The 72089-nt window shown below is 40.9% G+C and overlaps 1 protein-coding gene across 1 annotated transcript; it reads right to left on the bottom strand.

Annotated features, from left to right (window-relative positions):
- Positions 1-15591: 15591 nt before the first annotated feature.
- LOC124594469 (trypsin-1-like) lies at positions 15592-50140 on the bottom strand. Its single transcript, XM_047132843.1, has 7 exons — positions 50089-50140; positions 36402-36535; positions 27489-27580; positions 18834-18940; positions 17773-17782; positions 16416-16575; positions 15592-15886 (listed from the first exon to the last, which is right to left on the bottom strand). The coding sequence occupies exons 1-7, from the start codon at positions 50126-50128 to the stop codon at positions 15743-15745; spliced, it is 687 nt and encodes a 228-aa protein (XP_046988799.1). The 5' UTR covers positions 50129-50140; the 3' UTR covers positions 15592-15742.
- Between the last annotated feature and the right edge of the window lie 21949 nt (positions 50141-72089).

The raw sequence follows: 72089 nt of genomic DNA, 5'->3' as shown, positions 1-72089 counted from the left end.
AGGTAAAATAGGTATGTTATCCAGTGGAATATAAAAGTTTTAAACACTGATGCTACAAACAATAAAAGCTCCAAAATAGGTGAATTGGAAATCATTATGTCTGAATGTGCAAATATTAGATTTGTTTGTTTAAATGAGCACTGGTTTAGTGAGGACACAATTAAAATTCTAAACAAAACAGGGAACTTCAAATTAGCTTTTGCAGAAGAAACAAGTCATATGGAGGTTCATGTGTACTTCTACATAGTGATATAAATTATGAGACCAGGAACTGTTCTAATTATTTAAATGAATAATGTGTGTTTGAGAGCTGTTGTGTTGAAATAGTGGACTCACTAGGAAATGTTATAATAATCTCAATATACTGAATTCCAAGGACATCAACAACAGAACTATTCTTATCCAAGCTTCAAATTATGCTAGAAGATCTTTGTAGAGAAAAAAGATAAAAATGTAATAGCTATTGATTTTAATATTGATATTACATGTGATAGGAGCCACACTTCAAGATTCACTGACTTAGGAAAGAAATATGGTTTCAAATTGAATTTCTTTGAAACAACCTGAGACAATGGGCAATCAGCAACATGCATTGACAATGTTCTGACTGACTGTGTATATGAAGATGTGTATAAATTTTGTCTAGATCTAGGTATTTCAGGTCATTGTGCATTGTTCATTGAGCTGCCACAGACAGACAGGAACATTTTACACATGAGAACCCATATGAGCAGGAACTTTAGCAGAGAAAACTTGCTAACATTTATTGAGAAGCTAAAAGAGAAAACAAGGCCTTTTGATCATTGTAATTCAAGTGACGAAAACTTTGAGAAATTCCTAAATAGTTTTCTTGATGCCTTTAATGAAACATTTCCACCTAGCCGCTGCAGCAGTAAAATAACAAATAACGTAAAGTGGATTACCAAGGGCATAAAAATTTCCGGTTAAGGAAAAGGCAACTGCACAGAGAACTAAAATATAATAAAGATATTGCTTATATAAAGCCATATTTAACAGAGACAAAGGCTGGGTGGTCAGTCATTAAATCTGAGTTAGGTGTTAAAGCCTGTAACCAAGAAATTTCAAAAATTGACATTGAAGGAAATACTATTGTAAATCCAACTGAAATACCAGAGTACCTTAATGAATTCTTTATAAAAGTAGCAGACTCTGATGTAGGTGTAACAGATTATCACAACAAAGTAAATCCCTTTGGCCTAGATGAAAACTCTCAAAACTTTACAAAATTTGTAAAAGTTTCTGTGGAGGATGTAAAAAATGCTATTCTAACATCAGGAAACAAAAAATCTGCAGGTTGGGATGGAATGCTGACCAAACTTATTAAAGTGGTACACAATGGAACCGAAAACCCATTAGCTCAAATAATAAATCAATGTTTTGAAGAGGGCTGTTTCCCAGAGGCATTGAAATATGCTGAAGTCAAACCACTCTTCAAGAGAGATCATGGGAAATTATCCTCCTATCTTGATTCTCCCAGCCCTATCTAAAATATTTGAAAAATTTGCTGTTGCACAAATCCAAAACTTTATTGCAAAATATTCTGTTATTCTAAGCAATCAATGTGGTTTTCAGCAGGGGAGAAACACCATAGATGCAGTAAACAGTTTCATTGAGAAAATAAGTACATCATTAGACAAGATAAATAGGGTGGCAGGAATTTTCTGTGACCTCAAAAAGGCGTTTGATTCTGTAAACCATGCATTGCTTGTTTACAAACTTGAAAAGTATGGCATTATCGGCAGTGCCCTACAATGGCTTAAATCCTGCTTAACCAACAGGAAGAAAAGAGTTAGCATTTCTTCAAATGGCAATATTATTTTTCTGACTGAAAAAAAATAAAATAAAAAATATCTCAGTGTGTTCCACAAGGCTCCATATTAGGCCCAGTCCTATTTCTCTTCTGTGTTAATGACCTACCATTAAATATCAGCTCCCCATCAGTTCTATTTGCAGATGATACTTCTGTCTTAGTTGAAGATGAGGATTCGGAAAAAATTCCCAAATCTGTTATCAGTACCTTAGAGATTTGGTTTCAGCTAAATGGGCCGAATCTAAACATATCTAAGACGTGATGCAGTTCAAAACCAAACAGTCAAAAGTAAGCTGATTAAGATTTTACACAACAACCAAGATATAGAAGAAGTTGACTCAGTCAAATTCTTGGGTTTAAATAACAATTTGAGCTGGCAGGCACACATTGAGTACCTGGCTAACAAACTGAGCAGCTTTGCATTTGCAATGCAAATATTATCAGCTCCAACTGACATGGACACACGAAAAGTAGCATATACAAGCTACTTCAAATCAATTATTAGGTATGGTATTGTTTTTTGGGGTAGCTTGACAAACACAATTCGAATGCTAAAAATACAGAAAAAAATCATTGGAAATATGTACACTGCAAATCACAAAGAACCATGTCGACCACTATTTAGAAAACTTAAAATACGAACTCTGCCATCCATCTACATATGTATGATTATTATATTTTTGTGCACCAGACATGAATTATTTGAGGCAAACTATTTTGTACGTTCACATTATACTAGAAACAAAGAAAATTTTATGCACCCCACCCCCTGCCTCAGACTGTATGCCCAGGGACCTCAATACATGGGAATGAAAATTTGTGAAATATTAAAAGGGAATAAGGTGATGCAGATGAATTTAGGTTCACTTAAAAGAAAGCTATTTGAGGTACTCGCACTGAGATATTATTAATCAGTGAATGAATTCATGCAGGACAAACTGGAAATATGAGCTGGATACAATGTGTTACAAATTCAAATAATTATTTGTATAGTGTTATTATTTATTAATGTGCTATTATTTATTAATGTAAACATTATTGTAACTGTATTATAAATTTTTGACATGTCTCCTGCAGGAAAAAGAAATGGATTGCAAATGTACGTCATGGGATGAATAAACCCAATGCAAGATTCAGGTGTGAAGAAAATGGACAGAAATACACATGAACACCCCATACCAGAAACTGTTATGGTAGGACTAAAGCCCATACATTGGGATGTTTCAGATCACTTTCAGCTTAACTCTTGGAAAAATGTTTACATAGCAAAACACAGAATCCGAATGAAAGCTTCAATAGCTGCATTTCAGAACACTTGCCAAAAACTACTTATGTTGGCATGTCACCTTTGCTGATTGGTGTGATGGATGCCATAATATGTTTTAATGATGGAGTAGCAAGCAAATTAAAAGCCATGGGCAGACTAGACATGGGGACAACATGAAAAGTAGGCTGCTTTAAGTGGACAGGCAATGTGTCAGTGAAGCAGAAAAAGCTACTGAAAGCATGACAAAGGAACCTAGAATAATGACAAAGGAACCTAGAATAACAAAGTAACAAAAGAAAACTCAGAATTAACAAGATTATGGAGCAGGAATCTTTTGACATGTTATCATTTAGAAAGAAATGGCATGCAAATCTTTAGTTCCACTTTATCATAATCAATGTTTTTGCATACTTAGGTATCTTTATTTCATGCAATATTAAAGCTACAAAAGCGAAATTTTACATACAGTGAACCACTTTATTCAACAATGCAGAAGCATGTCATTTTTTCTCAAAATATTAGGAGAAAAAATTGCCTTCTAAAAACCATTTTTTTAAATACATAAAACAACAAAATAAACAATGGAAACTCTAGGTAGGTTATGAACAATGTAGGAAAAGATAGATTGCTACTTACCATAAAGAAGACACATTAACTTGCAGATGGGCTTAATTAAAAGACACTTACAGCATAAGAGAAACACACACCACTCATACAGACAAGCAAACACACCTCACGAAAGCATGTCTGCCAACTACGGCAGCTCGGGCCAGATTGCAACTATCATGTGCGATGGAAGCAGATGATATTGGGCAGGTCAAGAGAACATATTTGCAAGTAATTTTTAATAAATTGATTTTACATTATTTTGTAATGAGGAAGGGGAAGGGATAGCAGTTTACAGGGGGGGGGGGGGGGGGGGGGGGGGAGGTAAGGGATAGCAGTATATGGGGAGGGGGGGGGGGGGAGTGGCACACTGGTAGTGTGTGCACAGTCCATCTGAGATGGAAATAAGAAAGGTGGACATATCTTTGATAAAATGGGTAGCTTACAAACGGAATGTGAAGGCATTGATTAAAAATATGAGAACAGAACAGAATGAGCATGAAAAATTGATTCTCATGCAAAGAAAGTACAACTTTGTCACCAAAGAAAGAATTAAGAAACTTTACCTTATTCATGATGGAGTACTGTACCCTAGGAACAGTGAAGAAAGGGAGGAGTGAAGAATCTGTGTACCCAAGCAAGGAATTGATGAACTTGTTAAATATACACATTTGATTTGTTATGTGAATCTTCCATTGGTTCTTGGTAGAACAACATTATAATAAATGAAAAGCACCAGTAATACTGTAGAACAAAAGTAAACTGGTGCTTTTCGTTCATCACATTTGATTTGGGTCCATTCTGGCTCGAAGAAGTGTTTATATAAATTCCAGAGAGATTGTTGGTTTCATGACATAGCAAGACATACAAAGAAATCATTATTAAGTCTCTCAGATGGCTGAAACATGAATGGTTCAGCACAGTGGATACATACACCTGATATTATAGAAATAAATTAAAGAAATGATCTCTGTGGTTTTACTCAGGCCTCTACCCAAGTCTATTGGGGGTGTAAATTACAAATTAGTGACCTGTTTTACTTTTTACATAATGTTGTATCCTCTTAGAAAAGCAACGGGAGATTAAATGTCATAAAAAATATTCAAGAACTATTTTAATCATCTGTGTACACCAAGAAAAGTCATGGGTGAGAATGGAGTCAATTCACAAGTAAAGTGTGAATGGAAATGTTAAAACTATACAACGCAGAATCCGTGTTTATATCTAGATAGAGGCCAACAGCAAATCAGGCAGAAGGGTTATGAAGGATATTAACTGCTTATGTAGGGTATACTGCCATAATAAACGGGTACAATGGATGGGTTACTTGAAAACATAATAAATCATTACTCTATGCGGTTTGCCCCCCCCCCCCTCCCCTCCTCAGTAAAATGTCAACTGAAGTCAAGAAACTGTGAAGAATGTGCACAAGTAAACGTAGCTTGGGAACAGAAATTCGAGAGTGCAGAACATACCATTTGCGAGCAAAGCAGAAGGAAGAAAAAAGCAATTTGACAAGGTGCTTCACCCTATCATGTATTGTGTTCATGACTTAGTGTTGATATGAACCCATGTAAGAAGAACAAAAAAGAAATAAAGAAGTTCCACTATGTCTACAAAGGACCATAAAAATGATAAGATTAACACACCAAATACATTAGAATTGGAAGAGCACCAAAGTGGTAAATATCACTGTAGTGAGCATGTGGAAAATATAAAAAGAGATTACAAGAAGGAACCCATTTACTAAGATTGTATTGTATTGTATAGTAAAATAATCCGGTATATTTCATAGACATGCACAGTATATAATAATCCAGTATATTTCATAGACATGCACAGTATATAATTTTCAGACCAAAATTGTTTACAATTTTAACCCCTTTCAAAAAAAAATGATCAGCTGCATAAAAGCATTGGTGCAAGAGATATTTTTTTAACTTATGTGTGAAGGCTCTTGGGTTCTTTGTTGCTTTGATTTCATTTGGTAAATTATTATACATTTGTATCCCAACATTTAAAACACCTTTTTGGTAGCAGGTAGTTCTGGACTGAATCATATGTAGGTCAGATTGCTGCCTAGTTACATAGTTATGAATATCTCCATTGAATTTTAATGCACAGTCATTGTTTAACAAATATGACTAGACAAATGAGATGATATTCTAAATGTAAGCAGAGGGCAGTGTCATAATGCCATTTGTTTTGAAATGTTGTCTGCATGATTCATTATGTCTTAGGTTACATATTATATGTAGTGCCTTTTTTTGCATTTTGAAAATATATCTACCCCCAAGTGAGTTCCCCCAAAATATGATTCCATTCTGTAATGTAGAGTGGAAGTAAGCATAATATACATGTATGAGAACAGATTTTGTGACTGATTTTTTGAATATCCTTAAAATGTAACACACAGTTGATAGCTTTTTTGAGATATAATTTGTGTTAGTCTCCCACTTAAGATTTTCTTAAAGCCATATGCCAAGAAATTTGACAGTGTCCAGACACGTAAGCTCTTGGTTGTTTAGAATCACATTGGGCATTTTTTGTTTTTGAGATGAGAGTCTGAAGTTGCTGTACAATGTTTTCTGTATATTTAAAATCAGTTTGTTCTCATTGAACCATTTGCTAAGTGACGACATAAGTGATTTAATTTTTTGGTTGTGGTCCTCTGTATCAGTACCTGTTATTAGTATAATCGTGTCATCGGCAAATAGTGTGGTATGTCCTGTAGCAAGCTTCGTGCTTATGTCATCAATGTATAGCAGAAACAGTATGGGTCCCAGGACTGTGCCTTGTGGCACACCATATCTAATAGGCATTGTGTCAGAGGAGTGGACAGTACATTGATGGGTGGTTGTATTCTTTTTTTTTTTTTCAAAATTAATTTAAACTTTTTTTAATCTGTTTGACAGGTAAGATTCTAACCATTTGTTTGCAATTCCTCTTATACCTTTATTTGCTAGCTTCTTAAGGAGTATGGTATGGTCAATTACATCAAAGGCTTTGGATAAATCTTAAAAGATACCAGTAGAGATTTCCTTATTATCCAGTGCTTTTAAGGTTTTGTTGAGATACTCATAAATAGCTGTGGTAGTCATCTTTTGTTTTCTCAAACCATGCTGGTGTTTTGTTAATAAGGATAGTTTATTAGTAAAGTCTTCCAATCTGGTGTAAAATAATTTTTCAAATAGTTTTGAGGATGAGCTGAGTTGTGGCTATGGGCCTGTAATTGTCTACATCATTTTTTGGGCCCTTTTTGTGAATTCTTTTTAGAATTCTGTAGTAGGTCAGGGAAAACTCCATTTTTAAAGGATGCATTTATGACGTGGGTTAGGGGTTCTACAATGGATTCTCCACATTTCTTTACAATTAAATCAGGAATGTTGTCACTGGCACTGGAGTACTTATTCTCTAGTCCTTTTATAGTTGTAAGTACTTCAGTATTGGAAACTCTGTGAAGACTGAAGTACTTACAGCTATAAAAGGACTAAAGAATAAGTACTCCAGTGGAGGAGTAGAGTAAAGTTGACAACAAATATCTTCAAACATATGTTGTTGTTGTTGTTGTGGTCTTCAGTCCTGAGACTGGTTTGATGCAGCTCTCCATGCCACCCTATCCCGTGCAAGCCTCTTCATCTCCCAGTATCTACTGCAACCCACATCCTTCTGAATCTGCTTAGTGTATTCATCTCTTGGTCTCCCTCTACGATTTTTACCCTCCACGCTGCCCTCCAATACTAAATTTGTGATCCCTTGATGCCTCAAAACCTGTCCTACCAACCGATCCCTTCTTCTAGTCAAGTTGTGCCACAAACTTCTCTTCTCCCCAATCCTATTCAATACCTCCTCATTAGTTACATGATCTACCCACCTTATCTTCAGCATTCTTCTGTAGCACCACATTTCGAAAGCTTTTATTCTCTTCTTGTCCAAACTGGTTATCGTCCATGTTTCACTTCCATACATGGCTACACTCCATACAAATACTTTCAGAAACGACTTCCTGACACTTAAATCTATACTCGATGTTAACAAATTTCTCTTCTTCAGAAACGATTTCCTTGCCATTGCCAGTCTACATTTTATATCCTCTCTACATCGACCATCATCAGTTATTTTACTCCCTAAATAGCAAAACTCATTTACTACTTTAAGTGTCCCATTTCCTAATCTAATCCCCTCAGCATCACCCGATTTAATTTGACTACATTCCATTATCCTCGTTTTGCTTTTGTTGATGTTCATCTTATATATTCCTTTCAAGACACTGTCCATTCCGTTCAACTGCTGTTCCAAGTCCTTTGCTGTCTCTGACAGAATTACAATGTCATCGGCGAACCTCAAAGTTTTTACTTCTTCTCCATGAATTTTAATACCTACTCCGAATTTTTCTTTTGTTTCCTTTACTGCTTGCTCAATATACAGATTGAATAACATCGGGGAGAGGCTACAACCCTGTCTCACTCCTTTCCCAACCACTGCTTCCCTTTCATGCCCCTCGACTCTTATAACTGCCATCTGGTTTCTGTACAAATTGTAAATAGCCTTTCGTTCCCTGTATTTGACCCCTGCCACCTTCAGAATTTGAAAGAGAGTATTCCAGTTAATGTTGTCAAAAGCTTTCTCTAAGTCTACAAATGCTAGAAACGTAGGTTTGCCTTTTCTTAATCTTTCTTCTAAGATAAGTCGTAAGGTTAGTACTGCCTCACGTGTTCCAACATTTCTACGGAATCCAAACTGATCTTCCCCGAGGTCCGCTTCTACTAGTTTTTCCATTCGTCTGTAAAGAATTCGCGTTAGTATTTTGCAGCTGTGACTTATTAAACTGATTGTTCGGTAATTTTCACATCTGTCAACACCTGCTTTCTTTGGGATTGGAATTATTATATTCTTCTTGAAGTCTGTAGGTATTTCACCTGTCTCATACATCTTGCTCACCAGATGGTAGAGTTTTGTCATGACTGGCTCTCCCAAGGCCATCAGTAGTTCTAATGGAATGTTGTCTGCTCCCGGGGCCTTGTTTCGACTCAGATCTTTCAGTGCTCTGTCAAACTCTTCACGCAGTATCGTATCTCCCATTTCATCTTCATCTACATCCTCTTCCATTTCCATAATATTGTCCTCAAGTACATCACCCTTGTATAAACCCTCTATATACTCCTTCCACCTTTCTGCCTTCCCTTCTTTGCTTAGAAATGGGTTGCCTTCTGAGCTCTTGATATTCATACAAGTGGTTCTCTTCTCTCCAAAGGTCTCTTTAATTTTCCTGTAGGCAGTATCTATCTTACCCCTAGTGAGACAAGCCTCTACATCCTTACATTTGTCCTCTAGCCATCCCTGCTTAGCCATTTTGCACTTCCTTTCGATCTCATTTTTGAGACGTTTGTATTCCTTTTTGCCTGCTTCATTTACTGCATTTTTATATTTTCTCCTTTCATCAATTAAATTCAATATTTCTTCTGTTACCCAAGGATTTCTATTAGCCCTCGTCTTTTTACCTACTTGATCGTCTGCTGCCTTCACTACTTCATCCCTCAGAGCTACCCATTCTTCTTCTACTGTATTTCTTTCCCCCATTCCTGTCAATTGTTCCCTTATGCTCCCCCTGAAACTCTCTACAACCTCTGGTTCTTTCAGTTTATCCAGGTCCCATCTCCTTAAATTCCCACCTTTTTGCAGTTTCTTCAGTTTCAATCTGCAGTTCATAACCAATATATTGTGGTCAGAATCCACATCTGCCCCTGGAAATGTCTTACAATTTAAAACCTGGTTCCTAAATCTCTGTCTTACCATTATATAATCTATCTGATACCTTTTAGTATCTCCAGGATTCTTCCAGGTATACAACCTACTTTTATGATTCTTGAACCAAGTGTTAGCTATGATTAAGTTATGCTCTGTGCAAAATTCTACAAGGCGGCTTCCTCTTTCATTTCTTCCCCCAATCCATATTCACCTACTATGTTTCCTTCTCTCCCTTTTCCTACTGACGAATTCCAGTCACCCATGACTATTAAATTTTCGTCTCCCTTCACTACCTGAATAATTTCTTTTATCTCGTCATACATTTCATCAATTTCTTCATCATCTGCAGAGCTAGTTGGCATATAAACTTGTACTACTGCAGTAGGCATGGGCTTTATGTCTATCTTGGCCACAATAATGCGTTCACTATGCTGTTTGTAGTAGCTAACCCGCACTCCAATTTTTTTATTCATTATTAAACCTACTCCTGCATTACCCCTATTTGATTTTGTATTTATAACCCTGTAATCACCTGACCAAAAGTCTTGTTCCTCCTGCCACCGAACTTCACTAATTCCCACTATATCTAACTTTAACCTATCCATTTCCCTTTTTAAATTTTCTAACCTACCTGTCCGATTAAGGGATCTGACATTCCACGCTCCGATCCGTAGAACGCCAGTTTTCTTTCTCCTGATAACGAAGTCCTCTTGAGTAGTCCCCGCTCGGAGATCCGAATGGGGGACTATTTTACCTCCAGAATATTTTACCCAAGAGGATGCCTTCATCATTTAATCATACAGTAAAGCTGCATGCCCTCGGGAAAAATTACGGCTGTAGTTTCCCCTTGCTTTCAGCCGTTCGCATTACCAGCACAGCAAGGCCGTTTTGGTTAATGTTACAAGCCAGATCAGTCTATCATCCAGACTGTTGCCCCTGCAACTACTGAAAAGGCTGCTTAAAATAATCAGGAAAGACAAACAGGAAAATAAATATGAACAAAGATCAGGGACAAATGAAACTGTGTTAATATACAAGGTATTATCATTTCGTTTTGTTTAAGTGTATTGTCCCCAGAACTATGAAGCAATTTCAAAAATTTAGTGATTTGGCTATCTGTATAGGATTTGAATGCTATTTGCCAGTGCAATGAGGTAAATACACTCCTGGAAATTGAAATAAGAACACCGTGAATTCATTGTCCCAGGAAGGGGAAACTTTATTGACACATTCCTGGGGTCAGATACATCACATGATCACACTGACAGAACCACAGGCACATAGACACAGGCAACAGAGCATGCACAATGTCGGTACTAGTACAGTGTATATCCACCTTTCGCAGCAATGCAGGCTGCTATTCTCCCATGGAGACGATCGTAGAGATGCTGGATGTAGTCCTGTGGAACGGCTTGCCATGTCATTTCCACCTGGCGCCTCAGTTGGACCAGCGTTCGTGCTGGACGTGCAGACCGCGTGAGACGACGCTTCATCCAGTCCCAAACATGCTCAATGGGGGACAGATCCGGAGATCTTGCTGGGCAGGGTAGTTGACTTACACCTTCTAGAGCACGTTGGGTGGCACGGGATACATGCGGACGTGCATTGTCCTGTTGGAACAGCAAGTTCCCTTGCCAGTCTAGGAATGGTAGAACGATGGGTTCGATGACGGTTTGGATGTGCCGTGCACTATTCAGTGTCCCCTCGACGATCACCAGTGGTGTACGGCCAGTGTAGGAGATCGCTCCCCACACCATGATGCCGGGTGTTGGCCCTATGTGCCTCGGTCGTATGCAGTCCTGATTGTGGCGCTCACCTGCACGGCGCCAAACACGCATACGACCATCATTGGCACCAAGGCAGAAGCGACTCCAATCGCTGAAGACGACACGTCTCCATTCGTCCCTCCGTTCACGCCTGTCGCGACACCACTGGAGGCGGGCTGCACGATGTTGGGGCGTGAGCGGAAGACGGCCTAACGGTGTGCGGGACCGTAGCCCAGCTTCATGGAGACGGTTGCGAATGGTCCTCGCCGATACCCCAGGAGCAACAGTGTCCCTAATTTGCTGGGAAGTGGCGGTGCGGTCCGCTACGGCACTGCGTAGGATCCTACGGTCTTGGCGTGCATCCGTGCGTCGCTGCGGTCCGGTCCCAGGTCGACGGGCACGTGCACCTTCTGCCGACCACTGGCGACAACATCGATGTACTGTGGAGACCTCACGCCCCACGTGTTGAGCAATTCGGCGGTACGTCCACCCGGCCTCCCGCATGCCCACTATACGCCCTCGCTCAAAGTCCGTCAACTGCACATACGGTTCACGTCCACGCTGTCGCGGCATGCTACCAGTGTTAAAGACTGCGATGGAGCTCCGTATGCCACGGCAAACTGGCTGACACTGACGGCGGCGGTGCACAAATGCTGCGCAGCTAGCGCCATTCGACGGCCAACACCGCGGTTCCTGGTGTGTCCGCTGTGCCGTGCGTGTGATCATTGCTTGTACAGCCCTCTCGCAGTGTCCGGAGCAAGTATGGTGGGTCTGACATGGTGTGGGGAGCGATCTCCTACACTGGCCGTACACCACTGGTGATCGTCGAGGGGACACTGAATAGTGCACGGTACATCCAAACCGTCATCAAACCCATCGTTCTACCATTCCTAGACCGGCAAGGGAACTTGCTGTTCCAACAGGACAATGCACGTCCGCATGTATCCCGTGCCACCCAACGTGCTCTAGAAGGTGTAAGTCAACTACCCTGGCCAGCAAGATCTCCGGATCTGTCCCCCATTGAGCATGTTTGGGACTGGATGAAGCGTCCTCTCACGCGGTCTGCACGTCCAGTACGAACGCTAGTCCAACTGAGGCGCCAGGTGGAAATGGCATGGCAAGCCGTTCCACAGGACTACATCCAGCATCTCTACGATCGTCTCCATGGGAGAATAGCAGCCTGCATTGCTGCGAAAGGTGGATATACACTGTACTAGTGCCGACATTGTGCATGCTCTGTTGCCTGTGTCTATGTGCCTGTGGTTCTGTCAGTGTGATCATGTGATGTATCTGACCCCAGGAATGTGTCAATAAAGTTTCCCCTTCCTGGGACAATGAATTCACGGTGTTCTTATTTCAATTTCCAGGAGTGTAGATTATTAGCAGATAAGAAAAGTTTGACAGTGCTGAAGGAGTAGTTGTAAGACACCTGTAGAGTATAAGGAAGTATGGCATGCACAACCAGTAAGTCCAGAATTGTAAAATTCGGGACAAATTTTCTTAAAGGAGGGGGATGTGTAGTGTCGTGGAATAGTAAAGAGTTGGAATCGTGGAATATTGTCAAAGTTTCGTTGCCTATGCCGAGAGCCAGAGGCAGTAGGTTAACCACGAGGTAAGAGGATTGCACATATATCAGAATGTGTCATCACACATGGGCAATGGCCTGGTTACACACAACAGACGAGAGAGAATTGCTTAGCACATGGGTTTGTGTTAGACGGAGACTTTTGTAGAGTGTAAGACAGAGGTTAGCGTCAGCTGTACTGGATTTCACAACTTCGCCATGCACAGCCGAAGTCCGAAGTAAGGACATTCCAACGCTACTTCACAGCACACGGCGCTGCACTAGCAAGACTGGTGCGGCCCGGAGCTGGTGTCATCGCTACGAGTCAGCGAGGACTCGGGGAAGGTCATTGATATCACCAAGCTCAGCCAGCCTGTGTTACGCAGGCCACATTGTACTCAGCAGGAATAAAGGTGTTATGAATTAATAATGTTTCTTTGGCATTTCTGACATGTCCACAGTCATTTCCGAGCATCCTGACAACTGGAGAGGTCACCGCTCGGCCCCCAGTCCACCATAGGCGACCGGGACCCCCGGGTCACCTACAGATGTCAATCTCATCATCAATTTACACTGAATCAAGAAAACTGTCCTCTTCTGTTAAAGAGTTAAGGCATGAAAGCCACTTGCCTTCACTACATACAGCTGAACACTTTATAGAAGCTTTCTTGCAGGAAGAAGCTGCTTGGCATTCCTTCTTACACTTGAAGGATACTGGGACACTGGTGGTTATGTGGTTGCAATGGGGCCAGACAGTTTTTTCTGGTTTACCATCCCTATTTCAATGAATCCCACTGAGTGTTCCTTCTGATTTGAAGTAGCAAGTAGACACTAATGGAGTGCTGGCAAGTGGAGGCAAACATGCCAAACTGAAGGTTTTTTTTTTCAATAAAGCTCTCTAGAACAGTTGCAGATGAATTCTATTCAAAAGTATGGAGCTGCCATACATGTACAAACATGCAATGAACTTCACTGTTGCATCAGCAACCTTATCAGGGGCTCAGGAACTGCAAATCCTTTATGTTTTTTCCTTCAATATTTCCCATGCTTGTTTCCCTTTTCTTAAGCCCGACTTCTTTGTGTGATTACCACAAGGAAATGTATTTAACCTAAAATGCTGTAAATTCCCTACTGGCCTACTTAAATTAATAAATAGAGTTAACTACCTAGGTAGCTAACTAAACTGCCCTTAAAAATGAATACTTGGATGAATGTGGATGATTTGGGGTTGAAAAGTAACTGGATTTCACATAAAAGTCTTAGCAGGAATTGTGCCCTACTCATACTTTCTCTTTCTTATTTGTATCTTTGCAAAAGAGTGAATGTATCTGAAAATTTAGGAGCTCTTTTTACACAGAATTTGATTCTTCACAATTTTCCTGAATTACAGTTTCAATTTAAAGTAGCTGTTTTTAAGTTACAGGCATTGCAATATGAGATAAATCATTTTTCCACCAAGATGGTAAAAACTGTTGATTTTTGACAATCCAGTGTGGCTAAATGGCTGAACCAGTTTTAATTTTTTAGTAGGTCATTCTACACAAAATTTTATGCTCTTTCACTTTGGAATTTTGAAAATTTTCTGTAGGATGTATCATTTTCATTTTATAATGGTTTTTTGACCCTCAAAAGTTTTGCATAAACTAGAAACCACTGCAGACTCACTTAATTTTCATTTGGGCTATATAATGTTGATTAAAATTATTTGCAGCTTGTGCACATTTATTGACCAGTGCAGTCTTTTTTTATTCTAATTTTCCTGGGCTAATCGATTAGATGCTGATGGTGTATGTGACAAGTGTTGACATGAGCTATATAAGCTGACATCAATTTTACTAATTCTGACAGCTTCTATGTTTTGAGCACCTTAAACTCTTGAACATGACTTTAAAGTGGAAACTGCGCTAATGTAAATTATAATAAATTGTGCAGTCCATGGTGTGCAAGTTGTCATTTAAAAAAATTCAGCAAAACTGTGAACCCAAATAAAATAGCTTGCCATGTCTCTGCAGCCATATGTGGATGTACATTGCCTGCTGAAAAGTACATTCCTCCCTGTCAAAGAAATGGCAGTAGCACCGGGATAACAGCTTGTGCAGTGACATGCCTCTTGAATGCCATCTGACCACTATTGACTGTGACAATTGAATCACTAGCATTACAACCCCTCAGTATGCACATATTACATCCTGGTGCCACTGAACACAGTACTTGAAGAGATGCATTTTTTCTGGCAGTGCAGTTTAGGTATACCAGTGCTATATGTGTGACAAATACAGAATCATTGTTATCACACTTCCATCTGCGGGTATGCTAATCTGTACCTTGTTTTAAACTTTCTAGCTGCCACTTTCACATGCACTATATATCAATTTTTGTATTCAGTCAGGTGAATGTCCATTCCAGAAGTTTGCCATTCTTGTCTTCAGTAATGGTTACATTTGCTTGGAGATTGTTGTGCAATATGCGAAACACAGGCAAATTTCTCAAATATTTTTAAAATTGTTGTTTTGGTTTATGGATATAAGTTGTTGTGTACTATGTCATTAATTTTTTGTGGTATTATCAGTCTCTCTCTTCCTCTCTCTCTCTCTCTCTCTCTCTCTCTCTCTCTCTCTCTCTGTCTCTCACTCACTCACACACACACACACACACACACACACACACACACACACACAGGTGAGAGAGAGAGAGAGAGATATAATGCTTCTATATTATTCAAGTAAATTCGTTACATGATATTCATTTCATGTGAATACATGAACTGTTACATTATCACACTATTAGGTAACAATAAAAAAGATATATATGGTTTTGGAATGGTACTTTTACTATCATCAATGTTTGAAATTGAGGTCCAGTTAGCACAATAGTAATGTAGAATTGAGCTGAAGTGCTGCCTGTGGACATAATTTAGTAAATTTACGTATGTTGTGCCATGTGAGATGAGCTGTGGCCCTTCATATATTTTGATTGATAAAGTCCAGGTATGCAGACACTCTGGTGAAGACAGATGGAGCACCTTGAGTACCACACGGCATCATTCCCCAGGACACAACACCGATGAGCTCACCGTTCTGCGCCAGGGGGCCTCCAGAATCACCCTGCACACACCGTAAACAGGATATGAAGAAGTGCTTCTAGAATAAATAAGCTATGGAGTTACTGTAGATTTTCTCATCAAAATTTGATACATGCTTACATTTCTGCAAGGTGCAACATTCCATCAAAAAGTCTTAGGTTAGTAATAGCAAACCAAAATGTGACTGTTTTTAGTCTTAATACATAACAGCAGCAGTTGCATAAATTATGTTTAGTGTTGCCACAGGTTTGCAATAACTGAGGTAACCCATTTGTTGTAATAATGCAATAAAGTGCTTTGAACATTTAAAGAAATAATATATTTCTCATCAGAAGGACTGCTTCAGAGGAAAAAGAATGAAGACAGATTGTGGTAGATGAACAAAGAGAGTTTCTATGGCCCTAAACTTATTGTTAGCCAAATATATTTAATCTAGATGAACACAAAGTTCACAGAAAGTCTAGGATAACTACATCACAATTAACACATTAACCTAAAAATAAGTAACATCCTTGTTTAGTCAAATGAAAGTACTGGAAACTGTTACTTACAAAGCAGACAGAGATGCCATCATAGATGGGTCCCGTGCAGACCATAGTCTCTGTAAGTGGGTTCGGGCCCGAATATATGTCATCAATATTTTGTCTGCAAGTTTCATAGCCGATGACTGTGACATCAACTGTCTGTAGGACAGTCTCCGTCGGATCTCCGCTAATTTCAAGTTGCCGCCACTCATACCTCACCTGTCATTCAACAACATCTTTGCCTCTGCACTTCTGCCTCGACTGACATCTCTGCCCAAACTCTTTGTCTTTAAATATGTCTGCTTGTGTCTGTATATGTGTGGATGGATGTGTGTGTGTGTGTGTGTGCGAGTGTATACCCGTCCTTTTTTCCCCCTAAGGTAAGTCTTTCCGCTCCCAGGATTGGAATGACTCCTTACCCTCTCCCTTAAAACCCACATCCTTTCGTCTTTCCCTCTCCTTCCCTCTTTCCTGATGAGGCAACAGTTTGTTGCGAAAGCTTGAATTTTGTGTGTATGTTTGTGTTTGTTTGTGTGTCTGTCGACCTGCCAGCACTTTCATTTGGTAAGTCACATCATCTTTGTTTTTAGATATATATTTCCTACGTGGAATGTTTCCCTCTATTATATATATATATATATATATATATATATATATATATATAGAGAGAGAGAGAGAGAGAGAGAGAGAGAGAGAGAGAGAGAGAGGGGGGGGGGGGGGGGGGAAACATTCCACATGGGAAAAATATACCTAAAAACAAAGATGATGTGACTTACCAAACGAAAGTGCTGGCACGTCGATAGACACACAAACATACACACAAAATTCAAGCTTTCGCAACAAACTGTTGCCTCATCAGGAAAGAGGGAAGGAGAGGGAAAGACGAAAGGATGTGGGTTTTAAGGGAGAGGGTAAGGAGTCATTCCAATCCCGGGAGCGGAAAGACTTACCTTAGGGGGGGAAAAGGACAGGTATACACTCGCACACACACTCATATCCATCCGCACATACACAGACACAAGCAGATATATATATATATATATATATATATATATATATATATATATATATATATATATATATATATATATATATACAACATAGTGATACTTTGTAGACTGCACTAGAGCAATTATGTATGATGCTGCATTACTTGAAATCATAATTAATCTTCTGCTGTACCCACAGAACTTAACACAAATGCCTCTGAGTACTATGGGACTCAACTGCTGTGGTCATCAGTCAACTTAACACATATAAGTTCTTTAACAACAAAAGAATCCCTTCCCATTGCTCTCTTGCTCAGCTTATGAAAAATTTGTACACTTTTCTGTACAGATATCGGTTTGGTTTAACATAACAACAGTTGTGAGGAAAGGATTACTAAATAGACTCTAAGAAGAAAAAAAAAGAAAGAAAGAAAGAAAAAAAAAACACCCTGGAGGAATAACCCAAATGTTATGGAAATCACTAGATGTTATGCACATGTACAGACAAACAACTGATTACAATTTCAAAAAAATGATTATTTTTCAAGAGAACAAATTTCATAAATTGAACAAATCAGTTACATGTTGATTCACCTCTGGCCCATATGCAAGCAGTTATTCATCTTAGCACCGATTGACAGAGTTGTTGGATGACCTCTTGGGGGATATCATGTCAAGTTCTGTCCAATTGGCATGTTAGATTTTCAAAATCCCAAGCTGATTGTGGGGCCCTGCACATAACGCTCCAAACATTCTCAGTTGGGGAGAGATCCTGCTATGTTATGGAATGATCTGGCTATCATGCTGGCCAGGGTAGGGTTTGACAAGCATGAAGACAAGCAGTAGAAACTCTCCTGTGTGCACGTGGGCATTGTCTTGCTGAAATGTAAGTCCCAGATGGCTTATCATCAAGGGCAACAGAACGGTACTTAGAATATCATCGACATACCACTGCACTGCACACAGAGAGATTTTCTACTGCTTGTCATCGAACCTTACCTTGACCAGCGAGGTCGCTGGGTTTCTCCCCAATTGAGAAACTTTCGAGCACTATGGATAGGGCCCTCCTACCAGCTAGGGATTTTGATGATCTAACACATCAATTGGACATATTTTGACAAGATATCCCTCAGGAGTACATCCAACAATTCTATCAGTCGATGCCAAAGTGAGTAACTGCTTGCTTAAGGGCCAGAAGTGGGCCAACACATTACTGACTTGCTCAATTTGTGAACCTCATTCTTTTAAAAAATTATCCAGTTCTTCTGAAATTGTAATCATTTGTCTGTCTGTCTGTAAATATACATCACATCTACTGATATCTGTCCCACTTGGATAATTCCTTCATGGTGCGTCGTTTTACTTTATCTTTTGTCTTAGAGTGTATTTTGGACATTTGGGTAAACAGCCTATGTTCTATTAGTGAATTAACAGCTACAGTTCTGAGCTGGCCTACCTGCAGGGATTGAACCAGCAGTGGGCAAACTGATGGTCTGCACGTATGTGCCCAGAGACAGTGAGGACTGCAGGGTGAAGACAGCAATATCGTGTGGAGCTACGTCTCTGAAGAAAAAAAAATTGTTTTCTTGTAAGCACTGTGTTAAGTTAGCTACTTTATAAAGACAGTCATAACTGTTGAATCACAATGAACAATATCTTATTAGTATGTGAGTCGCTAATAAAAGAAAATACACTCTAGTGAACTGAATTTCTTTGTGACAATGAAAACATTAATTTCACTATTTCAAATAAAATTCACTAAATGCAAATATCTGAGCATCAGCTCTGTTAGGTATTGATGTACTACCTATTAGTGACTAATGAAAATCTGTGCCGGACTGGGTATTGAACCCAGCTTCCCTGCTTATTCTGAGCTGTTGTATCAAACATTTTAGTTCAAGAGCCAATACTGACACTGTGGGGTAGAACCATGGGCCACATATGAACCGATCTTACAATTAATTGGTAACCTACATAAATTAGTTATGAGTGACCAAGAGACTAGATACAGTAAGGACATGATAAGTTGACCTCCTGTCCCTAAGTTCTAATTATTAAAAGTCAGCACCATCCAGAATTCTTCACACTGACTGTTCTATGTTTCCCACAGAAGCCATAAAGCTAATAAATCACATGCAAATTACAAAACATACAGCACTTCACTTCAAAAGCACAACTCCCAAAGAAATTGAAAAAGTCATAAAATTACTTAAAAGCTCTGGTTCTTCTGGATATGATGGAATCAAATAGGATTCTAAAATCATTTGCAGACTTAATCAGTCACATATTATGCTATTTATGTAACCACTCACTCAAAGCTAGGACATTTCCAGACATACTGAAACATGCAATACTGCTGCCCATCAACAAAAGTGGGGAAGGAATGTACTATCTATTATCAGCCTATCTCTTTACTGTCAGTGTTCTCAATGGTGTTTGAGAGAGTAGTTTATGATAGGATTCATGGCCATATGACACAACATGGCTTACTGACATCTACACAGTTCGGCTTTCATAAGGGATTCTCTACAGAGAGCTATATTTAGCCTAACAAATGAAACTCTAGATGCATTACATCTCAGAAGGTATCCAATGGGGATCTTTTGTGACTTTACTACAGCTTGCATCTGTGTAGATCATAACACATTGCTAAACAAAACTTCCAGACTATGGCATCAAAGACAAACTTTTGCCATGGCTAGAATCTTGTCTACACATCAGGAAGTAAAGAGTTAAATTAACGGAGGCAAGTGTAACAGTAAATTCAGACAGGGTAAATGTAAAATATGGAGTCCCCCAGGCCTCAGTCCTTGGGCCACTGATTTTTCTGATCTAACAAGGGGAGGCCGCCAATTGCGAAATTCAGATTCGATTCATACTGCGCATAATAAAAGCTCATGGCCAGAGGTATAATGTGACAAAGCACCAAGATGCACTTCTCAGCCGTTGTCGAGAAAATCGACAGTTAAAAGAAAGCGTTGCAGTGAAATACTCTCTACGACTACTAATTCTCTACAGCGCCGTGGCGTAGCGGTAAGCGCTATGGTTCGTTATCCAAAGGTCGCCGGGTCGAATCTCGCACTATGCAACCTTTTTTTTTTTTTTTTTTTTTTTTTTTTTTTTTTTTTTTTTTTTTTTTTTTTTTTAGTATTTGTTTTTTATAATTCAAATATATATATAATTCCCGGCAATCAGTTGCAACAATTATGCATATAATAAGTTGTTGAAAGTCGTTTGTCGTGGAAAAACTGGCGACTTCGAACATCATTATGTTTTCCGCAAACAAAGTTGTGTTTCACAAATGTTATTAATTGTCTTCATAATGTTAACCACGCATAGTTAACGGAAGACGTAGAAACGATATTCCGAAACGCGTATAGCGTAAGTCAAACGTTCGAATTAGAATAGAGCCCCCACGACCACAAATTTGCTGTGGCAGGTATGAAATATAAACTCCGTTACTCGCTCGTTACACTTGAATGACAGATGTTGAATGGGCCGAAACGAGCCGCCGCATAACAGCGTAGTTGCCTGCTAACTTCGAAAGAAGGTAGATGCGGTCCCTAGCGCAACTTATAACATTGTCGAAAATCAGTGCGGACGGGAGAGCTTTGGTACATCCTGTTAAAAAAAACGGAAAAATGGAGGCGGTACAATTGGAGAGCGATTCGCCTTCACCAACATGCATAAGCAATTCATTAATACTTTTTTTATATATATATATATATATATATATTTGAATTACAAAAAACTAATAATAAAAAAAAAATAGCATGGCGCGAGATTCGATCCGGGGACCTTCCGTTTAGGAACCCGAGCGCTTACCGCTGCGCCACGACGCTGTAGAAAATTGCTAATCGTCGAGAGTACTTCACCGCAACGGTTTCTTTTAACTGTCGATTTTCTCGACAACGGCTGAGAAGTGCATCTTGGTACTTTGCCACATTACACCTCTGGCCATGAGCTTTTATTATGCGCAGTATGAATCGAATCTGAATTTCACAATTGGCGGCCTCCCCTTGTAAGTTAATGATCTACCAGTTACACTTAATGACAGAGCAAAAATGGTCATGTTTGTGGATGATACGTGTATTCTTCCCAATGCCAGATACAGCCCTGACAGTCACTAACCAGTTACACAAATGGTTAACAAATAGCCTAACCGTGAATTTTCGAAAAACTAACATTACACAGTTTAAGATAGTAAATAAAAAACTCCAAGTTCCTTAAATAGAGATCAATAACCAAAATACACTCCTGGAAATGGAAAAAAGAACACATTGACACTGGTGTGTCAGACCCACCATACTTGCTCCGGACACTGCGAGAGGGCTGTACAAGCAATGATCACACGCACGGCACAGCGGACACACCAGGAACCGCGGTGTTGGCCGTCGAATGGCGCTAGCTGCGCAGCATTTGTGCACCGCCGCCGTCAGTGTCAGCCAGTTTGCCGTGGCATACGGAGCTCCATCGCAGTCTTTAACACTGGTAGCATGCCGCGACAGCGTGGACGTGAACCGTATGTGCAGTTGACGGACTTTGAGCGAGGGCGTATAGTGGGCATGCGGGAGGCCGGGTGGACGTACCGCCGAATTGCTCAACACGTGGGGCGTGAGGTCTCCACAGTACATCGATGTTGTCGCCAGTGGTCGGCGGAAGGTGCACGTGCCCGTCGACCTGGGACCGGACCGCAGCGACGCACGGATGCACGCCAAGACCGTAGGATCCTACGCAGTGCCGTAGGGGACCGCACCGCCACTTCCCAGCAAATTAGGGACACTGTTGCTCCTGGGGTATCGGCGAGGACCATTCGCAACCGTCTCCATGAAGCTGGGTTACGGTCCCGCACACTGTTAGGCCGCCTTCCACTCACGCCCCAACATCGTGCAGCCTGCCTCCAGTGGTGTCGCGACAGGCGTGAATGGAGGGACGAATGGAGACGTGTCGTCTTCAGCGATGAGAGCCGCTTCTGCCTTGGTGCCAATGATGGTCGTATGCGTGTTTGGCGCCGTGCAGGTGAGCGCCACAATCAGGACTGCATACGACCGAGGCACACAGGGCCAACACCCGGCATCATGGTGTGGGGAGCGATCTCCTACACTGGCCGTACATCACTGGTGATCGTCGAGGGGACACTGAATAGTGCACGGTACATCCAAACCGTCATGGAACCCATCGTTCTACCATTCCCAGACCGGCAAGGGAACTTGCTGTTCCAACAGGACAATGCACGTCCGCATGTATCCCGTGCCACCCAACGTGCTCTAGAAGGTGTAAGTCAACTACCCTGGCCAGCAAGATCTCCGGATCTGTCCCCCATTGAGCATGTTTGGGACTGGATGAAGCGTCGTCTCACGCGGTCTGCACGTCCAGCACGAACGCTGGTCCAACTGAGGCGCCAGGTGGAAATGGCATGGCAAGCCGTTCCACAGGACTACATCCAGCATCTCTACGATCGTCTCCATGGGAGAATAGCAGCCTGCATTGCTGCGAAAGGTGGATATAAACTGTACTAGTGCCGACATTGTGCATGCTCTGTTGCCTGTGTCTATGTGCCTGTGGTTCTGTCAGTGTGATCATGTGATGTATCTGACCCCAGGAATGTGTCAATAAAGTTTCCCCTTCCTGGGACAATGAATTCACGGTGTTCTTATTTCAATTTCCAGGAGTGTATTTATGAAATCACACACACAAAATTCCTATGCATCAGGAAGACAGCTAGCAAAGATGGACAGAGCAAAGTGATTAGATGGTCAAAAAACTTAGCGTGTACTACTAACATAAGTTACGGTCCAGAATGAGATTTTCACTCTGCAGCAGAGTGTGTGCTGATATGAAGCTTCCTGGCAGATTAAAACTATGTGCCAGACCAAGACTTTAACTCGGGACCTTTGCCTTCTGCAAGCACGACACACACCCTGTCCTCACAGCAAGGTTCGCACGAGAGCTTCTGTGAAGTTTGGAAGGTAGGAGACAAGATACTGAGAGAAGTATGGCTGTGAGGATGAGGCATGAGTCATGTCTGGGTAGCTCAGATGATAGAGCACTTGCCCACGAAGGGCAAAGGTCCTGAGTTTGAGTTTCAGTCTGGCAAAAAGTTTTAATCTGCCAGGAAGTTTCATATCAATCCACACTCTACAGCAGAGTGAAAATCTCTTTGTCAAACATCCCTCAGGTTGTGGCTAAGCTATGTCTCCACAATATCCTTTCTTCCAGGAGTGCTAGTTCTGCAAGGTTCACAGGAGAGCTTCTGTGAAGTTTGGAAGGTAGGAGACGGGATACTGGAAGGAGTAAGGCTGTGAGGGCAGGGCATGAGTTGTGCTTGGATAGCTCAGACAGTAGAGCACTTGCCCACGAAAGGCAAAGCTCCTGAGTTCGAGTCTAGGTCTAGTTTTAATCTGCCAGGAAGATTCATATCAGTGCACACCCTGCTGCAGAGTGAAAATCTCATTCTGGATTCATCCACCAGGCTGTGGCTAAGCTATGTCACTGCAACATCCTTTCTTCCAAGAGTGCTAGTTCTGTAAGGTACGCAGGATATCTTCTGTGAAGTTTGGAAGGTAGGAGACGAGTTACTGGAAGAAGTAAGGCTGTGAGGACAGGGCGTGAGTTGTGCTTGGATAGCTCAGAAAGTAGAGCACTTGCCCACAAAAGGAAAAGGTCCTGAGTTCGAGTCTAGGTCTAGCACACAGTTTTAATCTGCCAGGAAGTTTCATATCAGTGCAGACCCTGCTGCAGAATGAAAACCTCATTCTGGATTCATCCCCCAGGCCGTGACTAAGCTATGTCTCCACAATATCCTTTCTTCCAGAAGTGCTAGTTCTGTAAGGTTCACAGGATATCTTCTGTGAAGTTTGGAAGGTAGGAGACGAGATACTGGCAGAAGTAAGGCTGTGAGGGTGGGACCTGAGATGTGCTTGGGTAGCTCAGATGGTAGAGCAATTGCCCATGAAAGGCAAAGGTTTCAAGTTCGAGTCTTGGTCCAACACAGAGATTTAATCTGCCGGGAAGTTTCAAAAATTATAGTGATAAAATTTAAATTTATTTATATCATAGGTTAAAATGTGTACTACCATTTATTCTACACTATTAAGTATCCACTTGAACTTACTAATGTGATGGTGCTAAAAATTTTGTTTTTTAATTTACTTACTTTGTATTTTAATCTACTTAGAAGCTAGATTAAGAAAAGGCAAACCTACGTTTCTAGCATTTGTAGACTTGGAGAAAGCTTTTGACAATGTTGACTGGAATAATCTCTTTCATATTCTGAAGGTGGCAGGGGTAAAATACAGGGAGCGAAAGGCTATTTACAATTTGTACAGAAACCAGATGGCAGTTATAAGAGTCGAGGGACATGAAAGGGAAGCAGTGGTTGGGAAGGGAGTGAGACAGGGTTGTAGCCTCTCCCCGATGTTATTCAATCTGTATATTGAGCAAGCAGTAAAGGAAACAAAAGAAAAATTTGGAGTAGGTATTAAAATCCATGGAGAAGAAATAAAAACTTTAAGGTTCGCCGATGACATTGTAATTCTGTCAGAGACAGCAAAGGACCTGGAAGAGCAGTTGAACGAAATGGACAGTGTCTTGAAGGGAGGATATAAGATGATCATCAACAAAAGCAAAATGAGGATAATGGAATGTAGTCGAATGAAGTCGGGTGATGCTAAGGGAATTAGATTAGGAAATGAGACACTTAAACTAGTAAAGGAGTTTTGCTATTTGGGGAGCAAAGTAACTGATGATGATCGAAGTAGAGAGGATATAAAATGTAGACTGGCAATGGCAAGGAAAGCATTTCTGAAGAAGAGAAATTTGTTAACATCGAGTATAGATCTAAATGTCAGGAAGTCGTTTCTGAAAGTATTTGTATGGAGTGTAGCCATGTATGGAAGTGAAACATGGACGATAAATAGTTTGGACAAGAAGAGAATAGAAGTCTTTGAAATGTGGTGCTACAGAAGAATGCTGAAGATTAGATGGGTAGGTCACGTAACTAACGAGGAAGTATTGAATAGGATTGGGGAGAAGAGGAGTTTGTGGCACAGCTTGACAAGAAGAAGGGATCGGTTGGTAGGACATGTCATGAGGCATCAAGGAATCACCAATTTAGTATTGGAGGGCAGTGTGGAGGGTAAAAGTCGTAGAGGGAGACCAAGAGATGAATACACTAAACAGATTCAGAAGGATGTAGGCTGCAGTACGTATTGGGAGATGAAGAAGCTTGCACAGGATAGAGTAGCATGGAGAGCTGCATCAAACCAGTCTCAGGACTGAAGACCACAACAACAACAACAATTTACTTCATAGTGACAAAATGTAAATTTCACTATTTATTTGTGGCAATGGGATAAAAATGAGTATTCCTATACATTCTGCTATTTTAAGCATTTACTTGAAGATATACCAGTAAAATGCAGGTTGTAATGTTGTCTGCAGCCACTCGTTCATAGACAATAAGTATTTGTATGATATATAAAATTCTCACATAATTTTGTATTATTTCACTTGACTTATCCTATATTACTAGCACACCCTTTGCATAATATGTAATCAACAGGACCAAATAATAAATCAAATCAAATCAAACCATTGCTACCATTCTCAATGAGTCCAAAATTGTGACACTGTAATTACCTAGTCTTGAAATCACTTAAATTGCTGACCGCAGAGAACCATAGATGTTTGGATCAGATTCGATACATACATTCTGTCAATGATAAGTCCGCAGATTGCCACCTTATTCTCTGTTGAAATGGTTCAAATTATTGGGCATATTACTTTCCAGTATGGAAAGTATGTGTATAGGAGAACAATTAAGCATATTTTACAATTTAAAACAAATTTATCTACCTGTGCACCAACTTCATTTAGTGACTTTAACTAAGATTTATTGATCTTTATTTATTTTGAATTAATTGAATTTTGCTAGGCACAAAAAAGGTCCTCGTCTACCCCAGACAATTATACAAACACTCAGCCCCTTCCCCCAGGATGTCCCCAGACGACCACAAAACTAGGACAAATGCAAGGAAATCCAGATGCATGGCAGTTGTGTAATTGCCTGATGAAGTGGTGTTGTGTTTTCTCCATGAGTGGATGATTAACTGATTAATAACAGTAATTGTACACATACTGAAATGCATTGTGGAATATGTTAACACGTGATTACTAAATATTTTGAATGTCAGTTTCCTTCTACTCATTGTGTTGTACCACAACAGCCATAATGAATTTAATGTTCATGTGACAAACAAGTACTGCATTTTAAGAGGACCATCTCTGTAATGCAAATTCAAGAATCAATCTTACATCTATGTCAAAATTTTACTACAGCAGTTGATCGCTATGAGTTGTGCATTCCTGTGAGTTGTCAGCACTGGCTGCATTGGCCAGGCTACTTACGCATCTGCCCCCAAGGTAAGTGGCCAAGTTTTCATATCTCACTGCCAAATTCACCAAAATTAAGCACATTTTAAAATTTTAATAATTTTGTAAATATTTTTGTTTGGAACTAAGCAGGACAAATGTTCTCGTAAGATGCTCTTGACGTTGGTGGACGTTTCTGGATTCAGTGTTTAGTTGGTAGATGCATACTATTATAAAATATACCTAAGAGGCAAGGACTACACGAATATTTGACGTGGGTCACAGTTCGACGACCACTGCCTTAACCATTTTGGCTAACCGTGGGTGCCTCCTGGACTCGCCCAAACTTTCACATGTCACTCTACATCTCTACATCATAGTCTCTTACAGAGAATTTATTTCAGAGGGCTGTCAGTGGTATTTCATACCTGTTCATCTAGACATGCAAGTGGGTGTTAATTTTACTCCTACAATGCAGTTATGCAGTCAGCGTGATTTATTACATTTACGTGTTCTTATGACGAAACTACAGGCAAAAATTTAGACTCTGACATGTGTGGTCTCGTAAGTTAAATTAACATTTCAATTACAATAAATCTGTAACTGATGGATGTGACAGTTAACGTAACAGAGTGGAATATCAGTACCGGTAACTCGTGACTCACGACGACCTACGGAACCTGAAAATGTCGTAGTTTTATTCAAAGCATTGCGCCGAGAATTCCCAGTGCGTACTCACCCAGTGTAGTCGGGATGCACGATCTGGTCTGCGACTTGTATCTCCTGCTCGCTCCCATCATTGCTAGCCAAGTCGTATTCTCCAGCCACAGCCTGTCAACGAATCACTACATCATCAACAACGTTATTTTTCATTCGGAGTTGAGTGTAATTAGTTTTTGATCATGTGAGGCAGTTCGTCGTATGCTTTGTGAGAAAGTTAACAGTTTGCGAGTATTATCTGTCACCATTTTCCCAAGTTTGTACTGTTAGAACTTCGCTAGAAATGTTTCAGACGTCGTTATTATGTGGGTTACCCACTTCCACAGCCAAGAAGTGAACACCCTAATCAGAGTTGACCATACACGTAAAACCAAGTTGATATGGTTGTTTCAATGATTTAGTTCACTTTTCAGCGTGCCGAAGAGGTACCAATAGGCTTTTCTATTGCTATCTGATTGATACTCTTTTCAGTATACTCAATGTAAATTTTTCATAATTATGTGAAGACATCAAAAGCATAGTCATTACATTGTATTGTTCATTAAAATTAGTTGTGCCATAGTTGAAATAAAGTATGCAATATTATGAGGGCTATTCAGAAAGCAAGGTCAGATCAGGCATGAAATGAAATCCAAAGTGAAAATCCAATGACTCTTTACGCAGATGCGTTGCCCAATGTCTCTAGTGCGGCCATCGACTGCGTCATTTCGCTCTTTTCAGCTCTGAGTGCGCAGTGAACACGCAACGATGCTAGAAAATAGTGTCTCCCATCAAGTATGAGGGCCTGGCGAAAGGTTACGCCCGATGTCATGCAGCCCACGTGTGTCACGTGTTTCCTCCTTCATGACAGTTCTAGGCTGCACTTTATAGGGACAATAAAGACGCTCCTGCAGCGTTTTTGATGGGAAATGTTTGATTACCCACAATACAATCCGTAACTGGCTTCCCCTGAGTTTCATCTCTGCTCACGTGAACCACGGGCTATGAAGACAACATTCTGGCACAGACAACGAGTTGTAGACCAGCGTAGACAATTGTTGGGAAGCATAGGCAGCTGCCTTCTATGAGAAGGGGGTTGGTACAACGCTACGACAGATGTCTGAGTCGGAGCGGTGCCTAGAAGTAGTTGGAAACTGTTACAAATAAAACATTTTTGATTTTCACAGTGGTTTTCATTTCGCGACCGATCAGACCTTACTTTCGGATTAGCCCTCATACATTTGAACTGTGATAAGTTACAAAATTCTTTGCAAGAGTTGGGCTGGATTTTACATGAATGTTTTCAACATGTCGTTAATAATGAATTGTTTTCTTTAAAAAAATATGCCATGTGGCTCTTGACGTTCTTTTGCTAATGACACCCAGATAAGCTACTGATTTGATAACAGGATGTGTCATGGAGAAATCATTATTTTCATGTACTCTTAGCATCAAATAAATCTATTTCATACTGACGACAAATGATATTGTTCCCTTCTCAGTTGTAGAGAGACTTAAATTGCTTTTACTGTAGTGTTATATAAAATGCTGTTGTACTGGTGGACATCCTCTACATATACATCTGCACAATTACTCTGCAGTTCACAATTTAGTTAGTGCCTGGCAGATGGTTCGTCGCACCACTAAAAATAAAACTAAAAATAAAACTACATTTTCCTACTGCTCGTTACTTTGTTTCTCCCATACGCATTTCACCTTCTCCTGTTCTAACGCATCATCAGTGGGATCTATAACGATACAGTCTTGTTAGTTTTAGATTATTAAACAGTTCACTTCGCGATTTTTTTTTTAAAGTAATTACTTACGATTTGCTGATCTTCGTTGCCTCACATCTATAAATGTATCGTTATAGATCCCATTGATGATGCCTTAGAACAGGAGAAGGCGAAACGCATATGCAATAAATAAAGCAACTAGCAGCAGGAAAAGGCAGTTTTATTTACAAAACAAGTATTTATATGCTTGCTGTGGAGGATGGCCACACAAACAAATTTGTTGAGGGGATGAAAATTTTTAAGAAAATAATTTGTTTTATTAAAAAATGTTAAAGTTAAATCTATGAAAACTAGTATTTCACATCTTGGTTAGATATAAAGGAATATATGTTAGGGGTGAAAGTACTCATGAAAATTTCAGCATAAGAATACAAAAGGCATGATTAACGAAAAACTTTAGAGTCCAGCTACCCGAATCGCTTTTTGGTCAGAAGTACATTCGGAAAACACCATGCTTCCATGGTCTTAATGAGCGTGAAGAGGTTGTTGGTAGGCATGCAATTCGTGAACAGTACAAAAATTCAGTGAAAGAGAAAAAAAATCCGTGCAGACCATACAGTCTGTGGAAGCGAAGCACTGGGTGATAAGATAGTAGCTCTATAGGCGGCTACTATTTTCGCCTACAGCCATTTGCATTTCGCAGTTGAAAGCTTTCAAAAGCGCTGCAAGGTGTCAGAGAGTTCCTTAAGCTGACAAGACTGTAGGAGTATCTTAGTAGTAAAGAATAAATGTATCAAAACTTCAAGCATGATGTGGCATTGTTTTTTTCACACATCTCGATGTTTTAAGACGTCATATCTCTTGAATTATATGGCGTACAATCATACACCATATATATGGTCTGTGCGTATAGCGATATATTTGTGTAGCTACCTTCAGCAGCATGGACCATAGACAACATAGACTGAACATGACGTCATTTTACTGAAACCAACATATAAGTCTCATGAGTCGAGGCACGAAGCTGGGTAATGAGTATGTCACTACACATTTATAGTGCACAATTTATGACATTTTTGTTACAGATTAAATGTGAGCTTTTTACTAGAAGCAGAAGTAATGCCATCACATATGCCTCAGATAAGTCTTGTTTTGTATCTTGCAGATTAGATAAACTGACGAAAATCTCTGTTTTGAAAGTGAACTACTTTAAAATGCTTGCAGATATATTTCCTTTAGTTGAAAGTTAGAATATATGTTGGTCCTTACGTGTAAAACTCGATGAAAGACTAACGTTTTGCCAGCCGGAGTGGCTTTAGGTTAGTTAGGTTTAAGTAGTTCTAAGTTCTAGGGGACTGGCGACCTCCGAAGTTAAGTCCCATAGTGCTCAGAGCCATTTGAAGTAACCTTTTAAAATGACAGAACTTTAATATCTAACTCACTACAGGAATTCTCTACAATATTTTCAAATGTGTTATGTCCATTGTTTTGGCATCTGCACTGCATTAAGAAAAATCGTAAAATACAAACGCTTATTATGCGAAAAACGGTCATTATGGACACAAACAGATTTTATTTCCTATAAAAGCGTAGTAAAACATTTTATACAGGATGTTACAAAAAGGTACGGCCGAACTTTCAGGAAACATTCCTCACACACAAATAAAGGAAAGATGTTATGTGAACATGTGTCCAGAAACGCTTAATTTCCATGTTAGAGCTCATTTTAGTTTCGTCAATATATACTGTACTTCCTCGATTCAAATTGTAATTTTCACAATCAACATGTGTGGACTGACGAGAATCCGCACGCAGTAGTGCAATCACGTCATCAACACAGATTTTCTGTGAACGTTTGGGCAGGCATTGTTGGTGATGTCTTGATTGGGCCCCATGTTCTTCCACCTACGCTCAATAGAGCACGTTATCATGATTTCATACGGGGTGCTGCTAGAACATGTGCCTTTACAAGTACGACACAATATGTGGTTCATGCACGATGGAGCTCCTGCACATTTCAGTCGAAGTGTTCGTACGCTTCTCAACAACAGATTCGGTGACCGATGGATTGTTGAGGCTGACCAATTCCATGGCCTCCACGCTCTGCTGACCTCAACCCTCTTGACTTTCATTTATGGCGGCATTTCAAAGCTCTTGTCTACGCAACCCCGGTACCAAATGTAGAGACTCTTCGTGCTCGTATTGTGGACGGCTGTGATACAATACGCCATTCTCCAGGGCTGCATCAGCGCATCAGGGATTCCATGCAACGGAGGGTGGATGCATGTATCCTCGCTAACGGAGGACATTTTGAATATTTCCTGTAACAAAGTGTTTGAAGTCACGCTGGTACGTTCTGTTGCTGTGTGTTTCAATTTCGTGATTAATATGATTTTAAGAGAAGTAATAAAATGAGCTCTAACATGGAAAGTAAGCGTTTCCGGACACATGTCCACATAACATATTTTCTTTCTTTGTGTGTGTGAATGTTTCCTGAAAGTTTGGCCGTACCTTTTTGTAACACCCTGTATATATCGTTGAGAAAACTAATGCTGCCTGCCAAATCGATATTTCCTCTTCTATTCCTGTGGATGCGATGAATTAAGACTGACAGTGCAACAAAAATAAGCATTCACCAAATAACTGCAATTATGTCGTTTGTGAAAAGAGCTGTATGCTTTAAATGGTCACATGCAATAACGATAACATGACATTAATATTAGGAATTTCGGAAAATAAGTTAACTGTACTAGTACACGACGTATAATAGGAATTCGACAAGTCATTTTGTTGTTAAAATGTATGCTTGATTTCAGCTATAAATGAGAAGAACTGTCAGCTCCGCTACGCATAACGCGAAATGATAAAGAGATTCGGCTTGCTGCCTCGAGTCACATGACTTACTGTTAGATGTTGGCTTCACACGTCACGACGGAAGAGATTGATGCGTGCGTGGTCTATGTTATCTAGGTCTATGTTCAGCAGCATGTGTGGATACTGTCGGTGAAATATGCTGCAAATAGAATTAGTAATAAAGAAGTAATACATTTAAACGTCCTGCATGATGTGGCAGTTTCTCATGCATCTCAGTGTTTATCATGTCATATCTCCTGACATACGTGTCATAGGTACATTCACAAGTATATGTGAATACTGTCTGAAAAATGAATTGCAAATATAGTTAGGAGCAAATAAACAATAAATTTTAACGTCCTGAAGAATGCGGCAATTTTTCACTCATCTGAGTGTTTATGACGTCATATCTGCTGAAATGAGGCCGATGAGGTTTTTCGTAACATGATTAGGCTGACCAGATTTCAAAGATAAAAGAAACCGCGATATTTGTGTTTATACGTACATCAAAAAAAGTTTTGCATCACCCTGGTTCCGAGAGTTCCAGAATCTGTACAGAAAACTGGAATAGAGATCAACATAAACATCATTTCTGCCCTTTTTAATGCTCATGAAACCCACACATTGCATATTGTACCACCATACTGCCAGACCTTCAGAGGTGTTGGTCCAGATTGCTGTACACACCGGTATCTCTAGTATCCAGTAGCACGTCCTCTTGCATTGATGCAGCCTGTATTCGTCGTGGCATACTATACACAAGTTCGTCAAGGCACTGTCGGTCCAGATTGTCGCACTCTTCAACAGCGATCCGGAGTAGATCCCTCAGAGTGGTTGCTGGGTCACGTCATCCATAAACAGCCCTTTTCCATCTATCCGAGGCATGTCTGATAGGGTTCATGTCTGGACAGCATGTTGGCCACTCTAGTCGAGCGATGTCGTTATCCTGAAGGAAGTCATTCACAAGATGTGCACGATGGGGGCGCGAATTGCCGTTCACGAAGACGAATACCTCGCCAATATGTTGCCGATATGGTTGCACTATCGGTCGGAGGATGGCATTCACGTATCGTACAGCCGTTACAGCGTCTTCCATGACCACCAGCGGCGTACGTCGACCCCACATAATGCCACCCCAAAACAGCAGGGAATCTCCACCTTGCTGCACTCGCTGGACAGTGGGTCTAAGGCGTTCAGCCTCACCGGGTTGCATCCAAACACATCTCCAACGATTGTCTGGTTGAAGGCATAAACGACACTCATCAGCGAAGAGAACGAGACGCCAATCCTGAGCGGTACATTCGGCATGATGATGGGCTCATCTGTACCGCGCTGCATGGTGTCGTGGTTGCAAAGACCTATGTATTGGACATCAGGAGTGAAGTTGCGCATCATGCAGCCTATTGCACACAGTTTGAGTCGTAACATGACGTCCTGTAGCTGCACGAAAAGCGTTATTCAACATGGTGGCGTTGTTGTAAGGGTTCCTCCGAGCATTACCCTGCAGTAGTAGCCCTTGGGCAGCCTGAGCGAGGCTTGTCAGCGACAGTTCCCGTCTCTCTGTATCTCCTCCCTGTCCGAACAACATCGCTTTGGTTCACTCAGAGACGCCTGGACGCTTCCCTTTGTTGAGAGCCCTTCCTTGCAGAAAGTAACAATGCGGATGCGATCGAACCGCTGTACTGGCCGTCTAGGCGTGGTTGAACTACTGACAACAAAAGCCGTGTATCTCCATCCTGATGGAATGACTGGAACTGATCGGCTGTCGGACACCTTCCATCTAATCGGTGCTGCTCATGCATAGCTGTTTACATCTTTCGGCGGGTTTAGTGACATCTCTGAACAGTCAAATGGACTGTGTCTGTGATACAATATCCACAGTCAACGTCTATCTTCAGGGTTCTGGGGACTGGGGTGATGCAAAACTATTTTTGATGTGTGTATTTTATACCCAACGTCATTATTAAACTTACGCTTACCTTTCTCATCAGTTACCATGATATTTTGAAATTGATAATATGCCTATGACGATACAGCAACTGAAAAACTCATAGCAAGAATGTATCTTCATTTTTTGAACTGGAAAGGAACATTTAGTGAATTACAGATACATAAAACTATTTTTTCAGAAATAAAAAATACTGATACATACTTTTTTATCGTAATATCCTTTATATATGTTCTACAATGTTTAGATATTTACTAGGTACAAATTGATGATAATCCTAAAAACTTTGTAATAATCCTAAAAACTATGTAATATTACTAATCAGTAACCAAGTACAGATTGTGCATTTCATACTACAGTTTAGCGCCCCATTTACTGCAGACTGTTTGGGCAAGCGTGCATACATGCTGTACAATATCCGATAAGCATCGTTCACATCCTTCACAAAATTAACTTACATATGGCTGCAGACCCGTTAGGAGGAATGGTTTGTGATGCTCCTTTGTACCTCCCTTGGTTCTGGTTTTACTTGTCTTGAGCGCCATAAAGTAGGCAAGTTAGAAGTGCCAGTGGGTAAGACCTGCTTTTCTTTTCAATATATCTTTTCTCTTTCTTTCCACATTAAGACCAGTTAAACAAAATGCGAAAAGTCTATGGGGGTATCGCGAAATTATATATTTCTACAATTTTCTACTCCTAGGAAACTTTCTTTTTCACAAATATTTAATTAAATGGGAAATATTATTGCACACATTTTGTTTTTCGATTAAAAACCGAGACAGTTACGTGTTCTGAATGATTTTCTCGGGGCCTCAATACGTTTATGTGAAAATTAGCACTGTCCTGGTAAAACTGGGATACCTGGTCAGCCTGTGACATAATTTTGTAGGTGCATTTAGTAGAATACCTGGATACTGTCTGCAGAATTCATTGCAAATAAATTAGTAGTACAGAAGTAATAACTTTAAATGCACAATGCTGAAGTTTTTCATGCATCTGATTGTTTGTGACTTTTATCTCCTGAACTACGATGGGTATATGATTCTCACACCCACAGCGATTGTTGCCTGACAGCAAGGGATAACTCTACCAAGTTTGGTTGAAATCGGTCCACCGGTTTAGAAGGAAATGTGGAACATACACACATTCATGCACTGAGGGGACAAAACTCATGGAAGCCTCACAATATCGTGTTGAATCTCCTTTTGCCTGTCATAGTGCAGCAACTTGATATGGCATGGACTAAACAAGTCATTGGAAGTCCCTTGAGAAATACTGAGCCATTTGCCGCTACACACATCCATAATTGTGGAAGAGTTGTCGGTGCAGTATTTTGTGCATAAACTGATCTCTCGATTATGTCCCATAAATATTTGATGGGATTCATGACGGGGCAAAATCAATCACAGGAACCCTCCAGAATGTTCTGACATGGCACATTGTCACCCATAAATTCCATGGGTGTTTAGGAAGATGAAGTCCATGAATGGCTGCAAATGGCCTCCAAGTAACTGAATATAACCACTGCCAGTCAGTGATAGGTTCAGTTGGACAGAGGACCCAGTCGATTCTAGGTGAACAAGCCCACAACATTATGGAGCCGCCACCACCACCATACACATTTCCGTGTTGGCTTTGTGGGGTGTGCCCCATACTGGAAACATACCATCTGTTCTTACCAACTGAAACCATGACTCATCTGACCAGACAATGGTTTTCCAGTCGTCTAGAGTCCAACTGATATGATCTCAAGCCCAGTAGAGGCGCTGCAGGCAATATCATGCTGTCAGTAAAGGCACACACATCTGCTACCATAGCCCATTAACGCCAAATTTCGTCGCTCTTCCCTAACGGACATCCCACATCGCTTTCTGCAGTTATTTCACGCAGTGTTGCTTGTCTATAAGCATTAACAACTCTGTGCAAACGGCGCTGCTCTCCATCGTTAAATGATTGCCATGTGTCAGTGTATTGTTCATGGTGAGAAGTAATGCCTGAAATTCAGTATTCTTGGCACACTCTTAATGCTGTGGATCTCAGAATACTTATAATTCCCCAAGGTTTCCGAAGTGGAATGTTTGATGCATCTGTCTCCAATTACAATTTCGCGTTCAAAGTCCGTTAATTCTTGTTGTGCAGCCAGAATCACATTGGAAACCTTTTCACACAAATCACAGATCTGCCAATACAATGCCCTTTTATAGCTTGTGTATGTGGTACTACCGCCATCTGTATATATGCATATCGCTATCCCATGACTCTTTTCATTTCAGTGTACATCCATTAATATGATATGTATGGATTATAAATGTTTCAGGTATCGAACATGCAGGTTAAAGCCTTCAACTTGATGAAAATTTCTGGGGGGAAAAATTAACGTCAGTGTACTGTAATACATTTCCATAAGTATACTTACAACTAAGGATCCAGAGTCGATAGCACAATGTGCAGCCGTGAGGACAGCATTGCTGGTGAGGATGGAGCCACCACAGTTGTGTACACGGCTACCTGAGAAGACCAGCTGCAGTGACACCTGGTAAGGAAACTCACCTGCGAAGAAGATCCACAACATGTGTTGTCAGCTCAGCTCTGGGTTTGGAAAATTTCATTTCCTTTATTTTGTCAATGTGAATGTGTGAGCAATGTTGTTTATTATTATATATAATGCTAAAAAAATAAATGAGAGATCAGCAAGCGGATTACCACTAGCAGCGTCGTAAGGAGAAATGACCATCATAATAAAATAAGAAAAATCAGAGCTACTGTGGAAAGATTTAGTGTTCATTTATCCTATGCATTATTAGAGTATGGAACAGTTGAGTGGGCCAGCCGAAGTGGACGTGCGGTTAAAGGCGCTGCAGTCTGGAACCGCAAGACCGCTACGGTCGCAGGTTCAAATCCTGCCTCGGGCATGGATGTTGTGATGTCCTTAGGTTAGTTAGGTTTAACTAGTTCTAAGTTCTAGGGGACTAATGACCTCAGCAGTTGAGTCCCATAGTGCTCAGAGCCATTTGAACCATTTTTTGAACAGTTGAGTGATAGTCTGAAGTTGGTTCAAAGAACCCTCTGTCAGAAATGGGGTAGTTGTGTACATGTAGATACCCTTCTGCCATTAGGCTGCTCATGGAAAGGATTTTAAAATTTAGAAAATTGTGTGGAAAATATGACACAGTGATGAAACCGAATAAGAAGTTATCAACTGCTGTGACCATCGAACTGCATACTATGATGATATGTTATATTCTTGTATTTATTATTATTCTTCTGACATATACTTTTTGTGTAATTTAGACTGATGTGACAGTATTACTGAATTAGTCGAAGATGATTACTTGTAATTGTGTGTAATGGTAATATGAAAATTTCCTACATTAGATGCCAACAAAGTTTTGTACTTTTTTTAACTACTATGGCAGCAGTTTCTTCAAAAATGTTTTATGTAGTTTTATGAAGTTACAATAATTGTAATTTTGTGTGTGCATTGCTGTAAATATATCTACCAAACGTGTGTGTGTGTCTGTATACGAGGGTGAGTCAATTATTGTCCGCTATTTAGTTATATTATTGTTTATTTTGGCAGTACTGTCGTTTTATGTTGATGACACATGCTTTGTTTATTTGTTGTTATATCTTTGCATTTGTCAAGCTGCTAGGTTAGTTTTGTTATCACTGCCGTGCTGTTAATCATGGCTGCTCCGCTGTCTATTTGCACCAAAGAAGAGCAACATTCAGTGATCCGTTTTTTGTGGTCGGAAGGCATACCATCGAAGACTTTCGGCACACTATGGAAATAGTGTTTTGCCACAACGGAATGTCTACGAATGGACTGAAAAATTTCGAAATTGTTGTACAAGTGTTACAAGGTGCCGAACGACCCTTTACCACCACAAATTAAGAAACCATTGAGCATTCATGTGAAATGATTCTCTTAGGCAGACGATTAAATATTGATGAAGTGGCACATTTTCTGCAAATTAGTCATGGTTCTGCCTATGAAATCATCCACAAAAGACTTGGGTTTCATAATGTTTGTGCAAGATGGGTCCCATAACAACTTACATAGTTACATAAACAAATGCGCTTGGACATCTGCAAAAAACGTTTGGATCACTATGGTAATGAAGGTGACAACTTCTTAGAGAGAATCATTACTGGGGACGAAACATGGATCCATCATTACGAACAGGAGAGTAAACAGCTCAGTATGGAATGAAAACATCCAAATTCGCCATGCAAGAAAAAGCTCAAGATCCAATCGTTCAAGACCCAAAACTGATGCTTACGGTTTTTTTTTATGCACAAGGTCCAGTACTGGAACATTACAGAGAAAGGGGCACAGCAAGAAACAGTGTACGTTACAGTGAGATACTTACTGCCAGGCTAAAGCTTGCAGTTCGAAGCAAACGCCGAGGATTGCTGTCAAAAGGTGTTGTGTTGTTGCACGACAATGCCCATCCGCATACTGCCGACCACTCTGCTAAAACGCTCCAGAAACTCAAATTTGAAGTACTGGATCATCTTCCATATTGTTCCGATCTTGCCCCTTCTGATTGTCACTTATTTGGCCCACGCAGGCATTAAGGGGCCATCGATTTGCCTCGGACGAAGCAGTGAAAGAAGCGGTGCATTCTTGACTCGCAGCTCAACTGAGAACCTTCTTTTATGAGGGCATCAGAAAGTTTGTACAACGATGGACCAAGTGCATTGAAACGCAAGGAGACTATGTCGAAAAATGATGTTCTTGTAAGTCTCCTATTTGATTACAATAAAATTTTATAACTACTTCGCAGATAGTAATTGACTTACCCTCCTACAGCAAAATATATATGATATACAAAGAAATTATACAAATCCACCTTAGTAGTAATAATAGCGCTGTACAGTTTGTATTAGTGTAGCAAAGATGTGGAGATGTCAAAAAATGAGAAGTGGGCACTACCATAGCAAGAAGAAAGGTGAACATATATATGTTGCTAATCTAATATGTTGTGGTTGGATTTACATCGTTACACTGTATGTCCATAATTTAAACAGAACAGTGTAGTAAGACCAGTCTGAAAGTGCTAAAAACTGCATGGAGAGACTCAGTATGTATCTGAACAGTGATAAAAGGAATTTTTTTAACTGTGAAATGACTTTTAGTGCTAGAAGTTGCATGAAGAGTAGCTATGTAATAGCGTGTTTTAGTACACATGGAAGACTACGCAACAAGAGGGCAAGAAAATGGTGAAGGCATCAGCGTCATTCCTCTATAAATAATAACTGCCAGCTGCAAATGGACATTTGCATAAGAATACTTCAAGAGAAATGTAAATGGTAAAGCTGGAACATTGAGAGGGAAATGAGCAAAACATTTGTAGCTTACACATCTAGCGTGTATGAGCACTGAAAAAAGGAAAAGTCAAACACCATGTCAGCAACGAAGGTAAGAACTTTAACTTTTATTTATCTATAAGGGTGTATTTCATATTGATAATCATTGTTCTTTGGAAAATGTAAAGTAAAAGGTTACTTTTTGGTTATTTAGTAGCTACCTTAGTGAGAATCACTATTAAGTATGTAAAGGTTTCTTGGCAAAATTAGATTCATTATCTGCTGAAATATTTAAGCAATGAAATATAAACTTTGGATAAAGGAGAAAGAGCCAGTTGTGTCGACTATAGTGCATCAGACGATAAAAATGTACTGTGAATCGCACAGATTGTTTACAGAGACGTTTAATGAGTAAAACTACATTAATTTCTGACCCCACAATTAACTGGCATTACTGAATGGCAGGCAAATAGCAGTTTCTAGATTTGCCAGATAATAATCTATTACATTTGAAAGAAACAGGCATGACAATAAATGAATAATTATGCCAATTAATTCAAGGTTTCCATGATATGATTTTAGTTCATAACTTTAGTAACATACTGCAGTTTGTTCAGAACATTGCTAAAATAACATACATTTCTGCCAGCTCAATATTTAGTACCAGAATTTCATAAAGCACCTATAGCACTACTTAAATGTATATTGTGAATAGTTTATATCTAGCAGTCATAACAGCAGAAATAAGCCAATAGCAAGGTAGCTAATATCTAGTCACTATGAAGTAAAGTAAGCAGATTCTGCAGTAAATATTTATTTCCTTATTTATTTTGAATTCCACAGGTCCATATTGTGTTGAATCACAAGGATGTGGAATAAGTCAGGTTTCCATTATCATACAGAAACAGTAAACAGTGTATAATAAAATAATGTACATTACAGAGAATATCTTAAGGTATAAAAAGAAAAGTGTATTTATACATTGACCATGAAGACCACAACAACAACATCATATACCAGGAAGACAAATAGTGGCTAACACATTAGAAATTAAAAGTCTCAAAACATAAATACAAATGACAATACTAATTTATAAAAATATCTCTGGTTAATCTTCATGTATTCATCAAGAGAGTAAAATGACTTATCCATAAAATATTTTCTTAATTTATATTTAAATGGAGGTGGGTCATTAATGTGGACTTTAATATCAGATGGAAGAAAATTGAAAACTTTTTTGGCAAAATAGGGAACACCTTTTTCTGCAAGACTTAGATGTTTTAGATCACTATGTAAACCCCCCCCCCCCCATGAACCATGGACCTTGCCGTTGTTGGGGAGGCTTGCGTGCCACAGCGATACAGATAGTCGTAAAGTAGGTACAACCACAACGGAGGGGTATCTGTTGAGAGGCCAGACAAACGTGTGGTTCCTGAAGAGGGGCAGCAGCCTTTTCAGTAGTTGTAAGGGCAACAGTCTGGATGATTGACTGATCTGGCCTTGTAACAATAACCAAAACGGCCTCGCTGTGCTGGTACTGCGAACAGCTGAAAGCAAGAGGAAACTACGGCCGTAATTTTTCCCGAGGGCATGCAGCTTTACTGTATGATTATATGATGATGGCGTCCTCTTGAGTAAAATATTCCAGAGGTAAAATAGTCCCCCACTCGGATCTCCGGGCGGGAACTACACAAGAGGATGTTGTTATCAGGAGAAAGAAAACTGGCGTTCTACGGATCGGAGCGTGGAATGTCAGATCCCTTAATCGGGCAGGTAGGTTAGAAAATTTAAAAAGGGAAATGGATAGGTTAAAGTTAGATATAGTGGGAATTAGTGAAGTTTGGTGGCAGGAGGAACAAGACTTCTGGTCAGGGGACTACAGGGTTATAAACACAAAGTCAAATAGGGGTAATGCAGGAGTAGGTTTAATAATGAATAGGAAAATAGGAATGCGGGTAAGCTACTACAAACAGCGTAGTGAACGCATTATTGTGGCCAAGATAGATACGAAGCCCACACCTACTACATAGTACAAGTTTATATGCCAACTAGCTTTGCAGATGACGAAGAAATTGAAGAAATGTATGATGAAATAAAAGAAATCATTCAGATAGTGAAGGGAGACGAAAATTTAATAGTCATGGGTGACTGGAATTCGAGTGTAGGAAAAGGGAGAGAAGGAAACATAGTAGGTGAATATGGATTGGGGCTAAGAAATGAAAGAGGAAGCCGCCTGGTAGAATTTTGCACAGAGCACAACTTAATCATAGCTAACACGTGGTTTAAGAATCATGATAGAAGGTTGTATACATGGAAGCACCCTGGAGATACTAAAAGGTATCAGATAGATTATATAATGGTAAGACAGAGATTTAGGAACCAGGTTTTAAATTGTAAGACATTTCCAGGGGCAGATGTGGACTCTGACCACAATCTATTGGTTATGAACTGTAGATTAAAACTGAAGAAACTGCAAAAAGGTGGGAATTTAAGGAAATGGGACCTGGATGAATGGAAAGAACCAGAGGTTGTACAGAGTTTCAGGGAGAGGATAATGGAACAATTATGGGGGAAAGAAATACAGTAGAAGAAGAATGGGTAGCTTTGAGGGATGAAATAGTGAAGGCAGCAGAGGACCAAGTAGGTAAAAAGACGAGGGCTAGTTGAAATCCTTGGGTAACAGAAGAAATATTGAATTTAATTGATGAAAGGAGAAAATATAAAAATGCAGTAAATGAAGCAGGCAAAAAGGAATACAAACGTCTCAAAAATGAGATCGACAGGAAGTGCAAAATGGCTAAGCAGGGGTGGCTAGAGGACAAATGTAAGGATGTAGAGGCCTATCTCACTAGGGGTAAGATAGATACTGCCTACAGGAAAATTAAAGAGACCTTTGGAGATAAGAGAACCACTTGTATGAACATCAAGAGCTCAGATGGAAACCCAGTTCTAAGCAAAGAATGGAAAGCAGAAAGATGGAAGGAGTATATAGAGGGTCTATACAAGGGCGATGTACTTGAGGACAATATTATGGAAATGGAAGAGAATGTAGGTCAAGGTGAAATGGGAGATACGATACTGCGTGAAGAGTTTGACAGAGCACTGAAAGACCTGAGCCGAAACAAGGCCCCCGGAGTAGACAACATTCCATTGGAACTACTGACGGCCTTGGGAGAGCCAGTCCTGACAAAACTCTACCATCTGGTGAGCAAGATGTATGAAACAGGCGATATACCCTCAGACTTCAAGAAGAATATAATAATTCCAATCCCAAAGAAAGCAGGTGTTGACAGATGTGAAAATTACGAACAATCAGTTTAATAAGCCACAGCTGCAAAATACTAACACGAGTTCTTTACAGACGAATGGAAAAACTAGTAGAAGCCGACCTCGGGTAAGATCAGTTTGGATTCCGTAGAAATACTGGAACACGTGAGGCAATACTGACCTTACGACTTATCTTAGAAGAAAGATTAAGGAAAGGCAAACCTACGTTTCTAGCATTTGTAGACTTAGAGAAAGCTTTTGACAATGTTGACTGGAATACTCTCTTTCAAGTTCTAAAGGTGGCAGGGGTAAAATACAGGGAGCGAAAGGCTATTTACAATTTGTACAGAAACCAGATGGCAGTTATAAGAGTCGAGGGACATGAAAGGGAAGCAGTGGTTGGGAAGGGAGTGAGACAGGGTTGTAGCCTCTCCCCGATGTTATTCAATCTGTATATTGAGCAAGCAGTAAAGGAAACAAAAGAAAAATTCGGAGTAGGTATTAAAATCCATGGGGAAGAAATAAAAACTTTGAGGTTCGCCGATGACATTGTAATTCTGTCAGAGACAGCAAAGGACTTGGAACAGCAGTTGAACGGAATGGATGGTGTCTTGAATGGAGGATATAAGATGAACATCAACAAAAGCAAAACGAGGATAATGGAATGTAGTCGAATTAAGTCGGGTGATGTTGAGAGTATTAGATTAGGAAATGAGACACTTAAAGTAGTAAAGGAGTTTTGCTATTTGGGGAGCAAAATAACTGATGATGGTCAAAGTAGAGAGGATGTAAAATGTAGACTGGCAATGGCAAGGAAAGCGTTTCTGAAGAAGAGAAATTTGTTAACATCGAGTATAGATTTAAGTGTCGGGAAGTCATTTCTGAAAGTATTTGTATGGAGTGTAACCATGTATGGAAGTGAAACATGGACAGTAAATAGTATGGACAAGAAGAGAAAGAAGCTTTCGAAATGTGGTGCTACAGAATAATGCTGAAGATTAGATGGGTAGATCACATAACTAATGAGGAAGTATTCAAAAATGGTTCAAATGGCTCTGAGCACTATGGGACTCAACTGTTGAGGTCATTAGTCCCCTAGAACTTAGAACTAGTTAAACCTAACTAACCTAAGGACATCACAAACATCCATGCCCGAGGCAGGATTCGAACCTGCGACCGTAGCGGTCTTGCGGTTCCAGACTGCAGCGCCTTTAACCGCACAGCCACTTCGGCCGGCGAGGAAGTATTGAATAGGATTGGGGAGAAGAGAAGTTTGTGGCACAACTTGACCAGAAGAGGGATCGGTTGGTAGGACATGTTCTGAGGCATCAAGGGCTCACCAATTTAGTATTGGAGGGCAGCGTGGAGGGTAAAAATCGTAGGGTGAGACCAAGAGATGAATACACTAAGCAGATTCAGAAGGATGTAGGTTGCAGTAGGTACTGGGAGATGAAGAAGCTTGCACAGGATAGAGTAGCATGGAGAGCTGCATCAAACCAGTCTCAGGACTGAAGACCACAACAACAACAACATGTAAACCGTTTTAAGACCTTGTATAGTGGTCATGGTATGCACCATTATATGTAAAGAGAGAATGGTTTTTACAGACCAAAACCATCAGAGAAAATAAGTATTGTGAAGTGGTTATAATATATGGAATTTTGGCACAACTTTCTGCAATAATATCTTGGATGAATACCACTCATGACTCTAATTGCTGTCTTTTGTACAATAAAGATGTTTTTTGCTAAAGATTTATTACCACAAGAAATTATACCACATGACATGATAGAGAGAAAATAACCAAAGTAAGCAGCATTGACAGCATTCATATCACCGACAGGGGTAATTGTATTTAGGGCAGAAGTCACTGCACTGAGCCTTTTTTGAAGGTGTAGAATATGCCCAGATCTATTTAACTTGCAATCAACGCCTATGAACTTTGTAGATTCAGGAAGTAATATATTTCGGTTATCACAGTTCAAACGGATTACTTCATTTTCTTGTCAAAATGCATGAAATTGCATATATTTAGTTTTTTCAATTTTTAGAGTTCATCTGTTCGACTTAAATCAGTGCAAGATGTCTATGAGTACACCATTACACCTATTTTCTAGTTCACTGGTTGTTAGGCTTTCAAGCAGAATAGTGGTGTCATTAGCGAAAACAGGAAATTTGCTCTCAGGCTTTGTACATAGTGGGAGATCGTTGATGAAGATAAGAAACAATCTCTGTAATATTTTTATTTTTAGGGCCTTGAATAGATTTTTAACTTCACTAATACTGACTGGAGCTATACAAATTGGGTCAAATAAGTTGTGGTCACCTCGTTGTAATAAATTAATGGCCATATTTAATGAGCCTTACTGTCCTCATGTTTCGCTGCAGTTATGAAGTGATAGTTAAATATGTTAGAAATTGTTAAAGCAAGGTTAGTTTCCTGATCTCACGACTGAATTTGTTTAGTACATGTAAGGCTTCTCTTAAGCCTCTGAGTTAATGCTTGTTTTGTACAACAATGTACTGTTTCTGTTAAAGAACTTAAACAGTAAAGCTACACTGAAGAGTCAAAGAAACTGGTGAACCTGTCTAATATCGTGTAGAGCCCCTGCGACCAAGCAAACGGGCCACAACACGATACGGTGCAGAGTCAACCACTGTCTGAAGTAGTACTGGAGGGAACTGATACTGTGAATATTGCAAGGCTGTCCATAAATCCGTAGACGCGCGGGGTGAGGTGGGCGGTGGAGATCTCTTCTGAACACCATGTTACAAGGCATCTCAGATATGCTCAATAATGTGTATGTCTGGGGAGTTAAGTGGGCAGCGCAAGTGTTGAAATTCAGACGAGTGTTCCTGGAGTCAATCTGTAGCAAATCTGGACGTGTGAGGTGTCGCATTGTCCTGCTGGAGCTGCCCAAGTCCGTCGGAGAGCGCAATGGACAGGAATGTATGCAGGTGATGCCTACGTACGTGTCACCTGTCAGAGTCGTATCCAGACGTAACAGGAGTCCCATATCGCTCCAACTGCGCGCGTCCCACACCATTACATAGCCTCCACCAGTTTGAACAGTCTCCTGCTGACATGCAGGGTCCATGGATTCATGAGGTTGTCTCCTTACCCGTACACGTCCATCCACTCGATACAATTTGAAACGAGACTCGTCCGACCAGGCAACATGTTTCCAGTCATCAACAGTCAAATGTCGCTTTTGACGGGACCAGGCGAATCGTAAAGCTTTGTGCCGCGCAGTTATCATGAGTACACGAATGGGCCTTCGGCCCCCAAAGTCCATATCGATGATGTTTCGTTGAATGGTTCGCACGCTGACACTTGTTGATGGCCCAGCATTGAAATCTGCAGCAATTTGCGGAAGGATTGCACTTGTGTCACGTTGAACGATTATCTTCAGTCGTCCTTGGTCCCGTTATTGCAGGATCTTTCCCGGCCGCAGCGATGTTGGATATTTGATGTTTTACGGGATTCCTGATATTAGCGGTACACTCGGAAATGATGGTACGGGAAAATCGCCACTTCATCGCTACCTCAGAGATTCTGTGCCCCTTGGCTCGTGTGCCGACTGCAGTACTACCTTCAAACTCATTTCAATCTTGATAACCTGCCATCGTAGCAGCAGTAACCGATCTAACAACTGCGCCAGGCATTTGTTGCCTTATTAGGGTTGTCGACCGCAGCGCCGTATTCTGCCGTTTACATATCTCTGTATTTGAACACGCATGCCTACACCAGTTTCTTCGTCGCTGAAAACAACATTTAAAAAGCCTAGAATTTTTAGGTTTCTAGGTGGAAAAACTTATGGTAACAGTTCCTGTGTAAGCTGTTGTTGCTACACTGTCCAGTAAAGTAGAGCTTTTAAGAAGAAATTAATGAGCATGTAGAAAGTGATATTAGTGTGAAATTACAAAGGTCGTCGTGCAGAGTGCATGGCCTCTTTGTTAGACAGGTCACGATCAAGACGCACTCTAGTTCTTCATTTATTACCTGGTTAGCAACTGCGTGTATTCTCACATGAAATCTCATTATCGTCGTTATTGAGGGACTAAACAACAAAACTTTTCTGGGCCATTTCTTTTGTAGCCGGCTGTTCAAAGTGCCGTCCAGGCGAACAAGAGGCGACCGAGACGTGTAACCAATGGCACCCCATACCATCACGCTGGGTGATAAGCGAGTATGGCGATGACGAATACACCCTTCCAATCTGCTTTCACCGCGATGTCGCCAAACACGGATGCGACCATCATGATGCTGTAAACAGAACCTGGATTCATCCGAATAAATGACGTTTTGCCATTCGTGCACCCAGGTTCGTCATTGAGTACACCAACGCAGGCGCTCCTGTCTGTCATGCAGCGTCAAGGGTAACCGCAGCCATGGTCTCCGAGCTGATAGTCCATGCTGCAGCAAACGTCGTCGAACTGTTCGTGCAGATGATTGCTGTCTTGCAAACGTCCCCATCTGTTGACTCAGGGATCGAGACGTGGCTGCACGATCCGTTACAGCCATGCGGATAAGATGCCTGTCATCTCCACTGCTAGTGATACGAGGCCGTTGGGGTCCAGCACGGCGTTCCGTATTACCCTCCTGAACCCACCGATTCCATATTCTGCTAACAGTCATTGGATCTCGACCAACGCGAGCAGTGGTGTCGCGATGCGATAAACCGCAGTCCGATAGGCTAAAATCCGACCTTTATCAAAGTCGGAAACGTGATGGTATGCATTTCTCCTGCTTACACGAGGCATCACAACAATGTTTCGCTGGCCGGGGTGGCCGAGCGGTTCTAGGCGCTACAGCTTGGAACCGCGCGACCGCTACGGTCGCAGATTCGAATCCTGCCTCGGGCATGGATGTGTGTGATGTCCTTGGCTTAGTTAACCTCAGCAGTTAAGTCCCATGGTGCTCAGAGCCATTTTTGTATCCTACATACAATAGTGGACTGTGTAAATGAATACTAACAAGGCGACCGCTTTGTTAACTTTACTAGAGAGATTTGCAGTTTAAATAGCACACTGATCTCATTAGAAAATTGTTCTTTAGAAAATTATGTAGTAAACGTTAACGGTAGAGTCGGTAGTCAATAGGGCAGTACAGCAGAGACGAGAATAGGGAAAGGACCGTTGCATGTGCCGTGCTGGGCACAGCACCTTTCTGCCGTCTCGGCGCTAGGGGGCGAGCAACGGCCGCGCAACGTGCCGCAGCGATGCATTCGTGGGCAGAAAGTGAGTTGGCGGCCCACCACGATCGCTGCTGGCAGAGAACGACGGCTTCACCTCTGCTAACACTTGGAAATCTTACCGAGTATGGCAGGGTCCTACCCATGGAGGCAAGAATAGAGGGAGACGCCGTGACGTCACAGCTGTGAAGCTATGTGAAGCCGAGGGTAGCCATCTCAATCCGACCAAAACATTGGTGCTGTAAGCTTGTGTGCATAGGCTTGTCGCTCGCTTTTGGAAGGATTTTGCGCTATTATGGTGACTTGTGTGGTGTTCGGATGTACGAATCGTTCTGATTGTGATGCGAAATCTAAGGGAATAGCATTTCATGTGTAAGTTGTCTCGTTAAGTGTGATTTTACAACTTCATTGTTAATGAACGTGTGCTACATCGGTACTTGTACTACAGCGTGTTTTTCTCCTGTATTATTTTAGATTTCCTAAAAATGAAAGTCGGAAAGCTCTGTGGGAGAATGCCGTGAGGAGGAAGAATTGGCGTGCGTCTAAATGGAGCACTATATGTTCTCAGCATTTCCGAGAAGAGGACATAGGCCGAACTTCCCTTTCAACAGTAAGGCTCCGAGAAAATGCTGTACCATCAGTTTTCCCTACACACCCAAAACATTTGCAAAAGGTATGTTAATTCAAAGAATTAAATTCTTAGTTTCCAAGTTCACGTTTCAGTATAATACATACGTATCGTCGATAATCGAAGTGTTGAGTAACTCACTTTGTCTTCATCATGTACCAAATTAAAAGCTAACAGTACATTAACTGGCGTAAAGTATAGGCCTAAACAGGACACTGTGTAGATTTGCCATTCTATGTACCGTATTTCAGTAAATATTGGTGGTAATGAACAGTGTTTCCCAGTAGTGTAACGTAACTGAAATGTCCCAGTACGTATTACAAACAAGATGTATTTATGGGGCTTTGGAGGGAGGGTATAGCTAACTTAGTTTTTAGTTTCTATTATTTAGTTTGTGATACATGTTTATTACTGAATTAACAAAATTGTATCGTTTACATTGAAGACTAGCTATTCGTAATATTACATTAAAAACTATTTTTAATCAGAAGAAACGCAGAATTTCGCCTTTACGAGATTTTATTTTAAATAAAAACTGAAACGACCAATCTGATGACGTTACATGCGTATATGGTGCAATTAGCGACTGTAAAACACGCAGCGCTATAACACACTGGCAATGTTTTGGTCAGAGTGTCATGGCAGCGAGCCACGCCCCCATGGCTTCAGAACGTAGTACGGCTGGGATACGTAGCACCATCTCCCCTTATTCTTACCTTCATGGTCCTACCATAGAGTAAATATCTCTGGAGCGAGCATTCACATGCTCAGAACAGATTTAGTGTTGTCAACATACATTGCCGGCCTGGTCACGTGTTCTCGGGACGTCGTGTGTTTGTCCGTATAGCGCCCTGTATATTTCGAATGTCACTATATCCCTAGTACAGACGGATTCTTTTAGTACGTGTCGTGTATTATTTATATATGTTGCGCAGACATTTTAACAGTATCCATTTGATGCCGGGAATAAACCAGCTACGTAACTTTTAAAGGCAAGTGATATTGCATTCTGCTTCTTTGCGATAGGTGTCACAGTTCAGATGCACTCGATTATTGGTAGTTTTCGGTATGATACGGCACTGTATAGTATTACAGAGCCTGACGTACATTTTTGCAGTGATAGTCTTGCAAAACGACTAGACAGTACGCTAGTACTTTTGCAAGTGTCCGAAAAACACCGAATTCGCCACACATTAGCGATTATATCCCTGCTAATTCGTCCTTTTTTTCTGTTATTTCTGCGTATTTATTTTCTCGTTTTTGCGACCCAAAACACAATTTTTCTTACTGGTGACACTTTGAAGTGTTTATTTAACGCACTTTACGTACTTGCTCCCAGATTATTAAATAAATAGTAGACTGAGTAAGAAGGGAGGAAAAAGGCGATCGGAGAATAAATGTACTGTAAAGCAAATACAGTTGGTCGTGTAACAGTCAATGGGATAACACCATTAAGGGAAGTGGAAAGTGACACAAATGAAAGAGTTTGGGGACATGTTTGCTAATATTTTGCGCTTCTTAATCAAATTGTGAAGAAAATAAAATTGAAGGCAAAATACACCAAAGAAGATGAATGTGTACTTTGATTAGCTACACTATTGTGTTTTTTATTTGATTTGTGCAGAAAATCTATTTAAGGTGAATGTAGAAATTGGTAGCAGGTGCTGTGGAAAATTAAAAATAGTTAGTATGACATCTACCTTCAGCCACACGCGTCCAAATTTTTCTCTGTCTAAACATTCCTCTGCAAAGTGTTTTGAACATACTTTGGAGTATTTTCTGAGGACAAAATTACTCCTCCTATTTTCTGGAGCCACATCTTTACTCGTTGTTCATCCTTTCGGAAACTAAAATATAAATCACACATAATCTTTCTACATGTCCTAGATACACTTAACATGGTCTCCTACTGTAACTTTATGGTAAACAAAAAGGGTTGGACACACATACTATACGAAGACAGTTACAGACTCCCACTCTATTGAATTTATCTGTCTCCCGTCTTTCAAATCTATATACATAATCGACAAGTCACTGATAAATGCATGGAGGATAGTATTTGCTGAAACAACTAACCATTCCCTTTCCTGTTCCACCAGCAAATTTACGAGAGGAAGCGATTGTTTGTAAACTTTTGTACGAGCCGTAATATCTATTATATAGTCATAAAATCGTAGAAAAATAGGTCTACAGAATCAAGCCTTAATTATAATGCGTCTCGAAATTTTTAAACATGGTACCCATTAAAAGTTACTATCCCTCCTTTAACATATTTTTCTGTGTATCCGTAGCAACAACAGCAATTCACCATCGCTATTACACTATCAACAAACGGTGAAAGCACAACAAAAACTCTTGATATTATAAACTTCAAACTCTGCGAAAAGCATACACGCACAACGAAGTCCCGAAAACACGTGACAATCCTGATTTAATGTTGACAACATGCGCAGAACGCAATGCTCACTCCAGAGATATTTACTCTATGGGTCCTACTGCGTGGCACATCAACAGTGCTCCTGAAGCATCTGTTAGCAATCCACAAGGAATTTGAAGAAGACCACATTTTTTCCCCTTTCAAACAGATGCTGAAGGAAACCTCTGTGTTTGGAATTGTATAAACTAAAATTCAGCCTATGAGGATTCAAATTGTCTGTGTTAGGTATTATACCTCTTATCTCTTTGTGGCTGGTGTGCCTGCCTAGTTAACGACAAATTTTAAAATTTTAGTTTTTTTGGTAAAACGGCCGTCGCGTCTAATCACTGAATCAGATTGTCTCAACCAATATTGAAAGTTTAAAATATTTGGTAAGATGACCATTGGACCTAATCACCATCTCACTGTTGAATTGAGATTGCTTCCCGTTAAATTCAGTTTTAAAATTATGAGGAGGGGGGGGGGGGGGGGGGAAAGCGGAGATTAACTGTGTTTTGCTTTTCTTTTCAGTTGTTAAGAATAACCCGCTTAATCGACAAGCACTTCCACTCTCCTGTCACTCTGTTGCAGTAATTACAAATGTAAACCTCCACAGCAGTGATAGCGATAAATTTCTTCGCATACAGAATCAGTCAAGTGAGTGAATGATGAGCTGTGACATGTAGGGGTACTCGAGGAGTGTGAGAAAAGTAATGAGGCTGACATTACTGCGAGCGAGTGACCTTCGAAAAGTTGAAACGCGTCTGTGGGGAGTACTCCTTATGAAGAGCACGTTTTTCGCTGGCACAAATCATTTTTGGAAGGCCGAGAATACATTGAAGATGAATCTCGCTCAGGGAGAACTTCAACTTCAAAAACCGACGAAAACATCGAACGTGTTCGCGCTCTTGTGGCATCACACCGACATTTAACCCTAGGGATGACGGGTGACCCGTTAAACATTTTCACCGTACATCAGACTTTGACCGAATATTTGAACATGCGACAGGTTTGCGCCAAAAAGGTGCAGATAAACCTCACAACTGAGCAGAAAATCAGTCGAAGAAACGTGTCCGTTGATCTTCTTGAGAGAACTACCAATGACCACAAATGGTTCAATCGTGTGATCACAGATGATGAGTTCTGGATTTTTAAGTACCACCCTGAGGGAAAGTATGGAGTGGCACACTGAGACATGCCCTCGGCCGAAGAAAGCTCGAATGAGCAAATCAAAGATCAAGACAATGTTGATTTGCGTTTTTAAGAGTAGAAGCATCGTGCATAAAGAATTCGTTCCTCCAGGACAAACTGTCAACCGAGAGATTTACAAAGAAGCCCTTGAAAGGCTCAGGAAAAGGATGAATCGAGTGAGGCTGGACGCTGCAGACAACTGGATGCTGCATCATGACAACGCCCCATGTCACACGGTTACTTCCATCACGGAATTTTTGACCTCAAAAGGCATCCCTGTCGTTCCACAGGCCCTCTATTCACCTGATCTGAGTCCTTGTGTCTTTTTTCTTTTCCCGAAATTGACAAATATCTCAAAAGGACGTCATGCTACCAAGACTCCACCGGTGCATAGCTGCCGAAATGGACAATATTGTTTTTTGAAATAATAAAATCTTGGGTAGATAAAAAATCAGTCTCATTACTTTTCTCACACAACTCGTAGATGATAATGTGCTGGTATCCAGAGCATGAAGAAAATCAGGCACTGATTTTGGAGATACAATGTGTCCTATGCATGCATTACAGTAATTCATTTTAAAGTCACCCTAGTTACTGCAAACTCCCTTGTAGGATTACGCAAAAGCGTTACTTGGATGAGTAGCTGGAAATTAGGGAAAATAAAGAACAGTCGGAGAATCTGACGGTCCAGCCATGGCGTAGCACCTTCCAGCTGCTGGCGGGAGGAAAGTCCATTAACTCTCCTCCAGACATATGTGTGTTTGAATTACACCTCGTAGGTGTAATTCGTGTGAAGCAAATAGTTTTGAACTCGGTATCCTACAATACCTAACAAACTGGAAAGCTTTGAACCAGTAATATAGCAGAATTTTAAAGCCTCCTTCTCTTCAAACACTGTGTATAAGTCCCAAACAAGCACGAATTGGCGAGCTGAAAATTTCGTTTAAAATAAAGATTTTGTCACTGCTGAAGACACTTTATTCTTTCTCGGCTTTAAATACAGTTAAAGCGAGCGTAGTAAGGGCTGCGTTCGAGAACGCTGTCCTAGTGTGATCACGTGTGGAGATATGGGTTAAAGAACGGAAGAGGGAAAAATAAGTTCTTGAGAATCCCAAATTGACGGATGCTTAATCTATTATTCAAATATTGAATACAAAATCTCATGTTTCACATATTAATGCCATGTAATGGACTACGTGTCTTCAGATGACCATCCATGTACAAAAGACAAAGAAAATCGTCCTCTTTATTATTATTAACGTTCATAATGTTATCTGATGAGCGGAAAAACTCAGATGGCTGAATAAAAATTCGATGTTGATCACCACGTGTTCTAAGAAAGTGGTGTACTCGAACAAAGACCTAACGCTGCCCAAGTTAAATACGACTTCTAAGTATTTCACGCAAACTAATATTATATTCCATAACGCGCAAATGAAAACGAGTCGGATGAAAAAAAAGTGAGTGAACTGTTTACTGTTTCGAAATGAGTTGCCATAACTGTTAACACACTTCTCCCACTGTGAGACGAAGCGGTCAGTGCCTCCATGGAAAAACGTTTGCGGTTTTCTAGGGAAGCATGGTTGCACCTCTTCGTCCAAAACAAAACGACGGCCACTAATGTCTTTCTTAAGAGCACCAAAAATGTGGAAATGACATGGGGAGAGAACGAGACTGTATGAAGAATGTGTAAGGGATTCCCAACGTTACTTCTGCAGCGTACTCGTAACAGTCTTGGCAATATCTGGTCCTGCCCGCAATGGCCGTGTTGTCTCGCAGTGGGATAAATATGTGGGTGGTTTTAATCAAAATGACATGTTCCGAATTCTACAGTGCGGGTTGTATACAACGCAGGACGCTGAAACAGTGCATCAGTGCACTGCAAGCAAGTCAGCCGGCAGCAATCTCACTAAAATTCAGAATGAAGTCGCTTCAAATTCATCACTTCACTACCACAAAACAAGGCGCCTATGCTGTAATAGATCAGCAGAACCTCACGGCACCAGGCGGAAGTACAGAGTAGACTAGAGAGCCCTATTCTCCACTAACCATCCGAGCCAGCAAACCGACCCTGTCGCCAAGCCTTAGTATTGGCTGGCTCACCTCAAAGTTTAGTTAACTTGCTAAGACATGCCTTACAGTTTCCACCCAGTGATAAGCTACCCTAGCAAACAGATAAGTGAGTATAGGTTCTTTGAGAAAGAAATGGTTCAAATGGCTCTGAGCACTATGGGACTTAACATCTGAGGTCGTCAGTCCCCTAGAACTTAGAACTACTTAAACGTAACTAACCTAAGGGCATCACACGCATCCATGCCCGAGGCAGGATTCGAACCTGCGACCGTAGCGGTCGTGCGGTTCCAGACTGAAGCACCTAGAACTGCTCGGCCACAATGGCCGGCTTTGAGAAAGACAAGTGCTTATCGATTTACACGTGAATACAGAAGTGTCTAACAACAGACGAGTTTAAAATCTTTTGGGATCGTTCTTTCTCCCATAGAGGGCATGCACTAGCACGCACTGCTTGTGCTGAAGCTCTGTGCGAAATTTTGGGTGTGTGGACAAAGTTCACACTGGACAGGATTACCCACATTTAGACCAGGCATGTGTCATCTGTTTTGGATGGCAAAGTTCAGAGTGTTAAACAATCACTATTTTTTTATCTTTCTATCCAGCTTTTGGAAAGACTGTTAGGGGAGACGAATGTAATTCTTCTAAACTGTCATAACTATAAATTGCAGGGGACACTAATTATCGTGTCTTTTGCCGACCTCAAATAAAAAGTCGAGAACAATATTGTATTACTGTAGGAGTTAGGTTCTGATATCTACGTAAAAATTGTCAATTGGGCTAATAAAATACACTGTACGTTTATAACGGAAAAAGCCGCAGTACCAAAAAAAAATAATTAATGGAAAGTAATGAAATTTCTGGAATACATTTGTTTAGGTAACATATTTAAACGGCAACATTGCAAGACCGCAGGTCAATATAAGCGCGAGATAAGCCATTGCAAGTGTGAAACGATGGTACATTGCTAACAGGTGCAACCGCTAGGATATTGAATGTAAGCATGCAAATGTGCATGCATTGTGTTGTATAGGTGCTGAATGGTAGTTTGAGAGATGGAGTGCCATGCCTGTTGCACTTGTTGGTCGATACACAGACGATTAATACCCTTTGTGGATAACACCGCAATTATCGTCCGGTGATGTCCCATATGTGCTCGATTGGAGACAGATCTGGTGATCGAGCAAGCCAAGGAAACAAGTCGACACACTGTAGAGCACGCTGGGTTACAGCAGTGGTATGCGGGCGAGCGTTGTCGGGTTGTAAAAAATCCCTGGAATGCTGTTCATGAATAGCAGCACAACAGGTCGACTCACCACAATGACGTACAGATTTGTAGCCAGGGTGCATGGGATAACCACGAGAGAGCTCCTGCTGTCATACGAAATCGAACCCCATGCCATAATTCCAAGTGTAGGTTCAGTGTGTCTAGGTCGCAGACGATTTTATTGCCGGCGCTCACCTGTTCTCCTCCTAATCATCACATGGTCATCACTGTCACCGCGGCAGAACCAGCTTTCATCGTAAAACATAACAGACCTCTTCCCCGACCACCAATGAGCTCTCGCTTGACGCCACTGAAGCCGCAAATGGCGGTGGTTTGGAGTCAGTGGAACACACGCTACAGGGCGTCCGGCTCGGAACTATCCTTGAAGTAACTGATTTTTAACAGTTCGTTGTGTCTCTGTGGTGCAATCTACTGCTTAAATTAGTGTTGCAGATGCAGTACGATGCACCAGAGCCATGAGCCAAACACGATGGTCTGCCCTCTCTGTAGTGCCAAGTGGCTGTCTGAAGTCTAATATTCCTGCGACCCTACATTCTCGTGACCAATGCTACCAGCAGTCATGTACAGCGGCTACATACCTCCCAAGTTTTCCTGAAGTACCGCTGAAGGAACATAAAGCTTTTCGTAGCCCTACTACACGACCTCGTCCGAACTCAGTGAGCTGTTGGTAATGGCGTCTTTGTCGCCTTAAAGGCATATTTGACTAACATCATCTCACCACGCCCAACCTCAAAGGCAACTAACGTTAATGACCTTCACAGCGTGTATTTAAAACAAAGCTGATCTTCATATGCAACTGGCCGCGAAATTCAAACAAAAGTCATCTTTCAGATGTAGGAACACGCGTATCAACTTTCGTTTATGTCATACAACTCCTTCTTCGTGTTGTGATTTTTTTCCATCAGTGTATATGTAAAATTGCATTTAGTTGAAATAATGAACATATTTGGAATTAGGATTCAATCAATTAAAATAAAAAGGGCGTGTGACGAGGGCCTCCCGTCGGGTAGACCGCTCGCCTGGTGCAAGTCTTTCGATTTGACGCCACTGCGGCGACTTGTGCGTCGGTGGGGATGAAACGATGATGAGTAGGACAATACAACACCCAGTCCCTGAGCGGAGAAAATCTCCGACCCAGCCGGGAATCGAACCCGGGCCCTTAGGATTGAAAGTCTGTCGCGCTGACCACTTTTTTTTTTTTTTTAAATCTCATTTTGTTCGCTTTTGTTCGTTGTATCTGCTCGGGGCGGACATCGTAAGACATCCGTTTTTTAAGTTCGTTGTTGATCGAGTAACTCAGTTTTTTTATTAATTCTGTTGCTTTGGTATAAATTAACGTGCCGCATGCAACATACGAATGCTACAAGACGACGCACGCCACATTTCCGTAGCATGCCACAATGTTGCAAGACGTCGCCCCAGCGTAAACGAGGCTTTAGAGCCAGGTCTGTATTGTATGGTGGATGTGATGTGTTGCGTACGAAACTAAAACCTGCAATCAGATCCAAACGTCGTGGAAAACTGTGAAGAGGTGTCATCCTGCAGCAAGATAACGCTCACCCACATTATGCCAAACGGACAGCCGTCGCAATAAAGGAGTTGAGATTCGAGGTGCTGGAACATCCACCATACAGTACAGACCTGGCTCCAAGTAATTTTCGCCGGCCGCGGTGGTCTAGCGGTTCTAGGCGCTCAGTCCGGAACCGCGCGACTGCTACGGTCGCAGGTTCGAATCCTGCCTCGGGCATGGATGTGTGTGACGTCCTTAGGTTAGTTAGGTTTAAGTAGTTCTAAGTTCTAGGGGACTGATGACCACAGATATTAAGTCCCATAGTGCTCAGAGCCATTTGAACCAAATAATTTTCACATGTTTGGACCCTTAACGGAAGCACTGCAGGGAAGAAGATTTGAAAGTGATGAAGATGTCATTGCTGCGGTGCAAAATTGGTTACAGATGCAACCGAAAAAAGTATTTTCTGATGAAATTAAAAAAAAAAAAACTCGTAAAACGTCGGGAAACTGCATTGAAGTCCAGGGAGGTTACGTAGAAAAATAACGCATGTTTCAGTTTTCTATCATCAAAATAAGTACAGCTTTTCACAAATGTGCCTTTACATTTTGAATTCAAAAAATGGTTCAAATGGCTCTGAGCACTATGGGACTCAACTGCTGTGGTCATAAGTCCCCTAGAACTTAGAACTACTTAAACCTAACTAACCTAAGGACAGCACACAACACCCAGCCATCACGAGGTAGAGAAAATCCCTGACCCCGCCGGGAATCGAACCCGGGAACCCGGGCGTGGGAAGCGAGAACGCTACCGCACGACCACGAGATGCGGGCCATTTTGAATTCCCGTCGTATACCTGTACGTAGATGATTTTGTAAATAAGCTTTACCTATAATGTACTTTTAAAGATATAACAAGGGACGGCTTTTCTGATAGTGCATACGCGTGAACAGTGAGTTTCGGCATTAACATCTATTTATAAATAACTGTTTAACCATGGGTAACGCCACGGTCCAAGCTAGTAACATATGTAATTACACTAACCCCCTAAGACATCCCCCCCCCCCCCCCCCCCCACTGGTAAAAAGCACAAATCGCACACTGCGCGTCGCCACCTAACCTGTGCAGATGCTCTCTCATGGGGCAAGATACCAGTATCGTAGGATAGAATGAAAAGACCTGTGATGGTAGAAATTAGTGTCAAACTGCACGGTAAGTAACTGTCAGAAAAATGCTCGTACAACTCCATCATGAGAACACTACTCGCAAGATGCAACTTTCAATACTCTGTACCAGATTAACCAGTCCATTTCAAGTTGTCACGAAAGATCAGCGCAGCAAGTGTTCGACGTAATACAGAAACAGTTAGTGTCGATACAGTTTGCCGTTCCTCGGCGAGTACTCACCCAGCACACAGGCAACGAGGGTCAAAACGAGGAATGTCCGCCTGAGCATCTCGAGTAGACGTGCTGTGGTCTGCGCAGCCTGCTACAGTTAATATATACGCCTCAACCACAATAACTTGTGAGCGGCTGACCTTGTTTATATAATGATTATATGAAATGATTACCACTTGTTGCTATCTTTGCTACTTCATCTAATAGAACACATAACGGAGATCATGATTTCTGGATAACGAACGATGATCATCTACGGCATTCACAGTAAATAACCGCACTTGTTGTAGTGAAGCAGCGGTATAATTTAATTTCATAAAAACGCGGCAGGAACGCCCATTTGATCACGCTCGGTAATACCAATGTCCAGGAGCCAAAAAGCTAGATATTACAGTCACAAAGAGGCAAAGAATGCTGATTTTACTATTTGTACAGTTTGTTCATCTAATGTGCTGGACTCTCATAATGTAATGGATAAACGAAAACCTTGACACAATTCCAAAAAAAGCAGTCTGATGTGCCAAGAGCTAGTAAGACTGAAAGGCGACAAAATTTGTGACACCTCGAGTTTTAGCAGCAAAATTATTGAGCAAACTGGCCAAAATGTATTTCATGCAGCTAAATCTCCCCTAAGTCTCAGATTTTGAATACCTATAACACACATCAAAGTAAAAACAACATGACTCAATTGGATTTTTGTAGCTCCGTTTTCATGTACTTAAGCAATAATACATTAATAGTTGGCGGATCCCTGTTTTCTTGCCTGATTTATTTTGCCTGGTTCTGAGTATGTGAATATACTAAGTCATGAGAAACCTTCTAATATCGTGTCGGACCTTCTCTTTCCCGGCGTAGGACAGCAACTCGACGTGGCATGGACTCAACAAGTCGTTGATAGTCCCCAGCAGAAATATTAAGTCATGCTGCCTCTATAGTCGTCCATAATTGCGGAAGCGTTGCCGGTGCAGAATTTTGTGCACGAACTAGCCTCTCAATTAAGTCCCATAAATGTTCGATGGGTGGCCAGATAATTCGCTCCAGCTGTGCAAAATGCTCTTCAATCCGATCGCGAACAGCTGCGGCCCAGAGACTCGGCTCCTTGTCATCCATAAAAATTCCATCGTGGTTTGAGAGCATGAGCTCCATGAATGACTACAAATGATCTCCAAGTAGCCTCACAGAATCATTTCCAGTCAGTGATCGATTCAGTTGGGCCAGAGAACCCAATCCATTCAATGTAAACACAGCCCGTACCGTTATGGAGCCACCACCAGCTTACACAGTGCCTCGTTGACAAATTGGTTCCATGGCTTTGCGGGATGTGCTCCACATTCGAACCCTACCATCAGCTCTTATCAACCGAAATCATGACTCATATGACCAGGCCACGGTTTTCTGGTCGTCTAGGGTCCAATCGATATAGTCTCAAGCCCAGTAGAGATGCTGCAGGCGATGTCATGCTGTTAAAAAAGGCGCTAGCGTCAGTGATCTGCTACGATAGCCCATTAAAGCCAAATTTCGTTGCAAAGTCCTGACGCATATGTTCGTCGTAAGTCCGACATTGATTTCTGTCGTTATTCCATTCAGTGTTGCTTGTCTATCAGCACCGACAACTCTACTACAAAACCACTGCTCTCGCTCGTTATGTGAAGGCCGTCGGTCACCGGGTTGTCCATGATTAGCGGTAATGTCTGAAATTTAGTATTCTCGGCGCACTCTTGACATTGTGGATCTTGTAGTATTGAACTCTCTTACGATTTCCGAAATGGAATGTTCATGCTGCGATTATCATTCCATGTTGCCCGCCCAGTTAGCTGTGCGGTCTAACGCACGGCTTTCCCGATTGGGAAGGAGCACCTAGTCCCCGGCACGAATCCGCCCGGCGGACTTGTGTCGAGGTCCGTTGAGACGGCCAGACTGTAGATGGTTTTTAGGCGGTTTTCCATCTGCCTCGGTGAATGTGGCCCGGTTCCCCTTATTCCGCCTCAGCTACAGTATGTCGGCGATTGTTGCGCAAACAAGTTCTCCACGTACGCGTACACCACGACTACTCTACCACGCAAAAATTGGGGTTACGCTCGTCTGGTGTGAGACGTTCCCCGGGTGGGGGTGTGGTGGTGGGGGGAGGCAGGCTGAGCCTCTCCGTCGTTTCTAGGTCACCGGTTAACATACAATAAAATGCAATCATTCCATGTTCAAAGTCTCTTCATTCCCGTCGTGTGGCCATAATCACAGTGGAAAACTTTTTAGAGAAATCGCTTGAAGTACAAATGACAGCTCCGCCAGCGTATCGCCCTTTTCTACCTTCGTACGCGATAGTACCGCCATCTGTATATGTGGATATCGCTGTCCCAAGACCTTTGTTACCTCAGTGTATGTTGTGGAATTGTTGTACTATCTTTAGATGCACAAATGTATTTCTCATTAATCATATTTTATACTTGTTGTGTTGATTCAAAGGTATCCTTAGGAAAAAAAATAATTTTTATTTGCCTCGTCACGATTCATATCATTATTCCCTAAATTCGTTCTTTATGTCACATGGCTTAGTTGTTAATGATTTCGTTGACAAGACACAGTGTAGTCAGGACTCGACTGTGTAGGGGTAAACAGAGACCGCAGTTTGCTCGGTAGGATGACTGGCCCTTATCGGATTCTTGTGCATTGAAGTATCATGAAAATAGTTCTAATTTTACTGACCATAAGACCGCTATTTTAGTTTATTTGTTTCTCTGAATGTTATCAGTCATTCCTTCCTGTTCACTGCGGTCTTTTCGAACGTCTTTAATATTTCATATTCATGGTTATGGTCTCTTTGTCCTTTGTTGTTCTTCTATGCTCTTCACCCCACACAGACTGGAGTGCGCTACGAGAAATAACAAAGAAATCTGGGACATGTAAAATTTCTTATATGGTATTAGAACACGTGTTTTATAAGTAATAAATAATTGGTACATTTGAGCGTTTGATGAAAAACCCAGTTTGGGGATTCCTTACGAAATCTACAGGGTGTTCGGAAATTCCCATTAAAAAGCTTCTAGGGCTTGTATAGGAGAGTGAGTACAGAATATTTTGAATAGGAACCCACGTCCGGAAACGTACCATTTCCGTTCAACAACGGATTCAGTTCAGATGTTTAACTCATCCATTTCTGCTTGAGGAATTGAATTAGACGTGACGCAGTACAAACATTAGGTAACAATTCGACCACTTATCGCATAAGCACATTTGTCTGTATTAAAACTTAAACATTTACATGTTTACATTATTCCAAAACAAAAAAGAACACTGCATATTGTTCGTACAGAACAGTACTGATGCATTACAACAGCAGCTCGATGTGGTGACCACCAGCGCTTTTACAGACATTGTATCTACGAAGCATGTTCCTACACACACTATCGGCCAGAACTCGTGCCTCTGACTCTACTATAGTCTCGTAAATTAAATACAGTAAATTGAGCTTAAGCGGTAAATGGATGTTTCGTTATATTTCCTTTCTAATGGTTATCTAATAATTATCCAGTGTGACACGTAATTCAATTCCTTAAGCAGAAGTGGATGAGTTAAACATCTACTTTGAAACTGTCGTAGAACGGAAACGGTGCTTTCCCGGACTTGGGTTCCTATTCAAAATGTTATTTACTTACTCCCCTCTACAATTCCTAGAAGTTTGTAACGGGAATTTCCAAACACACTGTATAACTGTAAGAAAATTCGTCATTCCCTATATATTCACTAGCTTATTCACAAATTGCAACATCTTCTAAGATTTACAGGCTACTTAAGTCCATACAAGCGTGGTCCTTTCCGAATGTACGTCTGACCAAAAGGCGTTTCTGATAGTTGGAGCCCAAAGTTTTTGTAATCATACCTTTTGCGTTCTTGTGGATATATTTCCATAGCAATTATCATTCCCTAACAAATATTTCTTTATATCTAACCGAGAAGTGGAATACCATTTTCATTAAGTTAGCTTTAATTTTTTTTTTAAATGTAACGAAATGTTTTTTTCAAAATTTTCATTCTCTATTGCACTCCCTGAGGGGTTGATTTCCAGAAACACTAAAACACATATTTTGTTTTATTTCTGATCGGGAAGTCACATATCAATTGTTTTCGTAATTCTTCAAAATTCCCTTAACAGCGACATACTTTCAAAGAAAATTCTTTCATCCGTATTTCAACCCCTTAGCATTGGAATTTCGGACAATTCCTTATTAAACGATGCCTGCGTTTAAGATCCACGCCCTCTCCAAATTTCAAGTTTCTGTCCTTAGCGAGGACGATGAGTGAGTGAATTAGTCTCGACTAGGGGCTGACCTTCCAGAAACAGTGAAACACGTCTTTTGTAATCTCTAACAGAGAAGCCAAACACAAATTTTCAACGATTTAGCTATAAAATGCTTTCGCAATGAAATATTTTCATAAAACGTTTCACCCCCTTAGAGGTTGATTTTCCAAAACCTGTGACATGTGTACGTCTCATTTCCAGCAGAGAAGCCAAATACAAACTTTCGTAGACTTTGCTTCAAAAAGCCTTGCACAATGAAATATTTCCATAAAAACTTTCATCCCCGTTTCATCCCCATAGGAGCTGAATTTTCAAAAACAGTGAAACACGTATTTTTTTATTTCTAACTCAGAAGCCAAATTTATATTTCATAGATTTAGCTTTAAAATGCTTTTATAATAAAATATTTTCATAAAAATCTCAACCCCTATTTCACCCTCTTAGGGATTCAGTTTCCAAAAATACCGAAGCACGAATTTTTTTGTATGTAACCGAGAAATCGAATACCAACGTTCACAGATGTAGCTTTAAAAATACTTCCGTAGTTCTTTACTAATGGTATATTTACAAAAAAAACTTTCTCGTTCTATTTCACCCTCATAGAGTTAAATTTTGGAAATTGCTGAAACATGTATTTCTTTATTTCTAACCGAGAAACCAAATACCAATTTTCGTACGTCTAGCTTCAAAATTGCCTTAATAGCGACATTTTTCAAAAAAACCTTTCATATCCTATTTCACCCCCTTAGTGTTGGAATTTCGAAAAATCCCCTGTTTCACCCCCTTAGGAGTGGAATTTCGGACAATAGCTTTTTCAATGACACCTACAGTATAAGATCCATACCCTCTCCAAATTTCAAGTTTCTATTCTTAGCGGTTTGGGCTGGACGGTGATGAGTCAGTCAGTCAGGACATTGCCTGTTACATATAGGGTGATTCACGACGCAAATATTTTAATATGTTATTCTACAAGTAAAACTAAAGAAAATGTTCATATAAACATAGGTCCGCAACTGTTTAGTTACGAAGTTACGGCTAATAAAACATATTGCCTGAAATTTAGCAACTTCGCTAATATGTATCCATCGTAAAACTGCACGAGCTTAAAGTAAAGCACGATTTCCATTTACTTTGTTGGTATTGAGCTGGTGAATCTAATAAAACATGTCGCAGACGTGTATCTGCAGTAGTCTTCCAGAACATCCTGAAAAGCAAAGGATTATTATCCAAGTAAATTCGTTTACTTCCCATTAACAATGTAGAAACGTTTATGTCATTGTTGGCAAACGTTAGTGAGTTGTTTCAGTCGTTTCCTAACCTTGAAACGAGTTCGTTTTCTTTATTGTTCAATGAAAGAAAATAATTCTTTATTGTTCAATGAAAGAAAATAATAACAACAGTGTATTTAAGTGAAACCACTGTGAAACTGAAACGAGCAACAAAATCCGTTCATACACGTGCAGCTAAATGCATTGCACTCGGAGGAGACAACTTTGAACATTTATTGTGAATGCATTGTGAAATTGTGTGTACACTGTACAACTTCCTTAACACTGAGATTAGTTTTTCTGGTTTAACATGAATACACATGTACTATGGTATTAATAAGACCAGAATCGGTTTTATAAAAAAAAAAAATGGATAATGAAGATTTAAAGTGGAGAAGTGCCTAGGAGGGAGGAGGAATTTGGGCCTCGCAGTAAGAAAGGGGTTGATGTGAATTCGGAGGACGGAGAAGGAAAGCAAGATTAGGGCTTAAAGCCCCGTCAATGATGAAGTCATTGGAGACGGAAAGTAAGTGCAGACTGAAGAATGATGAAGAAGAGAGCAGAAGTCCTTATCAATGGAACCATACCATAACTTGTGTTATGCGAGTCACGAACATAGTCGATATCCAGTTGAACTGCTGAACAGAAATTTGAGCTCCGATCATCCAAATTCGAGTTCAATGTGATAACCACTGAGCCAAAATCCTCGGTGAGTAGGAGGTGAGTACCAGTGACATGGACACCAATATGCTTGTGGTTTAGAACGATCTGTGAATGAAAGAACTTAATAACAACAGTGTATTTAAGTGAAACTGCTTGATGCCTTCCTAAGAGAGAGTCTCCAATCTTTCCAAGCTAATTATGTAAGTGTAGACCAGATATGGCTCAAATTCAAAGATACAGTATCGACAGGAATAGATAGATTCATTCTGCATAAGTTAATAAGAGACGGGACTGATCCACCATGATACACAAAACAAGACAGAACACTGTTGCAGAAGCAACGGAGAAGCATGAAAATTCAGAAGCACACAAAATCCCCAAGACTGTCTAAGTTTCACGGAAGCTCGAAATTTAGTGCGGACGTCAATGCGAGATGTGTTTAATAGTTTCCACAATGAAACACTGTCTCAAAATATGGTAGAGAACCCAAAGAGATCCTGGTCGTATGTAAAGTACACTAGTGGCAAAAAACAATCAATACCGTCACTGCGCGATAGCGATAGAAATATTACCGATGATGGTGCCACTAAAGCGGAGTTACTAAATACGGTTTTCCGTAATTACTTCACGAAAGAATACGAAGTAAATATTCCAGAATTCGAAACCAGAACAGCTGTTAGCATGAGTGACATAAAAGTAGATATCTTAGGTGTTGCGAAACAAATCACTTAAGAAAGGCAAGTCTTCCGGTCCAGATGGTTTACCAACCAGGTTCCTTTCAGAGTATGCAAACACAATAGCGCCTTTCTTAGCAATCGTATACAACCCCTCATTTAACGAAACATCTCTTCCTAAAGACTGGAAAGTGGCACAGGTCACACCATTATTCAATTTGCAGTAGGATTTTGGAGCATATACAGTACCCGAATATTATGAATCACCTTGAATAAAATGACCTATTGATACATAACCAACACGGATTCAGAAAACATCGTTTTTGTGCAACACAGCTAGCTCTTTATTCCCATGAAGTAATGAGTGCTGTCGACAAGGGATCTCAGATGGATTCCATATTCCTAGATTTCCAGAAGGCTTTTGATACCGTTCCTCACAAGCAACTATTAATCAAATTGCGTGAATATGGAGTATTGTCTCAGTTGTGTGACTGACTTCTTGATTTTCTATCAGAGAGGTCACAGTTCGTAATGATAGACGGTAACTCATCGACTAGAACAGAAGTGATATCTGGCGTCCCACAAGATAGTGTCATAGGCCCTCTGCTGTTCCTGATTTACATAAATGATCTACGTGATAATCTGAGCAGCCCCCTTAGATTGCTTGCAGATGACGCTGAAATTTACCATCTAGTAAAATCATCAGACGATCAATTTCAATTACAAAATGATCTAGAGAAAATTTCTGTATGGTGTGAAAAGTGGCGATTGGCATTAAACAAAGAACAGTGCGAGGTCATCCACTTGGTTACTAAAAGAAATTCGAGTATACGATAAATCGCACAAATCTAAGCGCTGTCAATTCGCTAAATACATAGGAATTACAATTGCGAGCAACTTCAATTGGAAAGCCCACATACATAATATTGTGGGGAAGGCGAAACAAAGACTGCGCTTTGTTGGCAGAACACTTAGAAGATGCGACAAACCCACTAAAGAGACAGCCTACATTACATTTGTCCGTCGTCTGCTGCTGGAATATTGCTGCGCGGTGTGGTATCCTTATCTGGTAGGATTGACGGAGGACATCGAAAAAGTGCAAAGAGGGGCAGCTCGTTTCGTGATATCGCGCAATGGGGGTGAGAGTGTCACTGATATGATACTCCAGTTGGCGTGACTGTCGCTGAAACAAAGGCGGTTTTCTTTGCGGTGAGATCTATTTACGAAATTTCAATCACCAACTTTTTCTTCCGAAAGCGAAAATATTTTGTTGACACCCACCTACGTAGGGAGCAATGATCATCATAATAAAATAAGAGAAATCAGAGCTCGAACGGAAAGATTTAGGTGTTCCTTTTTCCCACACGCCATTCGAGATTGTAATGGTAGAGAAGTAGAATGAAAATGGTTCGATGAACCCTCTGCCAGGCACTTAAGTGTGAATTGCAGAGTAACCATGTAGATGTAGATGTAGAATACCATTATAATGTTAATGACTAAAAAAAATCTTTATATGTCATATGGGAAATGTGTCTAAAACTTTATTTTGGGGCCGGCCAGAGTGGCCGTGCTGATCTAGGCGCTACAGTCTGAAACCGAGCGACCGCTACGGTCGCAGGTTCGAATCCCGCCTCGGGTATGGATGTGTGTGATGTCCTTAGGTTAGTTAGGTTTAATTAGTTCTAAGTTCTAGGCGACTGATGACCTCAGAAGTTAAGTCGCATAGTGCTCAGAGCCATTTGAACCATTTTTTTAAATTTTGGGAATCAAATGGTTGCACAAAGAAGTGGAGACAGAGGGATCGCTGGCATTTCTAGAGGATAGGACACAGTGGTAGGAATGTGGCATCGTTGGTGTAGTTGAGTATGTAAAAAAAGATGTGCGTTTAGGCATATTGACAGTATAGTGGGTATATGGGAGAGTAACGAGCACGGAGCATTCCAACATACCTGCAGTTGGATTGAAGGCCAGGATGATTATATGGAAATGATCCGATGACGAGGAAATAATACAGTGTATCTAAAGATTTTTGCATGACATGTTTAGGCATGATGTATTACATGATTTATTACACTTGAAAATGGCTCAAAAGCTGACAGTGCGAAAGTGAATATAATAAACGCATTTATAGTCAAATGTTGTTGTTAAGAGTTAGTAAATTCGTAGTTCTCGACTTTGGGGATAGGAATGCCACAACACATGGCTGTAGTTTTTTCTTCAGGTCAAGTGGCCCCCAGATAGTCAATTTAAAGTTACCAGATTGGTTGCAATAGGCTGTCACAAGAGGAGCTGGACCATAAGCCGCTGGTTAACAGGAAATGTAATCGTAACCAGAATCATCTATGCTGCGTTTCTATGGTGTATCATATTAGTCATGTTCTGTATGGGGTGTCCATGGTGAACTGTCTTAGTAACGAACGCTAGATGCTAGGGAAGAAATGTGGTTACACTTTTAGGACAAAAGAGATGTCAATGAGAGATCATACACTGAAGCGCCAAAGAAACTGCTATAGGCATGCGTATTCAACTACAGAGATATGTAAACAGGCAGAATATAGCGCTGCGGTGGGCAACGCCAGTATTGGGACTAGGCTAGCACCACCCCAAAGTACCGTAATCCAAGATGGCAGCGATAATGTCATCCAAAATGGTGGCGATGACGTCAATCAAGATGGCGGATTTTGGGGGGAAGTTTGAATTTTGGCGGGAAAGTACCACGCTCCCCTCGCCCAGAAAAATGCCGCGAAGTTCAAATCCCAACATGATAATGCGTCACACGTAAGAAAATGGCGGGAGAAAATGTCTTTATTATTTAAGCAATTTCAAGCAGATGTGTTCGCCGCTGCGTCTGGACTGCAACTGGCTTAGTTTATATCTGTGCCAGCAGAGGGCGTCACCGCGACGTCGGGTGATGACGCAAGTACCGGTATTCTAGATGACCGTATACACTGTGTTCACCAGGAGCTCTAGAGGCCAACTGGCTTAGTTCCTAATGGTGCCACCAGAGGACGCCACCGCGACGTCGGTTGAGTACGCAAGTACCGGTATTCTAGATGACGGTATACAGTGTGTTCACCGCGAGCTCGACAGCCCAACTGGCTTAGTTCATATCGTGGCCACCGTAGGGCGCTACCGTGAAGTCCCGTGATGACACAAAATCGTCTGCTCTCTCGTGCGTGCGCTTTATAACCGGACACGCGCCGCGTCAGCGGCCTGCGAGCTACTGCTTGCATCACAGCAAGTCCGCACCTTTGTACTCGCACCGGACATAGTCTTCTGTAAATATGCTAACTAAAGTAACACCCACATCGCGCATCTAACCTATCAATTACCGAAGTACTTAATTCCATTTCAATTTTAATCATATTCAATAAGTCAATTTACAATTTCAATATTCAATGATCAAATGAGAAGTTCCACATTTTGCCACTATCAGCTCTGTGTTCATTCGTGACCTAGTACCCCACCCACCCAATCCCCAGAATGCTGCACTCCTATTGGCTACTGCATTACTTACGTGATTCGACTTCATAGAACCTAGGACATGGAATCAATTTTCATCAATGCCACACCCACCAGCACTTGGAATCAAATATTTAAAATCTCAACCACGATCCTCAACCCAACACCACGCCCCCTTACCGACCCATGTTGGCAGACTAACGTGCACTAACCTGTACTAACGTGCACAGCACATGACGTCATCGAAGACGGTGGGGCGAAATGACGGGAAAACAGATCGGAACACAAGTCTTTATTTTGCAGGCGGTGTCTCCACCACGAGGTTTACCGTCCAGCTGGAATAGTTCACATTACTGCCATCAGATCGTACTGTCATCCCTCCTATGACCTAATCCAAGATGGTGGTCTATAGGGACGATAATTATGCTAAAATTACTCAGACTGCGCTAGGCTGCTGCGAAGAGAAATGAAGTAGTCCACTCTATTTACTTTCGAGCATTTTATTTAGAGATCGAATATATTTGTCACACTTAGGCAAAACACTGTCCATCTTATGCTTGCGCTCACAATACACAGTCTGCCGACACGCAAACAACTCTTAATTTACGCAAATAATTTAAATACAGACATTCATACTCCTCCTAAATAATTCAGCACACGTATGTCTAGATAGGCTCAGTACTCGTAAACTGTCCAAATAACTCATAGCACAACCTATACACCTGCTCGCAAAACAATTCAATCAACGCCCGCAAGCACCCTTCGCCAACCCATGTCCAGTAGAACGCAAACGCTAGATTCTCGTTCGCGCGCATTTGCGGTCGACGAGGCCGTCAGCTGTCAAACCATGCACAGGCACCCACCCGGGTTCTACCAACACCGACTCAAAGGAAGGCCTCGGCACTTGTTCGTGACGTCACGTCAGTTAGGCACGGCCAACGCCAGGTCTGTTGCAGGCATACTCATAATGGTGGTGTCTCCCTCTCTGACACAGAAAAATGTGAAGCAATTGGTGGTAGTTGACCAACACACATTGTTTTGAGAGATTTCTGGAATCAATTAATTGTGCAGTTCATTACACTTCTTAACAAATATTGTACTCCTGAACTTAAATTTCCACCTGTTTTAAGGATTGACATACACAAACAACTTCATGGTCCAGCAGCAACAGAATTCGTGCTTCTTTACCTTATTTGTAAATCTCAGGAAGTTACGTTTGTACTGGGTTGCTTTTAAAAGAAACTGTGGCCATATTGGTGCTCTTCTTTAGGCATCTTGGTTGACTATGGGGTGAGGAGCACTGAATGTTAATGAAATATCTTGCGATTGTACACATTTGGGGAGGGGGTGGGGGACAGAAGAAGAGGCAAAAGAGAGATACTTGTTTTATAAAATAAATTTTTTTATCTTATAAAGTTTCTCCTTTCAGCTGCAAGAGGGGAATATTTATCTTTTCTAATGTGCATGTTTAAAAAAGTTTAAGCTCAGTAGTATTTTCGATGTATGAAGCTATTTTGTTTCCTGTTTAGAATTCCTTTCGCTGAAAACGACTGTGAGCTAATGGCTGGCAACAGTTGGACATTTACACGTAAATTAGTTCACATTTCCAGTGATGATGTCAAACGAAAATAAATAAAGAAAGAAATAAATAAAAGAAACGAGTTCATTCTAAGGGGGTTAGGGTAAGTTTCGATAGCAAAATGGATGAAGTAAATATAGTTTCTTTAATGTAAAATTTACGAAGCTTGCAATGGGGCAAAGCATATTCTCATTGATCTACGTTTGTTTCTACAGGATTCAGTAATACAGAACTATGATCTTCATCTGTAACTTTGCGATAGTAAGAAAATCTTTCATCTAAATAAAACTGCAGAATCCAAAACAATACCAAACAGTTTGTCCAAAAACAAGAGATTTATGGTGATAAGCTCGCCCAGGCGTTTCTGCCTGCAACAGACCTGGCGTTCGCCGTGCCTAGCTGACGTGGCGTCACCAACAAGCGCCGAGGCCTTCCTTTGAGTCGGTGTTGGTTCTACGCGCTCCGTCACTGTCCCCGAGCCGGCGTCGTCGGACACTGGTGAAAGTTGCATCCCTCTATATAGTCTGTCTGTAAACTGAAGAGCGAGCAAGCGAGTCCCCACTCTGCCTACCCTGCTACGTCACAGGGCGCTTCTACAGGCTGTTTCACAACGTAGTACCGGCCCTGCGGCGGTGCGCGCTTCATATCTGTGGCGACGCCGCGTACAGATACGTCCCGGCTGTGTTTATTTTTAGACAAATGCATTAAGAGTATAAGGAAAACAAAAGACGATAGCTTCTTCGAAACAAAACATTATAGAGTAAATAATATTAACATAAGAACGGAAGTCAGTATTCTACTACAAACATAGAACCGAATGCCTCTTCATGTGAATGTATGTTCCTCTATTCGTAAGACGAACCAGATATAGTGCAATCAACCTGTAGAATTTAAGGCTTGTTCTTACTAAAATGTAGAAGTTTTCTTTAAAGGGTCTGCATTGGAACTTAACAATTCTTGCAACACGAAGAGTGTTTAAAAAGTAAGCAGAAATTTATAATTCCGTGTTTTGTATTAGTTCGGTTTGCACTGCTTTTTTTGCCGCTCTCTTCGTAAACATGTCTGAAAAGTATCTGTGCAATGTTTTGCATATTGGGTATTTACCCAGTTCTCAGTTGTCAAATGGTTCAAATGGCTCTGAGCACTATGGGACTCAACATCTTAGGTCATAAGTCCCCTAGAACATAGAACCACTTAAACCTAACTAACCTAAGGACATCACACACACCCATGCCCGAGGCAGGATTCGAACCTGCGACCGTAGCAGTCCCGCGGTTCCGAACTGCAGCGCCAGAACCGCTAGACCACCGCGGCCGGCTCTCAGTTGTCAAAAAAGTTATATGTGTTTTGGTAGCATCAACTATTATTTGTTTTGTATAAAAATAGATTAGAGAATCTGTACTAAATTTTGTTATAAGAATGGAATAAAGTGTATCAAATTTTTAGGAATGTTAAATATTGCTTTTGGTGAGTCTCTTATGAGTAAACCCAGAACACACAAGTGGTATAAACATTTCAAAGCAGGCCTTAAAGGACAGCAGTTTTACAAGAATGGGTGAGATTAAAAATGCAGTCAAAAGGCCTATGAACTATCCCGAGGAAATAATTCCTAAAGTGTTTTGGGAATTGGAAAAAGCACTGGCATAAGTGTATAGCATGTACTGGGGAATATTTTGAATAGGATAACATTGTTGTAGATTAACAAGTAAAGTTCTTACCAAAAAATAAAAATTAATATGTGAACGCACCTTGTACGTCAAGCTTTTTACATAGAAGTCCAGAATCGGTATACGTGTCTCGAAAGAAATTTCAGTAGTGTTTAGATTAGCTATTGCACACATGTTTTAAGCAATATTCCTTAGAATCATGTGAATAGTAACCGAGATAGA

Source organism: Schistocerca americana, chromosome 2 (assembly GCF_021461395.2).
Source record: "Schistocerca americana isolate TAMUIC-IGC-003095 chromosome 2, iqSchAmer2.1, whole genome shotgun sequence".
Taxonomy (NCBI): Eukaryota; Metazoa; Arthropoda; class Insecta; order Orthoptera; family Acrididae; genus Schistocerca; species Schistocerca americana.
This window is presented reverse-complemented; position numbering and strand designations above follow the sequence as displayed.

What these genes read in the sequence shown, in the direction of transcription:
- LOC124594469 (XM_047132843.1), bottom strand. Translation starts at nt 50,128, where the DNA reads ATGTTTAGACAGAGAAAAATTTGGACGCGTGTGGCTGAAG. An exon ending in TCGACTCTGGATCCTTAGTT is followed by an intron (nt 27,581 to 36,401) that starts GTAAGTATACTT and finishes ATTCGTTGACAG; the next exon opens with GCTGTGGCTGGAGAATACGA. An exon ending in ATGGCATCTCTGTCTGCTTT is followed by an intron (nt 15,887 to 16,415) that starts GTAAGTAACAGT and finishes CGGTGTGTGCAG; the next exon opens with GGTGATTCTGGAGGCCCCCT.